We start from the raw sequence: 72,089 nt of genomic DNA on the forward strand, positions 1-72,089 counted from the left end.
TTTCTAAATTTAGGTAACTTTTTGCTTTTATGAGCTGTCTTCTTGAATTAGAACCGTTTCCTTCATAGCGGTTTTGAATTAGTGTTTTCATTAGGTAACTTTTTGCTTTTATGAGCTGTCTTCTTGAATTAGAACCGTTTCCTTCATAGCGGTTTTGAATTAGTGTTTTCATTGGTAACGCCAATATTGTTGCCTCCGTATCTTTGTTGGGAGAGCGTGAGACTGAATATCTGATGAAGAGCGTGAGAATGAATATTTTTGAAGGTCGCGTGTTCGATCTGTATCTTTGTTGGGAGACGTCTAAGATCGTTTGCTCTATCTGTATCTTTGTTGTTGAGTAGGTTGTGTGTTCGATCTGTATTTTTGATGGAAGAGCGTCATACTGAAGGTCGTGTTCGATCGAGGCGCAACGCACCTACCACTTCATAACAATACTTCCAATCACGCTGGAGGTAAGTCGCCATTTTTGTCAATTCGAATTATGTTAACATTCTTGAGCCCTGCCTTTTCTTCTTCTCTTCTTCTGTCTTTGTTTTAAAGTTCGGTTTATAATTTTTTCACGGAACTATGGATATTCTTTATGGATAATTTTGTTCGCCATGACTCTTTTTCGAGCCTTGTTTTAAAATATGGTTTATAACTTTGTTTTACAACTATGGATAGAGTTTATGGATAATTTTATTCGCACAATCATTGTTTTAAAGTGTTGTTTAAAAAAAAGAAATCTGCAATTATGGATATTGTTTAAGCATAATTTTGTTTGCACGAGCACTGTTTTAAAATTATTTTTCTTGCCACTATGCTAATATTTATTGATATTTTTCCTGTTACATTGTACTTTTGTTCACACATCGAAAAGTCTGAACTCTTCGTCATCGAGATTCATCCTCAATTACTATATCGACCTAATTCTTTGTACTGAATTTTTGTGATTACTCATATATCAATCATAGATACTGGTAGCCTTAAAATTATGATCCATAGATACTGGGAGCCCCAAAATTATGATCCAAAAAACGAGATTACTAATTTGACTTCATAGAAATTCATGCAAATGTTCACCTCTTTCGAGGTTTGCCAAATGACGAAGTGGAAATGCTTCTTGGGTGGGTGATAGATACACTTTGATGTCTGACATTTTAACAGTATTGGAAAATAGACTCAATTGTTTTTTATTGGAATTGGAACTTGGCTTAATTTTTGAAATCTTGAATACAAAAATAAATTTAACATTCTAAATTGTATTTTTAAATGCAAAAATATATTCTTAATACTTTTAAATCTAAACATGTAGAAATATGAATATGCGAAAAATAATCATTTTTTTTTTCAAATAAAAAATGGAAATATTGTTGTGTTAAACTATAGTGCACTTCTATTATTGTGTGCTCACTTTTGATTTTCACCACTCTAACAAATTTAATATTGAAAATCATAAGTGACCATGCATAATTTTTATTACCTTTGTCATAACTTTGTTAGTGAAATTCTGAAAATAATAGTTGACTTAAACTAGAAAACCAAATTAAATTTTATTAATTAAATTGTTGTTCTCATAATTACTTATTTATATTGCATTTTTCATACATATTATTTGTTATATTATCATGTATATATTGTTATATATAGTGGAGGTGGTGGTGGATGTGGAGAAGTTGTAGGAGGAGGAGGAGGAGGTGGAAGTGAAGGAAAAGGTGGTTAAGGAGGAGGTGGAGGTGGTGGTAGAGTTGGAGGAAGAGGAGGAGGCGGCGTTGTTGGTGGAGGAGGTGGTGGAGGAGGTTGTGAAGGTGGTGGAGGAGGAGGAGTAGGAAGAGGTGGTGGAAGAGGAGGAGGTGGAGGACAATGAGGAGGAGAAGGTGGAGGTCAAGGTGGCAGAGAGGAGGAGGAACTCGAGGAGGAGGAGGTGGTGGTGGTGGAGGAGATAGAGGTGGTGGAAGTGGAGGAGAAGGAGGAGGGGGTCAAGGTGGTCGAGGAGGAGGCAGAGGTGGATGTGGTAGAGGAGGAGGTGCAAGTGGGGGAGGAGGAGGAGGAGTAGGAGGAGGAGGCGAAGGTGGAGGTGGTGGAGGAAGTGGAGGAAGAGCCAGAGGTGGTATAGGAGGTGGAGGTGGAGCAAGAGTAGGTGGAGGAGGAGGTGGTGTTGGAGGAGGAGGTGGAGGTAGAGGATGCGGAGGTGGAGTTGGAAGTGGTGGTGGAGGAGGAGGTGGTCAAGGAGGAGGAAGAGGAAGTGGTGGTGTTGTTGGTGGTTGAGATGGAAGTGCAGGGAGGAGGTTGAGGAGGAGGAGTTGGAGGTGGAGGAAGAGGAGGCAGAGGTCGAGGAGGAGGATCAGGAGTGGGCGGAGGGTGACATGGTGGAAGAGGTGGAGGCGGAGGAGGGGGAGAAGGATGAGGGTTAGGAGGATGTGTTTGAGGAGGTGGTGGATGTGGATATGGAGGAGGAGGAGGAGGAAGAAGTAGAGGAGGAGGAGGAGGTGGTGGAGGCATAGGAGGTGGACGTGCAGGTGGAGGAGTTAGATGAGGGGGTGGATGTAGAGGTGGTGGTAGAGGAGGAGGTGGTGGATGTATAGGTGGAGTTCGAGGAGGAGTAGGAGGAGGATAAGAAGAGTGTGTAGGAGGAGGAGGAGCTGGATGTGGAGGTGGAGGTGGAGGTGGAGGTGTAGGTGGACGATGATTGGAAAATGAGGTGAAGGCAAAGATGGAGTATAAGGTGGAGGAGGAGCTGAAGGTGGAGGTGGAGGTTGAGGTGAAGGGGGAGGAGGAGGAAGAAGAGGAGGAGGAGGAGGAGGAGGAGGTGGAGGAGGAGGAGGAGGATGTGGTGGAGGACGTGGAGGTGGAGGTGGAGGATTTGCAGGTGGAGGAGGAGTAGGAGGATGAGGAGGTGGAGAAAAAGTAGTAGGAGGAGGTGGTGGTGGATGAGGAGGTAGAGGTAGAGGAGGAGGAGATAGAGGTGGAGGAGGAGGAGGTGGTGATGGTGGTGGATGAGGAGGAGGAGGAGTCAGAGGTGGAAGTAGTGGAGGACGCGAAGGAGGAGTTTGAGGCATAGGCAGAGGTGGTGGAGGAGGTGGGCGAAGAGGAGGTGGTGGTGGAGGTGGAGGAGGAGGAGGAGGAGGAGGAGCAAGAGGAGGGAGTGGAGGTTGAGGTGGAGTTGGAGGAGGTGGAGGTAGAGGTCGTAGTTAAGGAGGTTGTGGTGGAGTTGGAGGAGGTGTTGGAAGAGGAAAAGGTGGAGGAGAAGGTGTTGTAGGAGGTGAAGTTGGAGGTGGAGATATGAAATTTAATTTAAGATTCATGTCTTGACTTCAAATATTAAATTGTCACTCTCTTCTCCACTATTGGAAATTAAAGCTATAGTCTCATGAATCCAGAACATATCTATTCACATATATAATATCCCACTATTAAATGATAAGTAATTCATTCAGGAATATTTTCTCTATGCACAAATATAGTAATTCAAGTACATGAAATCTATTTTAAGTTTAGATCTGATATCTTGGCCAAGAATTTGAAGCATTTATGAACATGAGGGAGTGGAAAAAAATTATAGATGGTGATGAACCACAAAATCCTAATGATGTTTGTTTATTTGAAGTGAAGTAATTGGATAATTGTTTCCTTATTAGGGAATCAATGCATAGGAAGGAAAAATAACTCGATGTAAATATTAAATGAGGGATTTACCAATAATTTACATGATTTTATGTTTAAGTGAATGATTCACTAATATTTTAAAAGATTTTACAATTAATTGAAAGATGCACCAATATTTTAAAATATTTTATATTTTAGCAGTAGATAATGAGCATTAGTTACTAGTAGAAATGAAAACAACAAATCACATGAAGATAAGGAAAATATGAATAGAAGAAGAGAAATGATGTAGTGAAGAACCAACAAATTGTTACTTTATATTATATTTTCTTCAGAATCCAGTCACAAAAGATTAAATGATGCATACATTTCCATATATATATATATATATATATTATCGAGATAGTCCCAACAATTTAATTGTCAAAACCAATTTAGCCTATCTAACTTAGACTCTCGAATCGACTAGACAGTTGATCGAATTTATAATATCAATTCTAGAATTATTTGCGATGGTCAATTATGTTGACTAGCCCCTCCAATATCTTCCCTACCCTTAGTTGCTTCTTTGTGACAAAGAAGGGAATATTTGGAGTCTTACAAAATTTGTATAAATTTGATACACCATAAACTAAAAAATATAAATCCTCATAATGAAATAAAAGTTCATCCAAAAGGGTGGTTGGCTAATTACCAGATCTAGTTTCGTGGTCAATTAGAACTTCTTGGATTACATTTATAAGATTTAGGATGTGAATTCCTCTTCTATTCCCTTCCCTGGCCAACTGATTGGAACATTCAACTTCAGTTTCCTTAGTGTGATGTTGTTGTCGAGAGGAAAGACCACATCCTAAACAATTAAATTAATTAATTAATCCTTACATATTTGGTTTTCCCTAGTGTGATGAACATTTTTAGTAGAAGAGTTGCAATAGAAAATGATGTACATGTTACAAATCCTAAACAATGTGTGTTGTTGAACCATTAGCGCAGTGGGGGAAGAGGAGGTGGTGGAGTAGGAGGTGGAAGTGGAGGTGGAGAAGGATAAGGAGGAGGAGGAGGGGGTGAAGGAGGAGGAGGAGGTGGTGATGGAGTAGGAGATGGTACATGTATAGGTGGAGGTGGAAGTGGAAGGGGAGGGAGATTGGATAGGAGGTGAAGGTGTAGGTGGAGGTTTAGGTGGAGGAGGAGGAGGAGGATGCGGAGGAGAAGGAAGAGCTGAGGTGAAGGAGGTGCACAGGGAGAAGGATAAGGACTAGGAGTAGGTGGAGGTGGAGGTGGAGGAGGAGCACAGGGAGGAGGATAAGGACTAGGAGTAGGAGGAGGTGGTGGGCGAAGTCGAGGTGGAGTTGGAGTTGGTGGTGGATGAGGAGGTGCTAGTTGTGGTGAATAAGGAGGAGGAGGAGGTAGACGTGGAAGTGGTGGAGGTGTTAGAGGCAGAGGAGGTAGAGGAGGCGGTGGAGGTAGATGCGGAGGTAGTAGAGGAGGTGGGCAAAGAGGAGGTGGGTGAAGAGGAGGTGGTGGAGGAGGAGGTGGAGGTGGAGGTGGACGAGGATAAGGAGGAGGAGGAGGAGGAGTAGGAGGTGGAGGTGGAGGCGGACGAGAATAAGGAGGAGGAGGAGGGGGTGGAGGAGGAGGATGGGTTGGAGGTTGAGGTGGTGGAGGTGGAGTTGGAGGTGGTGGCTAGGGAGGTTGTGGTGGAAGTGGAGTTAGAGGAGGTGGTGGAAGAACATGAGTAGGAGGAGAAGGTGGTGGAGGAAGTGGAGTTGGAGAAATTTCAGTTGGAGGAGAGGAGGAGGTGCAAGTGGACGATTATATGGTGGAGGTGGATGTGGAGATATGAAAATTAATTTAACGTTCATGTCTTAAATTCAAATATTAAATTGGAACCCTCTTCTCCACAGTTGGAAATGAAAGCTATAGTCTCATGAATCAAAAATAGAAATCTTCACATACATAATATCCTACTATTAAATGATAAGTAATTCATTTAGGAATATTTTCTCTATGCACAAATATAGTCATTCAAGTACATGAAATTTCTTTTATGTTTAAATCTGATATATTGTCCAAGAATTTGAAGCATATATATATATATATATATATATATATATATATATATATATATATATATATATATATATATATATATATATATATATGTGTTAGTCCCTTAAACACTTATAGTTATAGTTTTATTGTTTAATGAACCATTTGTTTGGAAATGACTTGTTTCATCTAATTATCATTGATTTAAAAAGTGTTGGGTTAACATCAATGGTTTTTCCTGAATACAAAGGCTTATGTTTTTTTTTTATGTTTACTTGAGAAACATAGGATATTAGGAATGATATATGGATTTCTTTATTCTTTGCGCATTCCTCATATTTTGTGTAATTATCAATACTTTTTTATATATCTAATAGTTTAAGGATAATAAATTAATTTCTAGGTCACTTTCATACATGACTTGAGCTTCTTCGCTTTTTAGAGAATCCACAATTTATCCTGTATGGAATAATGACCTATGCTCTAGCTTCCTATGTGTTCATTGTAGGGAATCTATTTTCATTGGAACAAAATTCATGCAATGAAATTATGATTTTAAGGGAAAGGCTATAGGAGGAATACATGAAAATATTGGAGGATGAGAGACTCTTTAGTGTATTATAATTTTTGAAGTTGAAATCCTTTGATGATACTTATATTGTAACATGTTATACTAAGTAATGAACATTTTTCTCTGTGGGCTATATTTTTGAACTCGAAAATTGTGGCTTTGTAATGACCTTGTGTTAATTGATTTTTTTATCATATAGGAAATTAACTTTCATTACATATTTTGTCTTTTAGTCAATCTCATTGTGCATTTTGTGTAATTTCAAAAAATTGTGTATTGATCAATAATTGTTAGAGTTTTGATTGAAGAAGAAAACACAATAGTTACTATAATAGGTACACATCAAGGAGTTGAAAAAACATATAGATGGTGATGAAGCACCAAATCCTAACGATGTTGGTTTATTTGAAGCGAAGTAATTGGATAATTTTTTTCTATTAGAGAATAAATGCATAAAAAGGAAAAATAACTTGATGTAAAGATTGAATGAGGGATTCACCAATAATTTACAAGATTTTATAATTCAGTGAATGATTCACTAATATTTTACAAGATTTTATAATTCATTAAAATATGCACCAATATTTTACAATTTTTGTATTTTACTAAAATATTCCAAAAAATTTGCTATATACTTGTAGCGTAGTAGATAATGACCATTAGTTACTAGTATAAAAGGAAAACAACAAATGACATTATGATAGGGAACAGAGGTAAAATTAAGGTTTTGAAAGCATAAGCATAATAGATGAAATGGGCTTAACACACCAACATTATGGCCTTACGTGATCTACAAAATATAGGCCATTATCATATCATCTAATGGGACATATATGAATACTCATAAATATCATTACCATAGGTTGACTCCCATAAAATGTTCTTTTGGTTAATGTTAATAGTCAAAATATCATCCACAAAATAGTCAAGTTTTGTTAGATTCCCTTCTCATAGAATTTAATTTGAAGGAGCTACACTTGATTCATTGTTATCTTCACTGTGTTAAGCCACTTTATGTATATATAAGTTATATCTAATGTGCTAACTATTACATTTTATGCGTGTTGTGACTTTTTAGGAGTTACAATATCTTTGTCGTGACACTGCACTAGGGGGCATAGTTTCTAGAATTCGTTGTGTTAAAGATCATAGTGCATAATGGTTTACCTAAATTTAGAGTTAGTATGCTAAGGATTATAAATTAATCAATGTAACTTTTCATTAATCGTAATAGTGGTTAGAGGTTTCATTGTGGAAGGGTTTCTAATTCTCTAAGAGTACTAGTGATCACAGTAAAATTAGGGGTTATATGGGTTATGGGACATATTAGTTTTTTGGCATTCAAAATGACTTTTTGGTTAAGGGAAACATATACTATTAGATATTATAGTGGGAATAGTGGTCAAAGGTTACATTAAAGAAGGGAAACAATTAGGAGTTAATATATAGTGCAATGAATAGGAATATCTAATAATAAATTTATTAGAATTAGTGAATTCAAAGACACATATATTAATATATGTATTTTAAAATAAAAATATTATTGGGAAACCCAGTGGATGCTTCTGTATATTTTCCCTCATTGTTCTAATCTCACAACTACTAGATTGTAGCTAAACAATCCCTCAAAGATTTACTAATTACATTTTTTCAAAGAGCTAGAATTTTACAGTACTCTTAAAAATATTAAAAGAAAGGTACATTCAAATTTTTCTAATTTAAAAATATTTTGAAAAAATATAATTTAATTTTTTTTTTAATTGACAAAAAAGACCATTTATCTATATGAGTATTTTATTTATTGGAGAAAAAATATAATTAATCCATATGAATTTTAATAGATATTTTTTCAATAAAAACACCCATCTTTAAATTGTATTTTATCAATTTTACTATATAATAAAAAAACACTAATTATAATTAATTTTGTTATTCATAATTTTGTGAATTCATCGTCATTACTAGAGAGTTTATTTGAAATTTGTGTACACAACTTTCTAGAAGACGTGATATAGAGATTCACATTTTGAATTTAAAAATTGACTTTGTGCATTTTCTATGCACGTTAATGAAAGCAATTCAATATATTTTTTTTAATTTATATTTTTCTTATTTTAAATTTAATTTTTTTTATTATTATTTATAAATTATGGAAAATTTAATTTTCATTTTTACAATTAGCTAATTATGAATTAAGTATATCACATTTTCTTTTAACATTCTTTCTCCAGTAAGAAGGCATGGGAATCACAGCAGCAACTTGGGAGTTATTGAAGCATTGAAGCAAATTTAAACGCACATGCTAGTATTGGGTGAGTGTGTGATAGGTAATGCGAGTAGTGGATGCTTGGGGTTCATCCAACATTGAAAACAATTTATGCCAAGTAGTGTCCAACCAATGTTGAAACGAATCTATGCCTAGTGGGTGCCTATAGTTTGTTATAATCTCTGACAAGAAGCTGAATATTCCACTACGACAATGCCTGATGTGTTATATTCCTCGAAAAAAGCATATACTCTGACAAGAAAGCCACATATTCCACTCGAACATTGCCTGATGCATTATATTCCTTGACAAAAGCATATTCTCTGACAAGAGCCCGATCAAGTTTGTTATATTCTCTGACAAAAGCATACTCTGACAAAAGCAGCATATTACACTCAAGCGCTTGTTAGAGCAGAACAGAAGCACTCCCGTATGTATGGTACTAATGGTCCAATTTGACATAATTTCTGACAAAAGAAATAACCTATCACATTGGATAAATCCCACTTATGTTTATATTATGGAAACCATGAAAACTTAGAGTCGATGAAACCTTCAAAGAGCGTGGGAAGTACATATATCCTATAGGGTTGAGAATATAGGTGGAGAAATAGCTATACGAATATATATATATATATATATATATATATATATATATATATATATATATATATATATATATATATATATATATATATATATATATATATATATCAATTCTTGTTATTTTTTAGTGTGTTTGGATGTGTGGTTGGTTTGAATCTGAGTATTTCTGGATCCATCTGTGTGTTTCAGTTATTTCCTGTTTATGTGTGGATAGAGGACAAGAGAATTTACAATGGCCATATATGTGTGTGAGTCAATCATGTTTTGTCTGTGTGTGAGTCAGTGATGTCTTGTTTGTGTGTGGATAGATCATTGACTGTGTGCATGAATGGCATGGTATTTCATTTATATTGTATGATTTTAAGCTCTGCCATGGCATCAAATTCCATCTATATATCTTTCATTTTTGTCAATTTAATTCCAAAGGTTGCATGTTTAACTACATGTTCATTTATTGGTAATGTATTCATATCATCCTAGGTTGCTCGAGGATGGTAATGTTGATTTCTTGGATGAGCTCAATGGAGAAAAGAGGAGAGATGAGACATCCATATGATGCAAACCCCTTAAACATCCTTTGCTAGACAAATTTGAGCTACAAGTATGTAATACTTTCCATTCTCATTCAATAGTTTATCCACCATGGCTCCATGAATTTGGGATGAATCTACCATGTCGATTAAATTTAATATTTTACTAATAATGCTTTTCACAAACATTTTTAATAATTGAACTACTTGTTTAATCTAGTATATTAGATTTCCAATAAACTTGACGAGTTTAATCAGTTTTTAAGTGCTTATCGTATCTTTATCTAATTAACTCTTTTATTATTTTCTATCCGTATTCAATTAATTTTTTATTGGTTTCATGCTAGTTTAAACAATCCATCACATTTAACCGGATTATTTTTGCTTGTCGAATTAAAAGTTGTTTTTATTTCCATAAACTTGACCACACTATTTTATTAATTGATTGACTCACCACACTATTTTTTCCATGAATTTAGCTGAACACAATTTTTTCCATCAGTTTAGTTGGCCTGCGTTTGTTAAAATAGAAAGCTTACATTTATTCCTAATTGAACTCTCCTCTACAATACAACGTAATTGCAATTTTCACCTTGACTATTTATTAGATTTAGTTTTATAATTTTAAAAGCTAATTACAAGATATGTAATATTATTAAGCTACATTTGAAATTATTGTTGTACTATATTAAACGAGCCATATCAAATCTTGTCTATCACAAATGGATATCTTCCTTTTCTGTATAGCCTGATTGTATAAATATTTTTGTACATATAAACTCACTTAAATTTGACTAAATCTGTCAGTAATACTCGAAGTTAAATCATGATGTAGAGTGTGAGCCAATATACATAAATCTCATTGTACGTGATTCAATATGTGAGAAGGACCTAAAATCTCTCATCGACAGTAAAATGAAGCGATTCTTTACCCTGGAAGGACATCTTTTCTCCCATAATTCTTGTGATGGATAGTATTTATGGATAATTCCTTCTGCAACTATGGATAGCATTTATGGATAATTGTTCGCACATTTGAAATACTGAGCACTTCTTTCAAAGTCTTATTTTTAATTATTTTTCTACAACTATAGATGACATTTATTTATACTTTTACTGGACCATTATACTATTGTTCACACATTTGAAATTTTGAGCAATTTCTTATTAATATTGGTCTCTCCTCACTAAAAATCACAGGTAGTCCTCACCCATATCTAGGCAATTAAATTTTCTTTTAAGATATAAATACAAATAACAACAAAAGCTAAATGGTTACAATTTCATTCTATTCTGGTATAATGGTGATCAATTAGTTGAAAGACAATGATACATGTTAGTATAATAGTGATAAATTAGTTGAAACGGAGTGCTACAAGTACATTGTCATGATGCACCATTAGATTAGAAATGCATCTTAACAACGAAGGTATGGAAGACAATGACCAACTGGCATATGCAGACAGTACTGGTGTTTTTGTAATTTTGTATTTTGCCCACCTTAACTCGATTTGCTAGAATGACAAGGAAGCTATTTTAAATTAAATTTGAGATCACATAATTAATTATTTATATTGCAATTTTTTAATGTAGATCATTTTTTCTATTAACATATATGTATTGATAATATGTGAATTATCATCGTAAATAAATATGAAAATATGTAAATACCATAAGTAGTATAAATAAAGAGAATGAAAGGATATGGAATTATTTATTTTTTTATGTTTTTCTTAGGAGAATGAGGAGGAGGAGAGGATGAGGTGGGGGAATAAATCTGAAAATCTATAAGTACTATAAATAAATAGAATTAAGTGATATGTAATTATTTTTTATTTTTATGTTTTTCATAGTAGGATGAGTTGGAGGAGAAGGCAGAGAGGAGGTGGAGGGGGAGGTGGCATGGGAGGAGGCATGGGTATTTGGGGGCTGAGGAGAAGGCAGAAGTGGTTAGGGGGATGAGAAGGAAGAGGCAGAGGAGGAGGCGGAGGAGTAGAAGGGGGAGGAGGTGGGGGGAGAGGCAAAGGTGAAGGCAGGAGAAGGTAGAGCAGGTGAGAGGAGGCGAAGGAGGAGGAGGATAGTGAGAGGGAGGCATGTGAGGGTGGGTTCTAAGGCAAAGGTTGGGGGATGCAGGGAGGTGAAGATAAGGAGGAGAATGAGATAGGGGTGAAGCGGAGGCAATGGAGGCATAGCGGGAAGAGGCGGAAGAGGTAGAGGGGGAAGAGGTGGGGGAGGAGGGGCAAGTGGTGGAGGCAAAGGAGGAGGAGAAGGAAGAGCTGGAGGTCGAGGAGGTGGAGGAAGTGCTAGAGGTGGAGAGGGGGGAGAGGGAGGAGGTGGAAGGGGAGCGAGAGGGGCAATAGGAACTGGGTGCCAACGCATGTCTAAAATGAAGGAACAAGGGAACATCGTGCAAATAGGCCACATAAACGTGCACAATGCCCACCCCCAGTCACAATTTAACATTTTCAACACAGGCACATGTGGCCAGATGCACTCTCATATGACACGACCCTATCCGCCGAAACGATTTTACATGGGCATCATCACACGACACGACACAACTCAACCGAACGAGTTTGCTTGGGCGCCCTCACATGACATGACTTGACCTGCCTGAACAAGTATACATAGGTGCGAACACACAACTGGAATGAAGGAAGAATCAAGTGTCAAGAAAACAGAACACACGAACATGCACAAAGCCCACTGTTGCTCACAACCTAACATGTTTTACATGAGCACATGTGCCTAGGCATGCCCTCATATTACATGACCTAACCTTCCCAAATAAGTTTACATGGGTGCCCTCACGCGACATGACCCAACAAGAGTGAACGAGTTTACCTGGGTACCCTCACACGACACAAATCAACCCACCCAAGAAATTTTACATGGGTTCCCCCACATGACTAGACCAAAGGCATAAGGGAGAGTTGGGAAAAAGGGTTGCACAAACATATACAAGGCCCACACAGATTCACAACTTAGCATTTTCCACTCGGACCCATGTGCCTGGGCGCACCCTCACATGACAAGACCTAATACCATGTGACTAAATGCGTTTACATGGGTTCCATCACATTACACGAAATAACCCACCCAAACGAGTTTACATGGGTGTCGACACAAGACCAGAACAAAGGCACAAGGGATCATTGAGCAAACGGGTTGCACAAACGTATAGATAACCCACCCCTGGTCACAACTTAACATTTTCTTCACAGGCATGTGTTCTTGGGTGCACACTCACATGAAACGACCCAACCCGACCTGACTCGACCAAATGAGTTTTCATGTGCACCCTCACATGGCACGAGCCAACTCGATCAAATGAGTTTGCATGGTGCCCTCACAGTACACGACCCGAACCGACCCAACTAAAAAATTTTACATGGGCACCCTCACACAACACAACATGACCCAACCCAACCGAATGAGTTTACATGGGCATCCTCAGGTGACATAATCTGACCATGGGCACCCAGCCTGACCCAACCTAACCTACTCGAACAATTTTGAATGGGTACCCACACACGACCGAAATGAAGGCATAAGTGAAAGTTGGGCAATCAGGTTGCACGAACATGCATAAGGCCCACCCTCGGTAACAACTTAGCATTTTTGACATGGGCTTGTGTGCCAGGGAATGCCCTCAAATGACACGACCCCGCTCAACCCGGCCAAAAGAGTTTACATGTGTGCCCTCACATGATACAACTCAATCCGCTTGAATGCATTTACATGGGTGCCAACACATGATCAAAATGAAGGCACAAGGGAGCATCGGAGGAGGTGATGGGGGTGGAGGGGGGGTTTGAGGAGGATGGTGAAGAGGCAAAGGAGGGAGGGGGAGGAGGAGTTAGGGGAAGTAACAACAGGTGAGAGAGGCACAAGGGGAGGAGTAGGAGGTAGCAACAGGGGAGGAGTGGGAAGAGGTGGGAGGGGGGGGGATGAGGAGGAGGAGGGGAGAAAGAAGGCAAGGGGGAGGGGGAGGAGGAAGAGGTGGAGGAGGGAAGCGTAGGAAGTGGAGGCGAAGGTAGATGGGGAGGAGGTGGAGGTGGGGAAGGAGGGGGGAGACGGGGAGGGTAAGGTATTAGGGGAGGGATGGGAAGGAGGAGGAGGAGGAGAAAGAGAAAGAGGTGGGAGTAGAGGCAAAGGAGAAGGCTGGCGAGGGGGGAGGATGTGGCAGAGGCAGAGTTAGGGCAAGTGGAGGAGGTAGAGGGGCAGGGGAGGAGGAGGAGGGAGGAGGAGGAGGAGGACTCTCTCATCAACATTCTTCTCTCCTCAATAGTCGCTAGCCAATTAAATTTTCTTCTTAGATCTAAACATAAATAAGGATTATAATATTAATAAACCATTTTGTTCTGTATAATTGTGAAAGAGAGTGCTACAGGTACATAGTCTTAATACAACAATAGATTAGAAATACATATTAACAATAAAGGTATTGAAGACAATGACCATCTATCAAATGGGCATATGTAAAGAGTAATGTATTTTTTTCATGAACTGATTCGGTTCAATGTTGAGGGAGCCTTTTGTACTTCCTTTTGTGGCCACATCAAATAACAAAATATGAGAGATTATAGTACTATTGTTATTATTATACAACATCCGCAGTGGTGTTACATCCTACTTATGTCTATGACCAATGGAGATTTTTGGAAGATTCCTTGTGTTCTGTGTGTGTATCTTAATTAGATTTGAAGTTTCAAGATTTAATGTTTACCATAATTGAGCTTTTGGAAGTTTCCTTGTGTTTTGTGTGTATCTTAATTATATTTAAGGTTTCCAGAATTTATGATTATGATAATTGAGATTTTATTTTATTTTAATTTTCAAAGAGTTTATATAATTTATATAATTATTTTAGATAGTCCTATAAATAAGAAATAAACATTGAGTTTTGTGCTTTCTCGCAACCAAATTTGATATTATTATATAAAATTTATCAGTTAAATTTTTTCTACATAACTAATTATTTATATTCATTTTTCAAATAATATTATTTCTTGGATTACTATTTACACACACACACACACACACAAACACATATAGAGAGGGGAAGGGGGAGGAAGAAAACAAAGAGGGAGCATGGCATGCATGTGGAGGAGTACAAGGAAGAGGAGGAGGAGAAGGAGAGAGCAAGATGCATAAGAGGATGAGGATAGAGGTAGGGGTTATGAACGGGTGAAAGAGGAGGAAGATGATGTGGTTGAGGGGAGGAGGTGGATAAAGGGGTGATGTATGAGGAGAAGGAGGAAGAGGTGGTTGTTGGTGGTGGTGGTGGTTGGGGGGATGGAGAGGGGGAGGTCGAGGCAAGATGATGTGGGAAGAGACAAAGGATGTGGTGGAGGAAAAGTAGAAGTGGGGCAATATGAGGATGGAGGAGGAGGAGCAAGAGGAGGATGTTGGGGAGGGGGATAGGAGTGTACGAGGAGGAGGAGGTAGGGAGGTGGTTCACCAAGTGGGTGGGAGGGAGTGGGATGGCATGCATGAGGAGGAGGAGAGGGGAAGGGAGACATGGAAGGCGATCATGGGGGAGAGGAAAGAAGGAGGAGGAGGGCGGGAAGCTGAGGAGGAAGTGGAGGAGAGGAAGAGGGGAGGAGGGATGAGTGAGGAAGGCAAGAAAGGTTATGAGGGGGGACTAAGGACAAGGAGGAACATGAGGGTGAGAGCGAGGGGGAGCATTAGGTGGGGTTGGAAGAGGAGAAGAGTGGGGAGAATTGAGGAGAAAAAGAGGATGTGTGGAGGAGGGGAAGGAAGAAGAGGGAAAGTGGGGAGGAATGAGTGGAGGAAGAAGTGGGGGAAGCAGAGTAGGGGGCAGAGTTGGAGGAGGAGTAGAAGGAGGAGGAGGAGGAGTGGGAGTGGGAGTTGAGGGGAGAGGAGGTAGAAAAGGAAGAGTTGGAGGAGCACAAGGGAGGGGTAGATTGGGGGAGGGTAGAGAAGGGAGGTGAGGGAGGAGGTGTAGACTTAGTGGGTGGAGAAATAGTAGGATTAGGAGGCAAGGGGAGACGTCTGGAAAGAAGAGGATAAAAATAGGTGAGGCTAGGGGGAGAAGTAAGAGGATAAAGCTAGAGGTGAGGTGGAGCTATGAGCTAAGGGAGCGAAAGGGACAAGGAGGAGGGTGAGGATAGGGAGTTGGAAGTTGAGGTGGAGGACTAGGAGGAGTAGTTGGAGGGTTGGAGAGGAAGGGTGTGCATGAGGAGGAGCAAGAAGGGGGAAGGGAGATAATGAAGGCGATAGTAAGCGAGAGGAGAGGAGGGGGAAGAGGGGGACGAGGTTGGAAATAGGAAAAGGAAGTAAAAGAGAGACAAAGACGATGAGGGATGAGTGGGGAAGACTAGAGAGATGAGGAGGATCGAGGATCAAGGACAAAGAGGAACATGAGTGGGGGGTAAGGGGGAGGTGAAGTTGGCAGAGGATTAGAGTGAGGGGGGAAGTGAGGAGAAAAAGAGGATTTTTTGAGGAGGGGAAGGAATAATAGGTCAAGGGGAGAGGAGGAAGTGGAGCCAGAAGTGGAGGAGGGAAAGGAGGGGTGGGGAGTTGGAGTAGGAGAAAAAGGACGAGGAGGAGGTGCGTCAGTGGGAGGTTGAGGTCAAAGGATGAAGTAGAGGAGGAGTTGGAGGAGCATAAGGTAATGGGGGAGTGGGGAGAGGAGAGAGGAGGATGAGGGCGAGGAGGAGGTTTAGAGGTAGGATATTGATGAGCCCCAAAAATGGATGATTATTTTGGGCTCATTCAACCTCCTAATTCGACTTAATACACCATTCTCATTAGTTTATTGTATGTTTTTAATTATATTTATGCTAATAGAGTGAATTGGGTTAGTCATTATGCCAACAAGTCTAATGTGTGCTTTGTGTAGTCTTTTTGGTCAACTTTGAGACAAAATCAAGGGTTGAAATGAGAACTTGGTAGCCAAATTCGTGGAGAGGATTTTTAGGAAGGGGTTCCCTTCATTTATGGGTGCTTACCTCGAATTCTCCACCATCAGCTAGGAGTTCAAGGGCCACCAAATCAACTATCACAAGTGCAACCAAGCAAGTCAAGTAGGACTGCTGTTAACTGCAAGTTTTGGGTAGCCGAGTCCCTAAAGTTTAGGAGGACTGTTGGGGTCCTCAATTTGTATAAATAAGAGGGCTTAGGGCCTCATCTCAGTTAGTCATTTTGTAATCATTTTTTAGTCACTTTGTAGGCAAAAGTTAGCTAGCTTATAGTTCGATTTTAGTCAGTAGATTAGCTTTGCATTTCAACACATTTTCAAGCTTTCCCTTGTGGACAGTTTTTGGAATGTAACATTTCTTTTGATCAATAAAGATGAATCCAGCTTTGCACCAGCTCTAAATCTCTCTTAGAAGGCTGTAGATCTTAGGGTTGGCCCCATCTCAAGCGCCCAGTACCTCCTTTGTTTACTTTCATGTATCTTTGCTGCATTCTTATAATAAAATCTGCTATTTAGATTTAAATCTTGTTTTGTTATTTAGGTTGTTTTTGATGAGTAAAATAGCTTTTCATGCTCAGATTTAATTGATAGGTTGTTAACAGAAAAAGCTTCAAGAAAAGGGCCATCAAACATCTGTGGCTTCACCTCTCCCTCAGTGGGATCAGGAGCTGTGATTATGATGACTTTACTACCCACAAAAACACTAATTTTGCTTTGCCATGCAATCACTAGTGTTTGATTTTCATGTGTAAAAGTTGGTTACAAGTTCAGACTTTCGTTTTCTTAGTTGCATGAGTTAAAATACATGGTTTCATTGCAGGTCACAGTTCTGTTCATTCTCTTTACTGTCAGCTAGCAAATTAGGTCAACATAACTAGGTCTTTGAATTTACAAGACTTTGTTGGTTCAGATTGGAAAAATGACTTACAGAGAATCTGTACCACTCTTTCATCTGCTTATTCTCCATCAGCACCATCGACTCCACCCTCTACATAGAATCCTTACCTCAAGTTTGACACATTTTCTCACATAACCCTAGTTTTTGTGAAACATTGCTTCACTCTCCCTTGAACAAATCCAACCATCCTCGCCATTCCTTAGCTCCATCCACCAAGTCTTGGACCTCCTCACACCCTTATCTCACCTCCATACCCACTCCTTCATCCTTCTTCCTCCATCCATCCTCCAAAATCTCATTCCTAAACATCTTGTAGAAAATCACAGAACATCTTGTAGAACCCTTCGAGACTTCCTATAGAATCTCATAAACGTGGTTTCTTGATAGCTGAACTTTGTGAAACTCTCTGGAATGGTGTTAGGGACCCCTTAGGCCCTCTCTGAACCTTCCCAACCTCCTCCAATCATTTTCACTCGCTAATCCACCTCTGCACAATAAAAAGCAGTTAAAGGCACATGCATGATAATTCTAATAACTTATTCAAAAATACATAAAGATGCTTTCTTCAGATAGTGATAACTTAGACACATGCATTTTACCTTCCTAGAATTCAATGGCATCTCTTTCAGTAGCTTTCATCCTTCTTTTCGCATCAGTAGGGTTAGTTGGTAAAACTAGGGTTTGCTAGGGTTTGCATTTCCTTTCCACTTTCAGTTTATTTCTGCAAGTAGAATAGCCCTTTTGAGATTAGCTTTCTTCCATAATGATTAAAAGCTTCTTCTGAGAACTCATATAAGCTAGCTTGAGCTCCTAGTGAACTTGTGCCAGCTAATCAAGTGATAGCTGCGGCAAGAGCTAGTACTTGTGCATACAACACCATCGCTTCCGAGTTTGTTACGAACTACCGGGTTGATAAAATTAAAGAAGGGAGTCCCAGGAGTTGCCGCATTATTGCTGCAATACTGGGGCTCACCAAATATAGAGGTGGATGGATGATGAGATAGGTATGGCTAGGTGGGGGATGATATTTTAGGTGGGAGAGCATTGAGAGGAGGAGGATATGGAGGGTGAGGTGTGGAAGGCAATGAAGGGGAAGGTGCTGGGTAAATAGAAAGATGGGGAGGATAGGGATGGGCAGAGAGGGGGAGGGAGAGGAGGTGGAGGAGGAGGAATTTGTGAAGGGGGAGGAGGTGGAGGAGAATGTGGCATAGTCACCCTCTCTCTCTATATCTCTGTGTCAATATATATGTCCATCTCCCCCCTTCTCTCTCTCTCTCTCTTTTCCCACTCTGAATCTCTTTATCCCCTCTTCCCATCTCTTCATCTCTCACCCACCTCTCTCTCAGTCGCACTCACTTCCACTCTCGCTCTCTCCCACTTCCCCCTCTCCCTCTATCTATCATACCTCTCCCATTCTCCTTTCCTCTCTCCCTCTACCTCTTCCTATGTTGTCTCACTATTTATCTCTCTCTCTCTCTCTCTCACTCCCTCCCTCCCTCTATCTCTCTCTCTCACCATATATGTTCTTCAACCATCTCACCATCTCTCTCCATCACTTTCACACTCTTACTTTCTCCATCATTGTCCCTCTCCCTCTATGTCTCTCCCCATTTATATCCATCTTCTCTTAGTCTCTCACCCTCACTACCTCTCCCTCTCCTACCCCTTCACTACCCCTCTCTCTTTGTTCCTCACTATATGTCTCTCAATCTCAACTTTCCTTCTTTCTCACTCCCCCTCTCTCTCCCACTCCCACTCTCCCTTACTCTTACTCTCCCATTCTCCCTCCCTCTAGCTCATTCTCTCTCTCCCCCTCTTACTCCTTCTCACTTCCTCATTATCTCTCTCCCTTTATCCCTTCCTCCACCCCTTCCACTCCCTTAACCTACCACTCCCTCCATCTACCTCCCTCACTCTCTATCCCCCACACCACCTCTCTCTATTCATCCCTTTATTTCCTACCCCTATTCATCCCTACCATGTTGAACCTCTCAAACCTCTTCTCTACCTCCCTCGCACTCCCCCCTCTCTTCCTCCTATGACCCCCCACTAGTTCTCTCTTTTTATCTCCCCCACTCTCTCCCTTTCCCTTCCTCTTTATTTATACCACCTCTCTCTCATTAAATCTCCCTACCCCTCTCACCATCCCCCTCTTTGTCTTGCTTTCCCTCCCTCTCCCCCTCTCTATCTTTCTCCCCTTCTCTCCCTTCATCCACCACTCTCTCTCCCTCTCCCTCACCCTCCAGTCGACTCTCTTTCCACTTCCTTCACCGTCCCTCTGTCTTTATCACTCTCCCTCTTACTCACTCCCTGTCTCTCCCTCCTCTTCATCAGTGCATTTAACTCCCTTGTTCTCTCCCCCTCTCTCAATCACTCCCTCTCACATTGTGTCTCCTATCCCACATTGTCTCTCCATCCCTCACTCTCAATCTCACTCTTTCTCTCGCAAGTGTGTTCATTTTCTCTTAGTCTCTATTGATGTCCTTTTCCCATCCACCTTCCCCACTCCAACAACATGTGTGCATTTCAAAAGTGTATTAATTTTCAATGGGAACCTATTAATTTCAAAGGATACTACATCTTCTTTAAATTCAATTTTTTTCAGAATTTGGACGGGAACATGTTCATTTGAAAGGATACTACATCTTCTTTAAATTCAAATTCAAACTTGTTTTTACAAATTTTGGACGGGAACATGTTCATTTCAAAGAATACTACATCTTTAAATTCAAATATAAATTCTTACTTATTATTTTATTTAACTTAACAAAGTTTACTATTTTTATATCTTTCTCTTTAAAAATATATTATAATCTTAAAATATATAATAATTCTTCTATTTGTATTACATATTTGATTTCTTTTCAATTAAATGCAAAAAAAATACCTTTAAAATATATAATAATAACTGATAAATAATTTTATTTTTTTTTTTTACTAAAAACTTATTACTTATGAATATATGTTTTGGTTTTTAAAATATAATGGAATTTATAAGATGGAGAATTAATGATCTAATTAATAATCAACATTTTCAAATAATTTAATTGGGATTCAGTTAAATTTAGACACATCTGAAAGCTTAGAAATATTCAATTGATCGAAAGGAGAGCTCGATGTCTCCAATTTTAACTCGGAGTGATCCTACCTATATTGGTGGGATGGGCAACTGTTATTGGTCAATGAAAACATTGATTAGAGTTGATCTTGAATTTTCTTTCGGTTAACGAAAACATATATTAAAGTCAATAGATATTTATTCCAAAATATTTGGTATTTTTAGAAGTCAAAGTCTGTGCAGAAGAGATTTAGAATTCTGAATGATATCTTTGTAGATTTATCGTTTTGATCCCCGCCTTGGTGGGAATGATATCCTCTTAAGCAAGCTTTGCTTTCAAATTAAAGTTTTGATTGTTTAATTTGAGAATAAACTAAAAATTAGAGAACACGATGTTATCAAATTTTCCTTGTAATTTTGGTCATCGCTCATCTGTTTAAATTGAGAGGCTATGAAGCTTCAGGTATTCCGTGAAATTGCATAAATTATAAGATGGGATCAACAATTTGGGATACTGGTAAAATAAATGATGATTTCTTTTTAAGAATGAAACCCATAACTTGATATAATAGGTTATTCAAAGCATGCATACAGATTATTGAAATAACAAACCACTCATGGTATCTTCTCAAAAAGAGCAGATTAATCAAAATATTGTAGAAACTTAAACTATTACTTTCAAGAAAATTTAAGATTTTGATATGCATAAAAAAGTTGATCCTGATATTTCTTTTTACCCATTAAAGATAAAAACGGTGAAACATCACCTTCAAAATTTGTCTGTAATAATTGAAATGTGTTAAGAGAAAAAAGGTTGGATCTTAAAAAAGAAAAAGAAACCAGAGTTTGTGAAGGGTATAGGTTGGAAACAAAAAAATTTATTACAGGTTTCAGTTTACTGAAATGCTATTAATCTTGTTATTTATTTATTATTTATTACAGGCTTTAATGAAACAATATGTTTATTATCTTCTCATAGACCGACGATAATATTTTATGAGAACTATCAAAAAAGTTTTAGTAAAGAGGAAATCATACTGTGAGTAGTCAAAAAAATCAAGTTTACTTATTTTCTTGCATCCTGTTGACGATCTCTTTATCAGGGACTCTACTTCGGTGACTCAAAATCTATTTCAAATAAATTACCCATGGATGGCAACAACAATATGTTGATGTTTTCTTGTTGTTTTTATTTGAAGATCCTTGCCTGGCCACTAGGCATAAGTAGTGTCCTCTACGAGGAGCTTTCTCGCTAGATAGATGGTGATATACCGAAAAAAAGTGTGATCCATCGATATGTTATATGAAACTTTTTATCCTCTTCACAAGCACTTTAAATGCTACAGGTTGTACAATGAATGCAATACCTGCCTTTGTATATGTTGTTTTTAGTCAAATCAACTCAGTACAATATCTTGCTCTATATGTAGTCTATGTTGCTCAAAGTGCATCTCTGGCTCTTGGTTGTACCAAGTTGCTTTTGATATCTTCAGAGTTGTTCTTACTAGCTCTATAGCATTTATAACTGCATTTGGAAGATGAAAAAAAAACAAAACAATAACACGCCTGCCTAAATAAATTATTAATGAAAATGGTGAAAGCCCTGCAACATTTCTATTTCCAACTACAAAAATAAATTGCTGATAGAAACAAACCATCAAATTAAAGAACATATAATTTGAAACTTAAAAGATACAAGAACAGCAGAAAGGAACATTATCAAGAAAAAACAGCTTTACTTAGTCTTTTCAATGACAGACCAACCCAACATTATGAATATTTTTTCTTCGACTTTTCAGCTGGTGAGCACAAGCATGCAACGCACGCAACTACTATTCTTAACCGTTGTTATACTCACATTAATTCCTCCTTCTTGAGAAAGGAGATAATACAAACGAAACTCAGATAACATAAAATAAAACAACTTTACTTAGTCTTTGTAATGACGGACCATGCCAACATTGTGAATATTTTTTCTTCGACTTTTCAGCTAATCAGCATGAGCACGCAACTTCTGTTCTTGAGAAAGGAGATGATACACATGAAACTTAGATAACATAAGATAACTGACGAATTGCTTGATAAATTGTTACAAACAAAATCGATCAGATTGGAATACCAGTAAACAATTACGGATATTTTACAAATAACATAGAATTACAACAACAATGGAAACAATCCTACAAATTTAAAAAATATAAAAGAATGATGTTGGCCCTTTCACACTCACTTTACCATGTATTTTTTCCTCAAATTTGTTCCATTCTCCTCTCTCAATGAACACAAAATTAGAGAATATGGACAGAGACACAATACATACACAAACACCTCAGAGAAACACAAAATATACATAGAACGCTTCAGAGAAAGGGAAGACAATATACAAAGAATATACATACACATAAAAACTTGTGCAACCTCCTGAGAGAGGGAGCACAAAGGATAAAGAATTCAACAATGAGGGAACACAATGTATGCAGAAATTTCCCCATCTATTGCTTGAAAAGTTGACATGTTGATCAGGATCACGCTATTCATCGGCTCAATTTTATCCATTTGATGGAAGTTGTTAGAATCTTACGGCATAAAAGCGTTGGTTAGAAAATTCAAATTCAATTACAACACTTTTTGCTTTTGTAACAATTATGACACTACTGACAACACTTGGGTAGAAACACGTTTGCAAGTGGAGTTTTACTGTTTGAAAGAGCATATCCATCGATCGTGAAGGTGTTAGTTAAATATGTTATAGAAAGTTTCCAAATTACTTTATATTATATCAATAATTTGGTTGAAGGTTGATTTTTAAAGTTTCTTACCGTATTTTATAATCGTTTAAGTATGTTTGACTTACAAATTTAATTTACTAAAGTTGTTAAGATAAGTGTTGGGCACCAAATCTGTTTATCTTTTTTTTACATTTTCACGTATCTTTTCATCTTTTTTGCACTAATTAACATGCATTTATTATGATAAATCTATGAGGTAACCCTTATTTCTTATGTCTCTTGGAATATTTAATTGATGAAGTAAAGTCACGAGGGTTTTGCCTATGTGAACTAGTAAAGCTTGTTATGTCCACAGAATCCAGTGAAGAGGTATCTCTTTCACAACATGTAGTAGTAGTTCTATGATTCATAGCAGCTGTTCGGCAACGTTGAGACATCACAACCAACTCCTAGCTGTTTTCAAGCCTATTTTGGATCATTTTTGTTCTCGCTCTCTTAGCAACTAGCACTATTCTAAACTGTTCTATATTTTGGGCATTTAGTTGCCAGGTTTTTGGGGAGTATTTTATTACCCATGTATTGTATAAAAGGGGTTTTATTCCTATGCAGAAGGTTAGCCATGTAGAGATATGTATTGTAACAGGTTCTTCACAGATTAATCAAAATACATGCAATTTTGTTGTTCTATCTCTACTTGTAATTTAACGCAACCCTGATCAGGGAGCTCGAATCGCTATTTTAATTAGGTGTTGTGTATTTTATTTTATGTATGGTGTTTTTTTTGTTGTGTTTATTTCTTTATTGCAGTTACAGATCTCTCTATAGATTGCTCTGAATGCCTTTTTAAGTTCTGCGATTTAATTTCTATTCCTATTACAACGATGTGTTGATTTCTTAATCACGAATCCTTGTTTGATGCAAGGTTGTAACCTTGCCCCTATATATACCTTTCACATTACCTTCAAAACTGTATGCACCCGGATTGATGAAGTAATGTAGTAAAGGGTTGAATATTTTATTCACACTCGGACACCAATATTTTGGGGCGATTTCCAGGGAGGCTAACAAGGTGCAAGACACAATTTGTATCAACCAGAGGATCAATCTCTCATCTTAGGGAGGGAAGTGCTACCCTGCTCTAAGTCCTGAGTGTAGTGTTTTGATTTTTGTTGCTTTTATTTTTTTGGGCTGAGTAGTTTTCTTCGGTTAGTTGTATTGAATTTTTCTGCATTAATAAAACCCAATCTCTCATCCTGGGAGGGAATGGTCCTTTGACACCCTACTCCAAGTCCCGAGTTGTAGATTTCCTTTTATGTGTGTTCTTCTCTTGTTTAGTTTCTTGTCCTGGGGAGGGAAGGGTCTTTTGATACCCTACTCCACGCCTTGGACCCTAGATATCATTTTTAGTCATTTCCTTTTCTTGTTTGCTAAAATTGATCTCTCATCTTGGGGAGGGAATGGTCCTTTGACACCTTACTCTAGGTCTTGAAAACTATTTTCTCATAATTAAATATTATCACTAACAAAGAGAGGGTAAATCCCTTGAATTGAAATTGATATACATGCCTTATTTTGAGTGTCGGTCCTTTTGGAAAAATTCCTAGCTAGATAAGGCTTTTCTTTACAGTCAAACAACATCAAATTTCCCTGTGGTGAGCATCAAGAGAAAAATGGAATTGACATTAAAAACCTAGAAAGAGGAACCATTAGATAAGTACTTGAAGGCCAAAGTGTACGCAAAAAAACTTGCATGAATTTTGACCCCAAAACAATGTCGTAAGATAACTCAAGTTGGTCATAGACTAACCTACACACATAAGAAAGAAATTTCTTAGTTTGGATTAGAATCACTCTAAATTGATCAGGAAAATAATGTTATAGAGGGTTTTGAGATAAGTAGAGTCTAACCTTAGTAATATAGATGACATCCTTGGATCCGATACTTTGTTGTAAATGGAATAACATTAGTATTGTACATATATGCTTTTACAAAGAAAAATTATATTGAGATGAGAATCAAGTTACGGTTTAATCATAGAGTGATAATTCTAGAAAGATTGTATAATATTGGAAGGAACTGCATGTGTGAAGGGTATTTCATTTTCAAATTGTTGAGAAAAATAGAAATTATGATGAAATCCTTTGACGGAACCATAGCCAAAGTGTGATACATGGCAATGAAAAAGTTAGAAATAAAACATACAATAATATACCCAATATGAAATAATGGCTATAATATAACAAAAATATGTGAATGTATAGGAACTAAAGTCCTTAATATGGCTTGCTGAAGGATTTCATCCATACCACATTTGACAAGGAGACCATTTCTAAGAGCATGAGATGGACATAAGATTTTCACATACATTTCACATAGAATCACATCATCTCAAAAAATCAATGCTCTATTTTCGAAAAACCTCATTGAGAAAACTATATCCAATATAGTAATGTTCATTCTTTCAACTACATAGTTTTGATGAGAATTGTATGGAACTATGCTCTGATGTTGAATCCCATGCTTGCAGAGATAATTTTCATATTAATTAGAGTACATTATTTCCCATTAATAGTATGAAGAGAGCCAATATGTCATTGTGTTTCATATCAAATCCCTACATGAAAATACTTAAAAGTTTTGAAAGCTTGAGATTTACTTTTCAATAAGTACACACAACACATTCTAGTGTAATCATCAACACAATTCTTCATACATTTATTTTCATTAGCATAAGGAAAATGCACAGGACCAAACAAACTAAAATATATATGTCCAAATTTTCTACATGAATAAAAGGGCCTTGCTAGAGAATGTGAACAAGGAACAATAGATTTCTTATATTGCTAGTGAATGTGAACAAGGTGAAAGTTATCCCAATAATAATATTAGACAAAGAAGAAGTTAGAAATGATTATGCATAGGTATAGACCCATACAAATAAGGATGTGGCAAATCCCACATATATTTAGTAGGGTACTCAATTAACATATTTATTACTTAAAGTAGTTAAATATAAAAATAGAAGCGTGTTGAGTTCTCATTCTTTGGGTATTAAATCACCCTTGAAGACGAAGGGGCATGACTAAGTAGACCGAAAAATGAGATAATATTGACGGATAGTCTATGAGCTCTTGGTAGAATAAACAATGTTACAATGTAGATAAGCCCAACAATTTTCCACGTAGTAGAGAAATTTTTGTCGGGTAATATTTAGAGTGGGTTAATATTCCAAGGTTTTTCAAAATAAAAAATAAAAGATAGTCATCAATTTAGACATTTTTTTAATTTATTTGCTCAAAGTTTATACTTTAAAATTATTTTAACTTAAAAATCATTAGAAATCTCAATATTTTTACTAAAATATCATTAAACATTTTACATTATGCATATTATGGAGTATTAATTTTACATAAGGTTTATAAGCTTTAAAATAAATTTTCATCCTTGAAATTTTTTCTACTAGAAAGAACCCTTCGAGAAGAAAGAGAAAACATGGCATAGTTGTGGAAAATATATAAAATAATTGAGTAAAAGATAAGAATAACATGAGACATTGTCGAATAAAAATAACATATGTGGAATAATTAACAAGGAATAAAGTTGCGGGTCATTTAATGTTTTCATGTTGTGAGCCTTTGTGACATAGTCCTCATGAATATCCTCAATGCGAAGGGTGTTACATTTTATGATATTTCTTCTTTGAAATGATGAAAGAAAACTTAGGAGCATAGATGTAACTATATTACAATTTATTGAAGGAAACAATGGATACTTATTTTATTTCATAATTTTTTTTATGCATGTCCAAGTTTATTTCACCTTCATGGCTTATTTTGATCATAGTGAGAACTAAAGAATTGTGATTGTACATATATAATAAATGTATTAACATTTTTAGTAGAACAATTTCAATAGAAGGTGATGTAGGTGTTACCTCTCACACTCAGTCAAAGGGGGATTTGCATATGTCTCACTCATTCAAAGGGGGGTTTCATGAATAATGAGGTTAGAGGAACATTAATATGTGTATAATGGTTTAAATATATGTTGGTTTGTATGATTTAAATTCAATTCCTAAAGAAATAAATGGGAATGCATTCGATATTTTCATAATTTTAATACAAAACTATCTCATAGACTGTACATATCAATGAAAGTCAATGAAATCCATTGCGTTGAACTCAACAACGCCTTAGATTTCAATACAAAGACTCAACATTTAAATTAGAATTAGATAGACAAAGTGAAAAAAAAAAAAAAACAAAACAAAATATATTAGTGATTAAAAAAAATGGGAATACATAATTTACAACTCTAAAATACATATAAATAAATTTTTGAAAACATATTTATGATTCCTCAATTTTTTTATGTTGATAGTGTATATATCATATAATAGAATTTCTATAAATTTAATTTAATTATTAATAATCAATAGGTTGATGCTACAGATTTCATAATGAGTAATTAATATTTTTAATATTATTCATTAATAGAAGGTTGAGATTTATTTAAAACATAGTTATGATCTCTATTCGATTTCAATTTAATTAAAAATGTTGTTTCAAAATTAATTTAAAATATACTATATATATAATATTTTGACTATAAAATGATTTATCGGTTTTATTACAACTATTGTTACCATAAAATTAAATGGATTGAACATTTCTATAGCCATCAATCTATTATAAGAATCAGAACACTAGCCCCATTATTATTATTGGAGATATATAAATATACAAGTATGCTTATCCATGTAGATTCACCCCACTATTATTATGGAAAGCATATAGTTGGAAACATTTCTTCTTACATTACCATGGCCTAGAAATAACACATTCCCAATTTGATGTGTTGATATGCCATTTTCTACATAGAAATACAACATTTCCAATATGATGTGTTGATATGCCATTTTCTTAAATTAATTAATTTGAGACAATTTAATTAAAAGAGTATACCTAATTTGGACAGAAATCTTATCATTTATATGTCAATATTACCATGAATATTCCAACATTTTCCACGTGATTTAAATATCTATGATGAACCTAATAATTAAATTATAACTATCAAAGATCTATTCTTACTATCAGCATAATAATAGGCATATATATTTTGGAGTTTACTTCCAATTTAAGTTAAAATAAAATATTAACATTAAATTAAGACAGACTAGGGAAGCCATATAAATCAAATGGATCTAGCTACAAATAAAATTCAATCCATGATAACCATCAAAATAGGCACCCCATGATTCCTATCACATTTCATATATTAAAAAAACAATATAAATGAACTAAATTATAACTTTACTACAAAATATATTGTGCTTATTTATAAAAATAAAAAATAAAATTGCATGCATATTTCAATAGTAACAAAAAATATTAGTGGAACATTTTAGTGATGAAATATGTTAATATTACTATGGATGTTCCAACATACTCCATGGGGTTTAAATATCTTCCATCAACCTAATAATTAACTTATAATTATGGTGATTAGCATAACTATAGGCATATATATCGTGTGTTCGACCAACTTACATACTAATTGTTGGACTCCAAAAGGTGGATCATTAATTCTTATTGGAATGTTTATATTATGTTGGTGTATTTCCTAGTTATAACATTCCAACCAAATCTCCATTTCATGTTGTTGTCTTTAGAGTGAATATTGCTACTATCCAACTCAATATGTCATGAATCCTAGAATGATTGGATGTAGTTTCGTCAGTATCAATCTGCATGGATCGGGTTTTACCTTGACCATCATTTTCTTCTATAATTGTTATCATATTAACATGGGGTGAATCACAAGTCAAGTCAATGTTCAATTTTTTTTCCTATTGGGTTCAGTCAACTATCCTTAGTTCTATACCTATGATGAGCTTCTTTCTATGTTGAGATTGTCTGGGGTCGATTATTTGTGTTCCTGTTTTTGCTGAACTACCATAATTTTCTATAGTAATATTTCAATGAATACATATTTTCCATGTCCAAGAAACTACAAGACGCTAGGCCAAATAGATTATTCTAGAAATTGTTCTAATTTTCTAGGCTTCTTTTCTTTTCTACACTCTATAGTGTATCCTCAAAAAAATTTCATGCAATTGTGTGTATATTTTGTTGTTGTTGTGGGTCTTCTAGTTGAAGACCTAGAAATATTTCATTCACATTTATTGTATAATTTTAGGTTGTGTTGTTTTCCAGCTCCGTGAGTCTTATCATGCAATATTCTTATGAGATTATGTCACAGGTACTAAGAGGTCAAATTTAAATGGTTGTGTATAATTATGCTTCCCTTTCTTCTTCTTTTTCAACATCTAGAAGGAGTAAAACTATATCCCCTTTTTCTTCTCAAGCTTGTGGTGGAATTGGGAATATTATGTTAGATTATTAACTGATCATATATATATATATATATATATATATATATATATATATATATATATATATATATATATATATGGTCAATTGTAGGATGATACATAATCTCTTGCTTGTCTACGTCTAAAGAGTCAACATACCAAACTTCAATTATTTGTAGGGACAATTGGATGTGCGAAAAGCAAAGAAACATTGTTTGTATGTGTTGAGGTGCTCTATATCTATTGGAAGATTTTTAAATATTTTTTGAGGACTAATTAGTGAGGTTTGTTTCATGTCTAGTGAAATTATTAAATAGGGGATCCAAATGGACTTATTAGAATATTCACATTCATATTGGTTCATATTCAGCATGTCACGAATGTGTTTTTCCTAGTTCTACATTTTTATTGTCATTATTACTTGACCAATTTATTGTAGAGTACTCAATTTAATGTTAGAGGCTCTCCCTATTCTTGCAAAATTACTCCCTCTCATTAGGAAAAATTTAGAAATAAGAAAAAAAAAGTGAGATATCAAAAGCTTAATTTAACAATGCATATATTTGACACAATAATATAAACATGACTAAATAGGAATTGAATAAAGAATATGTATTATTCATACTGCATTGAATACTGAAAATAGGAAAAAAAACCATATAGAAATACACAATTTTGAAATTTTATAATTTTGAAATACATATAACTAAATATAGAAAAAATCATATCTATACTTGATTAATATTAATTGATGGAAGGAAGAATAGTTGAAATGAACTCCAGAAACCAACAAAAAGACCGTAAATGATCTACAAAATATACACCATCATTGTATCATCTAATGGATGAAATGTGAGCACTCGTCAAGATCATTATCATATGTTGACTCACGAAAAATTCATTTTGGGTCAATATCCATAATGAAAACAACTACCATATGTTGCCAAATGAAAAGTGATTTTTGGGTCAATATCCATAATCAAAATATCATCTCCAAAATACACAACATTTATTATAATCCTTTATTATGGGATTGAATTTGGAGTTACACTTCACTCAAATTTATCACTATGTTATGCCATTTAAGTACATCAAAGATATAGTTTTAATGCTATAGTTAATGTGTTAGATATTAAAATTGATGTGTGTTGCAAAATTTCACTAATTACAATTTCATGATTGGGAAGTGTACTAGGGGTCATAGTTTCTAGAATTGATTGTGTTTTAAAGATCGTAGTTCACTATGGTTTAATTAATTTTAGAGTTAGTCCCTTAAGAATTATCAAGTGTCATTTTTTTTTAATAGTAATAGTGGTTAGAGGTTTCATTATGGAAGGGTTTATAATTATGTAAGAGTATGAGTGATCACATTGAATTAGTGGTTGTGGGTCATATTAGTGTTTTTACATTCATAATGATTTTTGGTTAAGGGGCACATATTTTATCAGATATTATATTCCTTAGAGTGGTCAAAGGTTACATTAAATAAGGAGAACAATTTTGTGGGGGTTAATATATAGTGCAATATATAGAAATATCTAATAATAAATTCGTTATAATTAGTGAATTTATAGATAAATATATTAATATATATTTGTATAGATCAAAATATTATTGGTAAATCCAATCTGTGTTTCCTACCTCATTGTTTTAATTCAATAACTAGTTGGCTGTACTTAAAAAAGCACATTGATTTAGTGGCTAGATTTTCCATACTCCTAGAGTTTTGAAATGCTCTTAGAAATATTGAAAAAACTAGGTTATCTCAAACGTTGAAATATATATTTTATTTATATATTTATTATTCAAATTTCCAAACTAAAAGTATTTAGAAAATAATATAAATTAATTATTTTTTAATTACTAATGAAGAGGATTATTAATCCATATGACTTTAATGAAGATGATTATTAATCTATATACATTTATTTATTACTTTAAAAAGTTATTTTATTAGTGAAAAATGTTATTAAGCCATATGAATTTTAATAATTTTTTTCCTTATTTAACAACTTATCCCCAAATTCTATTTTGACAATTTTATTATTTAGCAAAAAAATTATGTATAATTACTTTTAGAGCTTTTTTGGAAATTGTGTGAATTCAAACCCAGTCAGATAGTGTGAGTCACTAATATAAAGATTGACATTTCAAATTTGAGCATTAACTTTGTGCATAGTATTTGCACTTTGAAGAAAGAAATTTACACATTGAATTTTTAAATTTCACCATTACTTTTTTAACTTTGAAAGTCACTAATATAAAGATTGACATTTCAAATTTGAGCATTAACTTTGTGCATAGTATTTGCACTTTGAAGAAAGAAATTTACACATTGAGTTTTTAAATTTCACCATTACTTTTTTAACTTTGAAATTTTGTCTTTTTTGCTGCAAAAGAAACTGCCCTTTCTTTTTTTGCTAGGTAAGCACCCACAAGGGATTTGAACCATTGACCTATGGCAAGAAGTGCCTTAACATTGCACCCATTCACAGTCAATCCAAAGCCCCGTGGGCAAACTGACCATTTTTTACTTCAAAATAAAATAAATATTATTTTAAAATCTTTAATTCTTTACTTTGTCACCAAATATTTGGTTTTTCTCATTTTAAAATTCCCAATCTTTTACCTAAAAAGAAATTAACAATTTTTTTAAATTTAACTTTTAATCTTTTACTTTGCCTTCCTTTGCATTTTTTGAATTTAATGGTTGATTTTTTTTTGCCTGAGCAAATGTAATTAGTATTTTTCTTTTTAAATTTAAATTAGTTTTTGCTTTTTCCGTCTGTCATTGAAATTAATATTCTACTTTCTATATTTGGGTAACCTTTTGCTTTTATGAGGTGTCTTCTTGAATTCGAGCCATTTAGTTCATAGCCATTTGGGCCGATTTCAAAAATAACAATGTATCAGAGCCAATATGTAATTATCTTCTTGATCACGGAAACCATGGTCATGCTTAATTGTTCGCCTATAGTGCTTTCATTGGTAGCGCCAATGTTGTTTCCTCTGTTTTTTTGTTGGGAGAAGTGAATATGTTATATGATGGCCGTGTGTTCTATCTGTATCTTTAATGGAAGAGCGTCAGACTGAATATTTTGAAGATCTTTGAAAGTTGCGTTTCGATTTGTATCTTTGTTGGGAGAGTGTTAGACTGAGCATATGAAGGTCGTGTGTTCGATCTGTATCTTTCATGGAAGAGCATCAGACTGATTATCTTTGAAGGGCGTGTGTTCGATATATGAAGATTGTGTGTTCGATCATCTAGCATTTCATAACTCTACTTCAAATCACGCTTGAGGTAAGTAGCCATTTCTGTCATTTGGAATTATCTTAACATTCTTGAGCCATGTCGCTTCTTCTTGGATCTTTGTTTAAATGTCTGGTTTACATTTTTTCCTGCAACTATGGATATGGTTTATGGATAATTTTGTTTGCCCATTTGAAACCATGCCTCTTTTTGGAGGTGGAGGTGGAGGCATAGGTGGAGCAGGAGGAGGAGGTGGAGATGGAGTAGGAGGAGGAGAAGGAGGAGGTGGAAGTGGTGGTGGAGGAGGAGGAGGAGGTGGTCGAGGAGGAGAAGGAGGAGGTTGTGATGGTAGTGGCTGATATGGAGGAGGGGGAGGAGGAGGTGGTGGAGGAGGAGGATGAGGAGGAGGAGGTGACAGATGTGGAGGAGGAGGCCGTGGAGGAGGCGAAGGTAGAGGTGGTGGACGATTTGTAGGTGGAGGAGGAGGACAAGGTAGAAGCGGTGGACATTTAGCTGGTGGAGGTGGAGGTGGTGGTGGTGGTGGAGGAGGAGGAGGAGTAGGAGGCGAAGGTGGAGGTGGTGTAATTGGTGGAAGCAAAGGTAGAGGTAGTGGAGGAGGTGGAGGTGGAGGAAGAGTAGGTGGAAGAGAAGGAAGTGGAGGAGGAGCAGGAGGAGTTAGAATTGGTGGAGGTGGATATGGAGTAGGAGGAGGAGAAGGAGGAGGAGGCGGAGGTGGAGGTGGTGGTGGAGAAGGAGGAGGTAGAGGCAAATGTGGTGCTGAAGAAGGAGGAGTGAGAGCAGGCGGAGTTTGAGGTGGTGGAGGAGGAGCGGAAGGAGGAGGAGAGGAGGAGGAAGTAGAGGAGGAGTTGGAGGTGGAGGAGGTGAAGGAGTTGGAGGTGGAGGAGGAGGAAGGAGGTGGATGACGGGGTGGAGGTGGAGGTGGTGATGGAGTAGGATGTGGTAGAGGTATAGGTGGAGGTGGAGGAGGAGAAGGATGAAAAGGGTTTGGAGGAGGAGGAGAAAGAGGAGGAGGAGGTGGATGTGGAGGTGGAGGTGGAAGTGAAGGTGGAGGATGAGTGGAAAAGGAGGTGAAGGTGGAGGTGCAGTATGAGGTGGAGGAGGAGGAGGAGGAAACAGAGGAGGAATATCATGAGGAGGATGAAAAGGAGTAGGAGTAGGAGGAGATAGTGGTGGAGGTGGAGGTTGAGTTGGAGTTGGTGGTGGATGAGGATGAAGAGGCAAAGGAGGAGGAGGAGGAGGAGAGAGCAGAGGTGGAGGACGAGAGAGAGTTGGAGGTGGTGGAGGAGGAGGAGGAGGCAGAAGTGGAGGAGGAGGAGGAGGAGGGAGAGATCGAGGTGGTGGAGGAGATAGAGGCGGAGGATGTGGAGGTAGAGGTAGAGGTGGTAGAGGAGATGGGGGAAGAGGAGGTGGTGGAGGAGGAGGAGGAGGTGGAGGTAGAGGCAGAGGTGGTAGAGGAGGTGGGGGTGGAGGAGGAGGAGGTGGTCATGGAGTATGAGGTGGTATAGGTATAGGTGGAGGTGGAGGAGGAGGAGATGGATGTGGAGGTGGAGGTGGAAGAAGTTACAAAACACTTTTTAAAATGTTATAAAATGCTTAGGGTTTATGGTTTAAGGTTTAGGATTTGCGGTTTAGGGTTTATGGCTTAAGGTTTATGGTTGATAACACTTTCTTAAATTATTTTAATAAATACTTAAATAAAAGTTACAAAACCCTTTTTAAATTGTTATAAAATTCTTAGGGTTCAGGGCTTAGGGTTTAGGGTTTGGGGTTTAGGATTTAGCATTTAAGGTTTTTGGTTTTCGATTTAGGTCTTAGAGCTTAGGGTTTAGAGTTTAGGGTTTAGGGTTTATGGTTTATGGTTTATGGTTGATAAAACACTTAAAAGTTACAAAATGTTTATTGTTATAAAATGATTAGCGTTTAGGGTTTGGGGTGTACGATTTAGGGTTTAGGGTTTACAACAGTTTGGTAAATTATTTTAATAATCACTCAATTAAAACTTACAAAACTCTTTTTAAAATGTTGTAAAATGCTTCGTGTTTAGGGTTTGGGGTTTACGTTTTTGGGTTTAGGGTTTATAAGACTTTAGTAAATTATTTTAATAAACAATTAAAATAAAAGTTAGAAAACACTTTTTAAAATGTTTTAAAATGCTACGGGTTTAGGGTTTAGGGTTTATAACACTTTAGGAAATGCTTTTAATAAACAGTTAAATAAAAGTTACAAAACTAGTTTAAAATTTTTTATGAAATTGTTAGGGTTTATGGTTTAGGGTTTGGGGTTTAGGCTTTAGGATTTAGGGTTTATAACACTTTATTAACTCATTTTAATAAACATTTAAATAAAAGTTACAATTTTTTTTTAAATGTTATAAAATGATTAGGGTTTATGGTTTATGGTTTACAATTTATAATACTTTAGTAAATGTTTTCAATAAACACTTAAATACAAGATACAAAACGGTCTTTAAAATGTTATAAAATACTTAGGGTTTAGGGTTTAAGATTCATAACATGTAAATAAAAGTTACAAAACACATTTTACAATGTTATGAAATGCTTAGGATTTAGGGTATAGGGTATAGGTTTTAGGGTTTGGTGTTTAGGGTTAGGTTTTATGGGTTATGGTTTAGAACACTTTAGTAAATTATTTTAATAAACACTTAAATAAAAGTTGCAAAAAACATTTTAAAATGTTATGAAATGATTAGGGTTTAGGGTTTAGGTTTTAGGGTTTGAATTTTAGAGTTTTTGCTTTAGGGTTTGCGGGTTAGGGTTTATAAAACCTTTGTAAATTCTTTTAATAAAGACTTAAATGAAAGTTACAAAATGATTTTTAGAATGTTATGAAATTCTTAGGGTTTAGGGTTTAGGGTTGGGAGTTTAGAGCTTAGGGTTAAGGGTTTATAACACTTTAGTATATTATTTTAATAAAAACTTAAATAAAACTTACAAAACGATTCTAAAAATGCTATAAAATGTGTAGGGTTTAGGCTTCAGGATTTAAGTTTTAAGTTTTTGGGTTTAGAGTTTACGGTTTAGTGTTTGGGGTTTATATTCTAGGCGTTAGGGTTTATGGTTCATAAAATGTTAGTAAATTCTTTTAATAAAGAGTTAAATAAAAATTACAAAATGCTTTTTAAAATGTTTTAAAATGCTTAAGGTTTATGGTTTAGGGTTTAGGGTTTGGTTTTTAGCATTTAGGGTTCAGGGTTTACAACACTTTAGTAAATTCTTTTAATAAACACTTAAAGAAAAGTTTCAAAACACTTTTTAAAATGTTATAAAATTCCTAGGTTTTAGGGTTTCAGGTTTAGGGTTTCTAACACTTTAGTAAATTCTTTAAATAAACACTTAAAAAAATTTAAAAAGATACCTTTTAAACTTTTATAAAATGCTTAAGGTTTAGGGTTAGGTTTTAGGGTTTGGGATTTAGGTTTTAAGGTTTAGGGTTTAGGTTTTAGGGTTTGAGGTTTGGGTTTTGGGGTTTAATGTTTAGGGTTTAGGGTTTATAACAATTTAGTAAATGCTTTTAATAAACACTTCAATAAAAGTTACAAAATGATTTTTAAAATGTTATAAAATGTTTAGGCTTTAGGATTTTGGCTTTAAGCTCTAGGGTTTGGGGTTTGGGGTTTAGGATTTATGGTTTAGGGTTTAATGGTTATAACACTTTAGTAAATGATTTTAATAAACACTTAAATAAAAGTTACAAAACAGTTTGTTAGAATGTTATAAAATGCCTAGGGTTTAGGGCTTAGGGTTTAGGGTTTATATCACTTTAGTAATTTATTTTATTAAAAACTTAAATAAAAGTTTATTTTAAACTAGTATAAAATGCTTAGGATTTATGGTTTAGGGTTTGGGGTTTAAGGATTAGGGATTATAAAATGCTTAGGGTTAAGGGTTTATTGTTTAGGGTCTAGGGCTTAGGGTTTATAACAATTTAGTAAACTTTTTTAATATACAATTAAATAAAAGTTACAAAATGCTTTTAAAAATGTTATGAAATACTTAGGGTTTACAGTTTAGGGTTTGGGGTTTAGGGTTTTGGGTATAGGTTTAAGGGTTTAAGGTTTATAAAACTTTAGTAAGTGCTTTTAGTAAAAACATAAGTAAAATTTACACAATGGTTTTTAAAATGTTATAAAATTCTTAAGGTTTAGGGTTTGGGGTTTAACGTTTAGGGTTTAGGGTTTATATCAGTTTAGTAAATTCTTTTAATAAAAACTTAAATAAATGTTACAAAACACTTTTTAAAATGTTATAAAATGCTTATAGTTTAGGGCATGTGGTTTAGGTTTGAGTGTTTAGGGTTTAGGATTTGGATTTTATGGTTTATGGTTTAGGGTTTAGGTTTTATAACACTTTAGTAAGTGCTTTTAATGAACACTTAAAAAAAGTTACAAAACACTTTATTAAATGTTATAAAATTTTTAGTGTTTAGGGTTTGGGGTTTAAGGTTTAAGGTTTAGGGTTTAGGGTTTAGGTTTTATAACACTTTAGTAAATTCTTTTAATATACACTTAAATAAAAGATTCAAAACACTTTTTAAAAGCTTATAAAATGCTTAGGGTTTAGGTTTTGTGGTTTTGGGTTTGGGTTTTAGGGTTTAGGGTTTAGGTTTTATAACACTTTAATAAATTCTTTTAATAAACACTTAAATCAAAGTTACAAAACGCTTGGTAAAATGTTTTAAATTTCTTAGGGTTTATGGTTTAGGGTTTATAATGCATTAGTAAATGCTTTTAATAAACACTTAAAAAAATTAAAAAATGGTTTTTCAAATGTTATAAAATGATTAGGATATAGGGTTTAGGGTTTAATGTTTTGGACTTAAAAGGTACAAAATTCTTGTTAAAATGTTATAAAATGCTTAGGGTTTGGGGTTTAGGCTTTAAATGTTATAAAATACTTAGGGTTTAGGGTTTAAGGTTTATAAAACATCAATAAATTCTTTTTATAAACACATTAAAAAAGGTAACAAAACACTTGTTAAAATGTTATAAAATACTTAGGGTTTAGAGTTTAGGGTTTGAGGTTTGGGGTTTAAAAGGTTATAAAATTCTTAAGGTTTAGGGTTTATAAGACATTAGTAAATGATTTTGATAAACAGTTTAAAAAGTTGTAAAACACTTCTTAAAATGTTTTAAAATGCTTAGATTTGGAGTTTAGGGATTAGGGTCTAGGGTCTAAAACACTTCAGTAAATGCCTTTAATAAACACTTGAAAAAAAGTTTTGTCACTTGAAAAAAAGTTACAAAACGCTTTTTAAAATGCTATAAAATGCTCAAGGTATAGGGTTTAAGGTTTAAAATGTTATAAAATGCTTAGGGTTTAGAGTTTAGGGTTTATAAGAATTTATTAAATGCTTTTAAGAAACACTTAAAAAAGGTTACAAAACGCTTGTTAAAATATTATAAAATGCATAGCGTTTAGGGTTTAAGGATGGTTTAGTAAATACTTTTAATAAACACTTTAAAAACATTGACAAAACCCTTGGTAAAATGTTATATAACTCTTAATGGTTTAGGGTTTATGTTTAGGGTTTATAAAACTTTTGTAAATGCTTTTATCTTTTATGATTAGGGTTTAGGGTTTAGAGTTTAGGAGTTAGGGTTTGGGGTGTAGGGTTTAGGGTTTAGGGTTTTTGACACTTTAGTAAATGCTTTTAATAAACACTTAAATAAAAGTTAGAAAACATTTTTCAAATTGTTGTAAAATGGTTAGGGTTTAGGTTTTAGGGTTTACAACGCTTTAGAAAATCCTTTTAATAAACACTTAAATAAAAATTACAAAATGCTTTTAAAAATGTTATAAAAAATTTAGGATTTATGGTTTAGGGTTTAGGGATTGAGGTTTAAGGCTTAGGATTTATGGTGTATAACACTTTAGTAAATTATTTTAATAAACAATTAAATAAATGTTACAAATAAATTTTAACATGTTAAAAAATGCTTAGGTTTTAAGGTTTATGGTTTAGGGTTTATAGCAATTTAGTAAATGTTTTTAATAAACACATATAAATAAAAGTTACAAAATGCCCTTTAAAACTTTATAAAATACATATAATTATTTATATAAAAACTTAATAAAATTTACAATCACCACTCTGAATTTCATTGTGCCAAAGAATCATTGTGTAGAGGAACTCCAAACAATGAACATCCCCACAAGGAAATTTTGCACACTTGAATGTCAACAAACCCACCTTAGTATGTCTTACCATATGGTACTTATTTGATTTTTAGTTATTTGAAATAGCCCAAAGAGTAGAAATTTACGCTAAAATATCCTTAACTTAGTACTCGTGAAATTTTTTCAATACTAGAAACATTTACATATTTTGCACTTTGGCTATGCATGATGGAAAATTCAAAAGAAAGAAAAGAATATATCTTGGTATGCCTTACTTGATGATACCGATTTCAATTCTCATTTTGCTTGAAGCAGCCTTGAGGAGTACTAGTTTTTAGTAAAATATCCTTGAGCTAGTTTCTGCGAACTTAATATCTTTTGGAACTTTATATATTGTGACACCATTTTTTTGGATTTACCTTCAAAACCAGTATTTGAAATGAAGTTTATTTGCCGTTCTAGGGATATAGAAGGAGAAGGTATCTCTCCCTTCCCCTCTCTCTCACTATCCCCATCCCCCTCACTCTAACTATCTCTCTCCCCACTTCCCTCACCCTCTCTCTCTCCCTCCCTCTCCACCTCTCCCTATCTTTCTCCCCCTCTTCCCCGCTCTCCCCACACCTCCATCCCTCTCTCTCCCACTCTTCCTCCCCCTCTCTACTCTCTCTCACTCCCTCTCTCCATATATATATATATATATATATATATATATCTCCCCCCATATCTCCATCTCGCTCTCTCTCTCTATCTCTCTCTCCCCCTTTGTTTCTCTTCCTCTTGGTCCTTTTCTCTCTCTCCCCCTCTCCCTCTCTCTCTCCCCCTCTCCCTCTCTCTCTCCCCCTCTCTCCCTCTCTCACTCTTCCCCACTCCCTCTCCCGCTCTCTCCCTTCCTCTCTCTACCTTCCTCTCTATCTCTCCCTCTCTCTCTCCCCCTTTCGTACCATTTCCCCTTCCCCTTCTCCCACCCTCTCCCCCTCTCCATGTCCCCCCCACCTTCCATACCCACACCACTCTCTCTCCCTCCGTCTCGCTCTCTCACACACACAGACTCACACACATTATTTCTATCGCTCTACCTCTCTCTCTCTCTATCTCCTCCTCTCCCTACACCTCCCCCCCCTTCCCCCCTCTCACTATCTCTCTCCCTCTCCCTCCTCCACTCCCCCTCTCTTTCTCTCTTCCCCCTCCCATCTCCCTCTCCAACTATCTCTCCCTCACTCCCTCTCTCTCTCTCTCTCTCTCTCTCACTCTCTCTCCCCCCCACCTGCCACTCTCTCCCTCCCCCTCACTTACCCCACCTCTCTCTCTCTCTCTATCCCAATCCCCCCATCTTGCTCCCTCCCTCTCCCTCCCATTCTCCCTCCCCCTCCCCCTCCCTCTCCCCCTCTCCCTCTAGCTCGCTCCCTCCTACTCCACCTCCCGCTCTCTCTCTCTCTCTCTCTCCCCCTCTCCTCTCATTATCTCCTTCCCTCTCCCTTTCCCTCTATCTCTCTTCTTGTTATCTCCCTCTCTCACCCTTTCTCTCTCTATCTCCATCTCCTACCTTCTCCTCATCTAATTCCGCCTCTCCCTCCCTCTCCTTCTCTCTCTCTGTCTCCATCTCACCCTTTCCCATTCTGCTCCATCACCCCTCCCTCTCTAGCTCGCAATATCCAAATAATACTCTCCCCCTCCCCCTATCTCTCCCCACCATCTTCCTCTCAACTCCTCTCCCTCCACATCACCCTATCATCCTGTCACTCCCCCCCTCTCTCCTCCTCCTCCTCCTATCTCTCTAACCCTCTCTCCCTTTATTCCTCTCTCCCCCTCTCCTCCTCTCTCTCTCTTCCTCTCCCTCTCCCATTTCCTCGCTCCAGCTCTCTTCCCCTCCTTCTCCCACTCCACCTGTCACTCTCCCACTCCCCCTCTCCCTCTACCACTCTCTCCCCCCTCTTTCACTTTCTCTCCTCCTCCCCCTATACCACCCTCCCTCTCCCCCTCTCCCTCTCTCTCCCCTCCTCTCTCTCTCTCCTCCTCCCCCTCCCTCTCCCTCTCTCTCCGTCACCACTCTCCCCCTATCCCTCTCACTCTCTCTCCTCACCTCCCTCAACCTCTATCTCTCCCTCTCTCTCCCCATCTCTTTCTTTCACTCTCTCTTCCACTTTTCAACCACCTTTCCCTCTCTCCTTCTCCCTCCCTATCTCTCTAATTTTCCCTCCCCCGTCTCTCTCTCCTTCCCCGCTCTCCCTCTACCTATCTCTTTCTCTCTCCCTCTCTCTCGATCTCCTCCCTCCCTCCTTTATTCCTCTCTCCATCTCTCCCCCTCTCCACCCTCCCTCCTCTCTCTCACTCTCTCTCTTCCTCTCACTTCCTCTTCTTCTCCCTCTACCTCTCCCCCCCTCCCATCATCTCTCCTTCCCGTACTCCCACCCTCTTCCCCTCTCTATCTCTCTCCACCTATCCATTCCCCCCCACCCTCTCTCTCCCTCTCTCCCTCTCCCTCTCACTCCCTTCCTCTCTCTCGCCCTCCTACCCCCATTCCCTTTCTCTCTCTCTCTCTCTCTCTCTTCCTCTCCTACCTCCCTCCGCTCTCTCGCTATTTCCCTCACTATCCCTCTCCCCGTCCCCCTATCATACTCTCTCCACCTCTCCCTCTCTCTCCATCTCCCTCTCCCCCTCTCTCTCTCTATTCACCCCATGCTACCCTCTTTGACTTTGTTTCCCACTCCCTCTCTCCCCTCTACCTCTCCTTCTCTCTCTCCCTCTCTCTCCCTCTCCCCATCCCCCTATCTCGCTCTCTCCCCCTCCCACTCTCGCTCCCCTCTCCCTCTCCACCTCTCTTACCCCACCTATCTCTCTCTACTCCTCTTCCTTCCCCTCTCCCTTCCCCTCTTCCCTACTCCCTCTCCCTATCCTCCTCTCTCCCCTCATATCTCTCTCTCTCTCTCTCTCTCTCTCTCTCTCTCTCTCTCTCGCGCGCGCGCACGCCTGCTCCCTCTATCTCACACCCTCCCTCTCTCCCCCTCTCCCTCCCCCTCTCTTCTTTCTCGCTCCCTCTCCCTCCCTCTCTTTCCCTCTCCCCCTCACCTTCTCTCTCCCCCTAACCCTCTCTCTCTCTCTCTCTCTCTCTCTCTCTCTCTCTCTCTCATGTTATCTACTTCCCTCTCCTTTCCTTTCCTCGTCTGCCTCCTCCTCCCTCTGCCCTTGCATCTCCCTCTCTCTCTCCCTATCCCACTCTCTTCCTCCCCCACTCCCCCTCTCCCTCTCTCTGCCCCTCTCCCTCTCACACTCTCTCTCTTCCTCTCCCTGTCTCTCTCTTGCTCCCTCTTCCCCTCCCCCTCTCTCTCCCCTTCATGCTCGCGCTCCCCCTATCTGCACCCACATATCTCTCTCTGTTCCTCTCTCCCTCCCTCCTCTCTCTCTCTCCCTCCCCCTCCTCTTGCATCCCCTCTAGCTCTCTCTACCCACCCCTCTTCCGCTCTCTCTCTCTCTCTCCCACCTCACACTCTCATTATCTCTCTCGCTCTCATTATCACCATCATATCATCAATCAAGCTAAAGCATGCCATTTAACAAACAAGAAATCAAATTACATATAAATATTCATAATGATTACAATTTCAAATTACATACAAATATTCTTAAATAAATGTTCATTCAACCATTCATATATATATATATATATATATATATGTGTGTGTGTGTGTGTGTGTGTGTGTGTGTGCGTGTGCAATTTCAATATGAAAAGCATACAAAATACAAGCTCAAACAAGCAAACACTCAATATACAATTTCATGTCAAAATACAAAAGAAAATAGGCATCCTAAAAACCACTCACATATATATATGTGATTTCTAACAGGAAAATGCACAATTCAAATAAATACACACTTACACAATTTCAAATAAACAAACAAAAATAGTACAATTTCAATTCAAAATATAAACATAAATACGTAAAACGTTTTCAAAATCACAAACATATATATACAATTTCGATTGAGTAAATATATATCATACCATTCAGAATTCAATCAACAAAATTATATATTATATATAACTTCTTATTTAATTATATAAATATATAAAATGTTAAATAATACAATACAAAAAAAAAAAACTTAAAAAATTAATGAATAGCAAAAGAAAAATGAATGGTCTTTTAATTAGAGAGATATTTGGTGTTTTTCAATGCATTGCGTAAGATTGTGTAATTTGTGTTTGTGTAGAACTTTTTAAATCTTTTAAAATGTCAGCGTGTTTTGGTTTAAATGCAGTTGTGATAAGCGTTATGATATGAATGGATGATAATTGAAGTGTGAGATGACATGTTTTAAATATAAAGGTTGCAAAGTAAAATGTACTTTAAAAAAATGTATTTTGATGTGTATGAATTTAAAGAAAAATAATCGATAGAAACAAAAAGTACAAGTATACTCAAAGAAGAATGAGGCCCCATCCTCCTTGAGCACTTGGAAGGAGTTTTAACCCTTGTATAAAAAATATAACTTTATTAATAATCGTGTGCATAATTCTCTTACAATATCTGAGAAAAAGAAAAAGGAAAAATAAAAACAAGAATAATTTATAACCAGTGAGGAACAACTTTTAAACAAAACCAAACAGTCCTGCCTACAAATAATAAATCTGCATGCAATAACACATATAGATATTAGAGAGAAAACAAATTTTCCCTTTCTTCACACTTTTCCTAAAAACATATATAAAACAGTTAGTTATATCTGAACCATTTGCAAGAACAAACCTACAATATAGCATATAAATATTAAGGGAAAAAATGCGAGACAGTTATATGAGTCGTTTGCATAAAAAAGATTACAATATAACATATAAATATAAGAAAAAAATATACATAATAAATAAAATATGATGAGAATTATTTTGATGATACAAATAATTTTCTTTTTAAAATGCATGATATATCTCTGCACGTGTGAAAGTAAAAGTAACAGAGATAAATTTCATTTTATCTGGCTTTTACTATCTCATGGAAAAACCTGTACGAATGGTAGAGGGCCGCCGTTTCAAATCTACGCAGGAGGAAGATAAATGAGTAGGAATAGGTAATACTGGAGACTGGAGGAAGATAAATGAGTAGGAATGGTAAAGGTGACAAAAGAATGGTAATACTGGAGACTGGAGTAGGAATGGTAAAGGTGCCAAAGAAGGCGAAAGCTGTAATGTAATGTAACTGATTCTGGAAGATTGAAGCAAAAGAGGGTTAGGGCTATATATAACAGAGAATTTCCAATTGACGCGAAAGAGCTGAGTTGTAATGTAATGTAATGAGTTGTAAAAGAGCCCTAAATCCATGGCCAATGTAAATGGCTCAATACACAACACGTTATAGAAAAAAACCTCCAATACACACCGAGTGAGTTATACCGAGAGAGAAAAAACAAAGTCCCACCAAACAAGGAACACAATAGATAGCAACCATGGGTTAAACTAATAAAAAAAGAAGATTATAGAGGAAAACCACAAACCAAACTAATACACAACACATTAAACCCAAATACAAAGCTATGAGAAGTCATTTAAAAACCCAGTCCGAGTCGTGCTTGAATTTGCAAGGGATAAATTGGTTAAGCTAGAGCCAGAGACGTGTACACATGCAGATTGGGGTAATGAAGGAAAAATTAAATGTAATAGAAATTATTGAGGAGGAGGAAGCAGAGCCTTAAATTCAATATAAAAATGGCAAAAGCACCATGTTTAAACTAATCAAAATGAGAGATACAGATACAGGACCATCTCTACATATCTGAAATTGGGATTCGATTTCATTTCTTCATTTCTTTCTACATATCTAAAATTGGGATTAGTCAACCACCTCTTTCATTCATTTTCCTGCAAATGAAATGGGATTAGTTCAGCAAACTAGAATAGAGATGAACATAAATACTGAAATGAAATAGAATTAGCATTAGTTAAACAGAGTAGAAATGAACAGAAATCGTCGAAACTCCACTCCCTCCACTCCCTCCATCCCAGCCCCATGACGCCCGATCCCGGTGAACTGCAGAATTCGAACCCGTGCTTCATGGAAAGGAAATCCTCAAAGGGTTTCTCTATGTTGCAGTGCCAGTTGGGCTCATTGTCTGCAAAAATCATGACCTTTGTATGAAAGGCCTCGAGAGTCCATGCGAGACTGGAGAGGACAAAATGCTTGAGCTTCCATCGTCCGAATTCTCCCGTCCATTTTTGAAATGAGAGTTCATTATTTTTTTGGTTTTTTTAAATTTCAATTCTTGCTTTTCTTCTTTTTGGAAAGGATGGGTTGATGCTTTTGTTTTTTTTTTAATTTCTATTCTTGTGCTTTCTATTTTTGAAAAAAGATGTCATGTAAATGTTTTTGCTGCTAGGTTTATGCTTTTTCCATCCATGTTGGGCCGATTCTTTTGTTGTGAGGTTCATTTTGTTGCCATGCTTTTTCAAAAGGGAAATATCAAAGGCACATATTTCCAACGGGTTTCAATTTATATTTTGTTTTTATTTATTTATTCGTAGTTTATAATTCAGTGTTGATTTAATTTTTACTTTAAAATTTTATTTATTTTTGGGGATGTTTATAGGAGGGTGTTGAAAGGCTTTAGGATCGAAGAGTTTGATGGATATATTATGTTATTTATTTTTTATTTTATTTAATACTTCTTATATGAAATTTATTGGATATTAATATTATTTTTTATTTAAAATTGCAAAGCAATATGTATTTAGGGTAAGTGTCTAAAGAAATTTGCAAAACCATTTCTAATATGTTTTAAAAAGAGCCAGTGGAAAATTGTGTGTGTGCGAATCTTTACTATGAGGAGCATCCTCCTACCCACTTTTTTATTCAATCATATGTGCTTAATAGTTTTCTTGGAGTATGTATTTCACCATCAGCCTTACAAGTGCTTAAATTAAAATCAAATTAAATTTGTTTGATTGCATGTTCCTATTTAATATTCATGCAAACTATTCTGACAGTCAATGTTCATTATAGACCTTGATGAAGGAATTGAGCAACTTTGTCAAATATGATTATGCAACTTTTTAAAAAGCTAATAGGCAATATACAAATTAAAATCTAAATTATACATACACATTCAAATTCAGAATTCAATACAAGAAACACATGATTACAATTTCAAATTACATACAAGTATTCATAAATAAATATTCATTGAATCATTCATATATATATATACAATTTCAATATAAAAAGCATACAAAATACAAGCTCAAACAAGCAAACACTCAATATACAATTTCATGTCAAAATACAAAAGCAAATAAGCATCCTCAAAGGCACTCACATATATGTGATTTTAGACAAGCAAATGCACAATTCAGCTAAATACACACTTACACAATTTCAAATAAACAAACAAAAATGGTACAATTTCGATTGAGTAAATATATATCATACCAGTCAGAATTCAACCAACAAATTATATATTATATATAGCTTCTTATTTAATTATATAAATATATAAAATGTTAAATAATGCAATACAAAAAAAAGTCTAAAAAATTAATGGATAGCAAAAAAAAATATTAATGGTTTGTTAATTACAGAGATATTTGGTGTTTTTCAATGCATTGTGTAAGATTGCATTTGTGTAGAACTTTTTAAATTTTTTAAAATGTTAGACCGTGTTGGTTTAAATGCAGTTATGATAAGTGTTATGATATGAATAGATGATAATTGAAGTGTTAGATGAACTTTTTTCAATATAAAAGTTGCAAATTAAAATATACCTTAAAAAATATAATTTCATGTGTATGAGTTTAAAGAAAGATAATCAACAAAAACAAAAATTACATAATAAATATAAAAAAAATACACATAATAAATAAAATATGAGATAAGATGAGAGTTATTTTGGTGATACAATTAATTTTATTTCTAAAACCCACGATAGGTTTCTCCACCCAGTGTGTGAAAGTAAAAGTAACACAGAGATAAATTTCATTTTATCTGGCTTTAGCTATCTCCAGGAAAAACTTGTATAAATGGTAGATGGCCACCCTTTCAAATCTGCATGGACTAGATAATACCGGAGGATCCTTTATTTTCTTTTTTTAGGATCTTTTTTACTTTTGAGTGGTTTTCCTTAGCATTCTATACTCTTTTTTGGAAACAAGAACAAAATATTTTTTCTCTTAAAATAGAATAAATGTTTACATGTTTAGCCCTCTAGTTATGCCCAATGGGAAATTCAAAACAAGGCAAAAACTAATGAAAACAAAACCACCTTAGTATGTCTTACCTAATGCTACTTATTTTAATTTTTAGTTGTTTGAAATAACCCAAAGAGTAGGAATTTTGGTTAAAATATCCCTAAATTAGTTTTCATGAAAATTTTGCAATGCATGAAATGGTTACATATTTAACAATTATGATACATATTTTCATTTTCATTGTGTCTAAAATAGCCCAAAAGAGTTGAGTTTTTAGTAAAAGAGTTGAGTTTTAGTCAAACATCCTTGAATTAGTTTCCATGAACATAATATCTTTTGGAACTTTGTAGATTGTCACACCATTTTTTTGCGATTTACTTGCAAACTTTGTATTGGAAGTGAAGTTCATTTTTAGTTCTAGGAATGAAAAAGAAAAACTTATATCTTATTTCTATGAATTTCTTTATTGCAACATTTGTTTGACTTTATCATACCATTTCTTTTGTTTAGGTTAGGTTAAATTGTTTTGTAACATTCGTTTACAATGAATAATATTTGTGAAGACATTTTCTCGAACGAGTAAGGGAATTAACTCACTAGAAATACTATAACTCTAAATGTACAGAGTTCTAGCATTATTGACAATGTGAAATTCAAGATTCAACATTAAAATTTGTTGGAAAGAAATTCGAAGATGGATGGGCCTTAATTGATTAGACATACAAAATCATTCTATGCCTCATTTGCTACCTCATCTTAGAGGTGGGATACAAAGCTTTATTGAGATTTTGAGTAGAAAACCCATTATTTTGAGCCTTGTTCCCTTGGATGGTGTATGGTGCTCTTCCAAATAACGAAGGATTCCCCATCAAGGCTTCATAGTGTGTTCGTGTGCTCTTACCCTTAATGACTTTACTTTCAACCCAAATATTCGTCCAAGTCTGGAATATGTGGCAAGGGGCGAACAAGATGAATTTATACATAGAACCATGCACGACACATACCAACTCCTTAAGAAAACTTAGAGATACTTGAAAAATGATGACTATACATCAAAACAACACTTTATAAACACTCCCCAAGTTCAATGACTGTAATTTGTGCGACTATAATCCAAGAGTGTCGTTTTATGATGAAGAATATGTTATAACCACGAAATGTACCAAAATATGTTCAAAAAATCACTGCGCAATACCATATGGACAACTTAATCAACCAGACCTAAGTGTTATCTAAAAAGGAAATTTGGTTCACAAGTTTTACAATTAATAACAACCATAAATTACAATATCTGTATGATTGAAACAAAAATGCTCTCGACATCCTCTGCTCCCTCATTCCAACCAAAATTTATGACATTGGGGTCTGGAGAATACCAACATAAACAATTTACATACATTATTTTCAGATGGCTATATGGCCTTAGCAAGATGTGATAGACACAAGAAGAAACCAGAACTAATGACAACATTTCTAGGAGGGGGATGGGGAGCATTACAAGGGGTTCTGCAAAGTATCCAAAACAGTTATGAATGTGGAAGTTAATATGTTCCGCCCATCCCTTTAAGCTGCAGAGATGGTCATTTGTGTGACACTAGCTATGCAGGAGGTTGTCCAACTGCTCTAGAATGGTATTCTGGTTGTATTGAATGTTAGTGAGATAGGTAAAAATTTCGTTGTAGTCTTTGTACCTGTAGTCTCGGAGAATGTCAATGTCAATTTTTATGTGTTGCAGTTGCTCAACGATCGATTTCATAGAGGCATGAGCTACTAGGAGGCCTATCAAATTAGTTGGGGGAAGAACCTCAATATCCTCTATTTCCTGACTAGAAGAGGTAGAGGAGGACGAGTGATGGCCTAGTATAGGGTGCCCTACCTAGGCCTGCTACCCCCACTCACGGGGAGGGAGGCCCTGTCAGCATAACATTTCTCTATGCACTGATGGTGGCAGCTAACAATAGGGGGAGCCTACAGAGAAAGTTGTCGAATACTTGTAAGGGAAGCAATATACTCTAGACCCAGAGACCTGAGAAGGGATGAGCCACTATCCTTATAGTACTACTAGGAAGGTGAGAAGGGCTCCAGTTTATTCAACACAGTTTCCGGAGTAAAATAATTCTGAGACACCACCCCAAGGGTGCACATGAACATAAACCCTACCCCCAAATGGTATTTGAGAGACTGAAATATTATTCGGGCCAAAGGGGAGACCCGACCTCAAAGCATAAAATACCGAATGACAAATAAAAATCCTCACACCTGTGAAGACCTGTGGTGGTCTGCATGAGCGGGAGAGGGTCTAAGAGCTAGCAGAGTGATGAAAAGGCTTTGTTGCCAATAGAAGTGAGGGAGAAGAACCAGGCCGCGATTGCCTCTATACCATGGTCCCAAGGATAGACCAGGAGACTAATGTCAAACCACTTCAAGCTACTACAAGTGTCTTTTTCCTTCCTCACACAAGGCCACAACCCTAGTGAGGCACCATAAAGATAAAACCCGACCGATATCAAACTCCTTACCAACCAAACATATTTCCCAAACTGTTGAATTGAGCCAAATCATGTACAAAGGTTTGCATTTATCCTCAGAGAGCTTGAGGGGGAGTGTCACACCAGAGGAGTAGGTATCGGGTCTTGTCATCACCGCAACGTTAAATTCACGTGGAGGGTAGGCAGGCTTGGATGGTCGATGTCATGCCATTTGTACCAATGCATGTGCACCCCCATCGAGGGAAGTTGGTAGTGTTATGAAGGGAACTTATGAGCTTATTTTTGGAATCCAATGATATGCATTTTCACATGGAATACATGTGTCATTTTCCTTTTGGAAAACCACAATTACATACTATAAAATTCATGTAAAGTTTATTTATATTTTAAATGATAGATATTTTTCTCTTTCATTAGGTTCAACCAATAGCATACCTCTTAACATGTTCATGTTTCTAGTTGGATTATGGTACGCCAAGCATCTATGGTTTCTTTTAGATAAGTTTATTCTTCGGCTATTACAACTGTTGTGAGTTACCTAATTTATGATATTCATCCGATTTTAATTTAAGCACGTGTAATGTTCATGGTGAAATTCATACTTTGATAAAACTATTAAGAACATACCTAAGATCAAATTAAAATGTGGGTATGAAAAAAACATAAGTTTCAAGAAGCCATATCAAAATGGGACGTTGAGAATAGTAGCCATGCAAAAGAGGGAAATCTCGCATGCTAAAAAATGTTCAAGTCTTCTATAGTGCTACATCTTGTTAGCAAATTAACCACAAAAAAATGTTTTTCACTGGGCTAACTATAACAATGGAAGAGTAGAAGAAATTTAAATACTAAATAATAATTCATAGAAACATATATCTGACTTGTTGTGGAAACAAATTGGTTTAAAAGATTCCTATCCACGCAAACCCCTCACATGCTGTTAGATCTCAAATCCAACTACATTAGGGTTGAGTTGACACAAATTGGTTTAAAAAATTCCCATCCACCCAAGCTCCTCATATGTCGTTAAATCTCAAATCCAAGTACATTAGGGTTGATAAACAATATTTAGTTACATTTTTAAAAGCCCTTAGTAAGTTTGTTTCCTAGAAAAGTAAAATGGACAATAATCCTACTCCAGTGATAGAGAGAAAATTCTTATGGAAGACACAAATTAAGTATGAGTTTTGAGATGTTCATGATTTTTTTTTTTGGCTTGGCTGTGTGAAATATATCACGAGGTGAGTGTTTTGATGTTCATTTGAGCTTTCTAGCCATTTCATTTATATGGCTACACTAATTCCTATATTCTTATATTTTCAGTGGGACGCATCTCATTGTAAAGATTCGCACACACACAATTTTCCACTTGCCTTTTTTAAAACTTATTAAAAACACTTTTGCAAATTTGTCAATACACTTACCCTAAATACATATTGCTTTGCAATTTTAAATAAAAAATAATATTAATATCCAAAAAATTTCATATAACAAGTATTAAATAAAATAAAAAATAAATAACATAATATATCCATCAAACTTTTTGATCCTAAAGCCTTTCAACACCCTACTATAAACATCCCGAAAAATAAATAAAATTTTAAAATAAAAATTAATTGTACATTGAATTATAAACTGCAAATAAATAAAAACAAAACATAAATTGAAACCCTTTTCGCAAGATGTGCATTTCATATTTCCCTTATGAAAAAACAAGGCAACCAAAGCATCTGGACGGAAAAAGCATGAACCTGGCAGCGAAAACATTTACGTGACATCTTTTTTCAAAAATAGAAAGCACAAGAATAAAAATTTAAAAAAGGCAAAAGCATCAACGCATCCTTTCCCAAAAAGAGAAAAGCAAAAATTGAAATTTAAAAAAACCAAAAAATAATGGACTTTCAATTCAGAAATGGACGGTAGAATTCGGACGATGGCAGGTCAAGCATTTTGTGCTCTCCAATCATGCATGGACTCTCGAGGCCTTTCATGCATTGGTCATGATTTTTGCAGACTATGGGCCCAATTGGCACTGCAACATAAAGAAACCCTTCGACGGTTTCCTTTCCATGAAGCGCGGGTTTGGATCCTGCAGTTCCACGGGATCTGTGTGTTCCATGGATCAGGCGTCATGGAGCTGGGAGGGAGGGAGCGGAGTTTCGACGATTTCTAAATGGGGTCTAGTTTGTGATCTGAAGTATAAAGTTGGGGTTCTGCAGTCTGCATTTTTCACCGGGTGTTTGATCGGTAATTTTGATAATTCCACCTCTGAAGCTTTATATGCACTTTGCTGCCGCTAGATCATTAAGAATTTCAAGTAATTGTTAAGAATTTGCTTGGTTACAGTTATTGGATCTTGATGATTATTTACTGATGCAGGTGCCGGAATATTTAGGCAATTATCTGATTCTTCGCTGGGACGGAAGGGAGTGCTGAGGTTGGTTTGTATTTGCAACGCCATCCTCAGTTTCTTGACGGCCTTCTCGCCCAATTTCTGGGTTTATTTGATTATGCGTTTATTGACGAGAATTAGCACTGGCGGCGTTGGGCTGTCTTCCTTCGTTTTGGAAACTGAACCCGTTGGGCCGTCTAAGAGAGGACGAGTTGGCATGTTGACTTTGTACTTCTTTTCCCTCGGCATAGCTCTACTTCCAGCACTCTCCTACTTTTCTGGAAGCTGGACATATCTGTACATAGTCGCTTCGATTCCTTCGGCCTTGTATTGCCTTTTCGTTCTGCCATTTGTATCAGAGTCCCCGCGATTGTACCTCGTCAAGGGCAGGCTGGAAGATTCCGTGAAACCCATGAGATCGATTGCGGCTAAGAACGAGAAATCTCTGCGGGCGGGAGTATCGTTGGCATTGGACAGGGACGAGCACAATTCTGCAGAGCCTGAGGAACGATCGGGAAGCCTGGTGGACGTATTCAAATCGCCCATGACGCGGATGAGGATGGTTTTAATGGCATTCAGCTGGTTGGTCTGTCGTGTAGGGTACTATGGATTAAGCCTGAACGTGGTAAATCTGATTACGCGTTTTCCTCAACGCAATCGTAGAAATACTCGCCTACGTCCTCACGATGGCCATGCTCGACAAATTCAGAAGGGCGATGCTCGTGTTGAGCGGACTGGCTTGTCTGTTGGGAAGCCTGAGGTCGACGGTACTCAACGTTCAGGGTTCGAATCCCGATCGAACACTGGCCACATGGGATTCTTCACTCGCATGCAGTTAGCGAGTGGAGTCGTCGGAATATTTCGTGTGGTGGGGGCGTATAACTTGATATTATATACACATGCGAGCGGTTTCCAACTGTAGTCCGGAATGCAGCTCCATGTTTAATTCAATCCTATTTAATTTCATTTCAGAGTTTATTATGTTCATCTTTGCTTTGGTGCAAGAGCTAATTCCATTTTATAACCTTGTGTTTTTGTAGGGTGTATTGTAAAAATGAAGGTTTGGCGTTGCAGGAAAATAAATGAAAGAAGGAAAGAAGTGGGGTTGTTCAAAGCTTAGTTTATTTAGCTAAAGAAAAGAAATCGAATCAAATCTCAACTCCAGGTATTTGTATCTGTATCTATTTTTTTTTTTATTTTACACTGGGTTCTTTAGCCACTTTTATTTTGAATTTAAGGGTCTGCTTCCTCCTCAATAAATCCTATCTTTTCTTCATTTCTTCAATCCGCCGTTGTACGCATGTCTCACACTCTAGCTTGAACACTTTATCCTGTCCCCTAGGAATTCAAGCATCACTAGGAATTCAAGCATCACTAGCTCTGAATTATTTGGATTTGATTAGTTTGTTATTTTCCTATATAACACCTCCCATGGTTGTGTCTTGTGTTCTTTGTTCCTTTAACCTGTGATTTGGTGGTTGTTTTTTCCCCTTTTCACTCCTTAGTTGTGTATTGGTTTAAGCATCACGGATGGATTTAAGGCTCTATTTTCCTCAATAATTTTACCCTTGTGCCGAGTGCACAAGGCATGGATTTAAGGCTCTGTTTCCTCAAGAATTGTACCCTTGTGCCGAGTGTATTAGACATGGATTTAAGGCTCTATTTCCTATTCAATAATTTTATGAGCCATGGATTTAAGCCTCTGTTTCCTCCTCATATGTGTCCACCATACCACTGCTATTAAATTTAATGAATTTCTCATTTAAGGCTCTATTTCCTCTTCAATAATATTACCCGATATGAATTTAATGCTCTTTTTCCACCTTTACAAGCCATGGATGTGCCCACCATACCAATGAATTTTTCATTTAATGCTCTGTTTCCTCCTCCATAATTTCAACCAAATCATTTCTATCCACCTGTGTAAGCATGTCTATGGATTCAGATTCAGCTTAGCTACACGTCTCTGTCTATACGTCTTTGTCTATTCTGTTATCCGTCGGTTGCTTTAATCCAAGGTTTTTAACATGTCAATTAAACCCACCAATAAATTTATTGGATGCTCAAACTCATTAATGGAACCAACTTCCCTCTTCTAACTCATTAATGGAACCAACTTCCCTCTTCTATCATCTTGCCGTTATCCTTCCTTTTTTCTCACAGGTTTATTAAACTAATACATACATATAGCTCTATTCTATGAGTTACTCTTTTTTTCTTATCATCACTTGTTTATTCAACTTTAACATTAATAATAATCCAATCCAAATAAACTCCTCTGTGTCAATTGGGAATTCTCAGTTATATATGTATAGCCCTTTTTAGCTTCAATCCTCCCGGAATCAGTTACATTACAACCTTCCCCTTCTTTGGGGATTCAACGCCCCCCTCCAAGTCTGGTCTAGTATTAGCTAGTCTCTCTATCATTCCTATTGTTTTTTCCCAACATAGTTTAAGCCACATAAATTGAAATTGCCCTCTACATTTGTTGTTTTATATTTTTCACATAGCTGCTAGAAAAACCTTTCATACATTTTAAAACTCAAATTAATTACATCTGTTGTTTTATATTTTTCACAAAAAAATTCTCTCATACATTTTCAAATTCAAATTAATTATATTATTACATATAATCGTAATGCATAATATATATTTTTATTTAAATTATGTTTATTATTTTTTGGATTATTTCATTAATAACAATATTTGTTTATTTATTTATGACATGTATATAATTGCATTGTTATTTCTAGGAATGACTCATAAATCATTGTTATAGATATACATTTACGAAAAGTGGGAAGGAATGTATGTTTATTTTCGTATATGCGATATAAATTATTATTACTTTTATATAAAAAAGAATTGATAATTTTGTTTTCATTATCTATATATCTGATATAAATTACTATTATTACTTTTATATAAAAAAGAAATTGATAATTTTGTTTTCATTATTTATATATGCCATATACATGATTATCACTTTTATATAAAAATTAAATTGATAATTTTCGATATATCTCGCTAAAAATATACATTTTTCTCTAATATTTATGTGGTATTGCATGCAAATTTATTTACACGAAGGACTTCACCTTCTAGTTTTCCTAATATTTATGTAGTATTGCATGCAGATTTATTTACACTAAGGACTTCACCTTCAAGTTTTTGTAATATTTATGTGGTTTTGCATGCAGATTTATTTACATAAAGGACTTTACCTTCTAGTTTTGCAGAAAGGGCAAAGTAAATATTGATGTAGTTATATATTATTCTTTCCCCAAATATTGTAAGAAAATTATGCACACAATTATTAATAAAATTACTTTTTATGGAAGGGGTTAAAAATACCCCTTCCAAGTGCTCAAGGAGGATGGGGCCCCATTCTTCTTTGAGTAGTGTAGTATTTCGTGTTTGTGTTGATTGTTTTTCATTAAACCCATACACATCACAACACATTCTTTTAAGATACATTTATTTTATGGCATTTATATTTGAAGCATGTCATGTTACAATTCAATGAGCATCCATTCATATTATAACACTTATCACAATTGCATTTAAGCCAAAACACACTTACATTAAAAATGTTTAAAAGCTTTTACACAAATGCAAATTATACAATCTTCCATAGTGCATTGAAAAACACTAAATATCTTTCTAATTAACAAGCCCTTCATATTGGAAAATTTTTTTTGGTAGTTTTCTTTTAGGTTTTTCATTTCCTTTTATAGCTTTTTATATTGTATTAGTTTATATATTTATATAATTAGATAAGAGTATACACATATAATTTAACTTCATATATATACTTGGTTAAATTCTGAATGGTAGGATACATATTTACATATTTGAATTTGTATATATATGGTTGTGGTTTCCAAAATGTGTATTTGTGTTGATATTTTGAATTCAAGTGTGTACCATCTTTGTTTCTTCATTTGAAATTGTGTAAACTTGTGTTTAGTTGAATTGCATGTATATGTGAGTGGTTTTGATGGTTTGTTTATTTGAATTGTGCGTTTTCTTGTTTCAAATTGTTTATATATGAGAGGTTTTGACAATGATTATTTTCTTTTGTAGGTATATTGTGTGTTTGCTTATTTGAACTTGTATTTTATATGTTTATTTTATTGAAATTGCATATATACATGAATGATTGTATGAATGTTTATTTATGAATATTTGTATGTAATTTGAAATTTTAATCATGTGTTTGTTGCATTAAATTATGAACTTGAACTTGTATGTATAATGTAGATTTTAATTTGTATATTATGAGTTTACTTTTCTTTAAAGTTGCATCAACATATTTTAGTGTTTTCTTTTATTGACTTCAAATTCTATGTTGTGTGTTTAGTTGTATTTGTATATTGTATGTTTGTTTATCTCAACTTGTACTTTGTATGCTTCTTTATTTGAAATTCGATATATATATGTGTGTGTGTATGTGAGTGAATGCTTATTTATGAATATTTGTATTAGAGGTGACTTGAAATGGTGATAGTGTGTTTGTGTGTTTGTTGTATAGAATTGTAATTGCAATTAATTTTACAGCGTAAATATTGTGTAGTAGGTTTTATGTTTTGGGTTTGCTTATTTAATGTTGTAATGGCATGTTTGAGTGTTTGTTTTTGTATCGACATGAAATTGTATAATGTGTGTTTCCTTATTTGGAATTGTATATTATGTGTTTTTCTATTTGAATTTGTATTTTGCGTTTGATATTTAAAAAATAAAAATTGTATATTTTCTTATTTAAATTTGTATTCTAGGTGTTGTTTGAAATTGCATATACATGTGAGAATCTGTTTTTGTCAAATATTTGTATGTGTAGGTAACTTTCTCAATGTTTGTGAATCTATGTGTTTAAATTTTATATTCCATTGCATTTGAAATTGTATATTGTATCTTTTCTTATTTGAAATTTATTAAGCATGTTTACAAAATGTTTTGTCAATGAATGCTTGTCTTTCTTATGTTGATTTGTATTAGCCATGAATTTTATTATAAACTTGAATGTGTGTATTTTATATAGATTTAATTAAGCCTTATATTTTTAATGTATGATATTTTAATGTTTATTTATTATATTGAGTTTTAATTATAATGAGATTTGTCTTTTTTCTTTTTTCTTTTTCAATTGTATTTGCATTTTCCATTTAAAGGTTAATAAGTTAATTCCAACATTGGAAACAAAACATAATTTTTTTTATCACATAACATTTTAAGATTAAAAAAAAAACATAATTAGTAACTATTTTTTAATAAATATTACTACCCTATCAATAATAATGTCATTAATGCACAATTTTATCATAATTTATTTTCATTAACGTTAATAAATTAATATGTTTTTCAAAAATATCCATTAACATCATTAATCATTTAACATATTAAATCAATATAATAATTAGTTTTTAATAAATCTTACTACCACACCAATAATAATGTGATTAATGCAAAACTTTATCATAATTTATTTTCATTAACGTTGATAAATTAATATATTTAATAAAATATCCATTAACATCTTTAATCATTTAACATATTAAATCATTTCTCCATGTTGATATGTAAAAGAGCCCATATCAACAATGCAAAGTTTTTGGGGCATTTAAGTTTCCACCTTCAAGTGGTTGTCCCTATTAGTAGAGATTATGATCTTGAAGCAAGGAGGAGCTTTTTAAATTGTTAATGCAAATTATCATAACACATATTTAAAAATAAATATATTTAACCATGTTAAAGTATAACATTTCAAACAAATGAACACGAATCAATCACTACATTATTATATAAGAAAATATTAATTCAATCAAACCTTTTCATGAATAAATTGACCTATTAATATTAAGTCTCCTTGTTTCTCTAGGGAAATTTCATAGGTTGAGTTAAGGCAAGATGGAAAATATGATTCGTCCAACAAGAGAATCTTGAGGGAACCTATTAGATCCATGCCTATGTTGGTATCTAAACTGCTCAACTTGGTGTAAATCTTCTTGTGTGTTAGCATTTTTCCAGACTAGTAGAGAAGGGAAAAGGGGAAAATCTTAACCACTTTTCAACATGTTGACAATGGAAGTTAACATGTTGAGGCATCAATGTCTCTTACTGATTCTCACCTAAGTATTAGACCCTTATCCTCAGATATGTTATTTACACGTGTAGACTACATATTAATGATATGTTTAATGGAATTCTTGTCATGGTTAGTAGGGGTCTAGTCAAGGTCTTATTGAATTGATTTCATTTATATTGTCATTTCCTTGTTATTTTATTGTTCTAAAGATGTGATTCAATTTTGGGCAGTGACTTGGGTGATGGGCTTGAAAAAGTGGCTCAAATATCGGGGATGCTTGCAAAACACTTAAAAAATAATCCATGTGAGAGTGTCCAGAGGTCCCTGGACTCTAGCATGCCCATATCATGAGAACGTCAGAGGTCATGTAGTCCAAAATTTCAGTGGGACCGAGGTGCTGGTTGGAAAAATGGTTGGGTTGGTTCCTAAGGGTCCTAATGCTGATGTTGGATGTATGTATGGTGTTTTTCTATTGGCTCCACTTCCTTAGCATAACTTAAGAGGTCAAATAATATCATAGTGGCCTCTCGTTGCATATTTACCCTCACTGATCAGTTACCTGGGTAAATATGGGAGGAGGGTGTTACACTTCCCCACATTCTTGTGGATAGCATCCTCCATAGTAAGTGTGATGGTTACATATAACAATTTCAATCTTTCCTTGACTAAATTACATAACTATAAAATTTAGTTAGCGAAATTCAGTATTTGAAGGTAATTCATTACCTTGTGGAACAAATTTTTAAAGACTTTAATGTAAGTATCCATTATATATATTAATAATAATATGAAATATGACAATGTATTTTCAAGAGGGGCTAGATAAATAATAAAGATAATCTAATTTTCAGGTCATGGTCAAGCTTGGACAACAGATTGATGTGTAAGATCACCTTGTTTGTGTGACAAAGGGTTTGTCTTCACGTAGCGATTTCATTGCTAAAATCTATTGTGGTGTACATACCCCCCTCTAGATTTAAACATGTGGCACAATAAATCTACACACACCCCCACACCTTTTGATAGAAATCTTGCAATTGGGTGGGTTAGAAATATGACTACAAAAATACTATAGAAGAACTACAAGGATTGCAAGGTTTAAGAATGTTACAAAACAATTTTAAAAATGTTATAAATTCTTAGAGTTTAAGGTTTAGGGATTAGGGTTTAAGGTTTAGCGTTTAGAGTTTACGTTTAGGGTTTAGGGCTTCCGGTTTACAATTTATGGTTTAGGGTTTGGGTTTAGAGTTTAGGGGTTAGGGTTTACGGTTTATAACATGTTGGTAAATTCTATTAATAAAAAGTTAAACAAAAACTACAAAACACTTTTTAAAATGTTATAAAATGCTTGGGTTTTAGGTTTTAGGGTTTAGGGTTTGGGTTTTAGTGTTTAAGGTTTAAGGTTTAGGGTTTTGGGTTTTGGGTTTAGCATTTAGGGTTTAGGGTTTATAAGGCTTTAGTAAATGCTTTTAATAAACACTTAAATAAAAGTTTCAAAATGCTTTTTAAAATGTTATAAAATGCTTAGGGTCTAGGGTTCAGGGTTTGGAATTTAGGGATTAAGGTTTTCCACCTTAACTCGATTTGGTAGAATGACAAGGAAGCTATTTTAAATTAAATTTGAGATCACATAATTAATTATTTATATTGCATTTTTTTTAATGTAGATCATTTGTTCTATTAACATTTATGTATTGATATGTGAATTATCATCGTAAATAAATATGAAAATATGTAAATACCGTAAGTAGTATAAATAAAGAGAATGAAAGGATACATAATTATTTATTTTTTTATGTTTTTTCTTAGGTGAATGAGGAGGAGGAGAGGATGAGGTGGGGGAATAAATCTGAAAATCTATAAGTACTATAAATAAAGAGAATTAAGTGATATGTAATTATTTTTCTTTTTATGTTTTTCGTAGTAAGATGAGGTGGAGGAGAAGGTAGAGAGGAGGTGGAGGGGGAGGTGGCATGGGCATTTGGGGGGAGAGGAGAAGGCATAAGTGGTTAGGGGGAGGAGAAGGAAGAGGTAGAGGAGGAGGTGGAGGAGTAGAAGGGGGAGGAGGTAGGGGGAGAGGCAAAGGTGAAGGCAGGAGAAGGTAGAGTGCATGAGAGGAGGCGAAGGAGGAGGAGGATAGTGAGGGGAAGGTGTGTGAGGGTGGGTTCTGAGGCAAAGGTTGGGGGATGCATGGAGGTGAAGATAAGGAGGAGAATGAGGACAGGGGGGAGGCAGAGGCAATGGAGGTGCAAGGGGAAGAGGAGGAAGAGGTAGAGGGGGAAGAGGCAGGGGAGGAGGGGCAAGTGGTGGAGGCAAAGGAGGGAGAGGAGGAAGAGCTGGAGGTGGAGGGGGTGGAGGAAGAGTCAAAGGTGGAGAGGGGGGAGAGGGAAGAGGTGGAGGGTAGCGAGAGGAGCAATAGGAACTAGGTGCCAACACATGACTAAAATGAAGGGACAAGGGAACATCGTGCAAATAGGCCACATAAACATGCACAATGCCCACCCCTGGTCACAATTTGACATTTTCAACATGGGCACGTGTGGCCAAACACACCCTCACATGACACGACCCGATCCGCCCAAACGAGTTTACATGGGCACCATCACGTGACACGACACAACTCAACCGAATGTGTTTGCTTGGGTGCCCTCACACGACATGACTTGACCTACCTGAAGAAGTATACATGGGTACCCACACACAACTGGAATGAAGGAAGAATGAAGTGTCAAGAAAACATAATGAACGAACATGCACAAAGCCAACCATTGGTCACAACATAGCATGTTTGACACGAGCACATGTGCCTGGACACGCCCTCATATGTCACGACCTAACCTTCCCAAATAAGTTTACATGGGTGCCCTCACGCGACATGACCCAACAAGAGTGAGCGAGTTTACCTAGGTGCCCTCACATGACACAAATCAACCCACCCAAAAGATTTTACATGGGTGCCCCCCACATGACCAAACCGAAGGCATAAGTGAGCGTTGGGAAATGGGTTGCACAAACATACACAAGGCCCACCTAGATTCACAACTTATCATTTTTGACTCGAGCCCATGTGCCTAGGTGCACCCTCACACGAAAAGACCCAATACCATGTGACCGAATGCATTTACATGGGTTCCCTCACATGACAGGACCTAACCCACCCAAATGAGTTTACATGGGTGTCGAAACAAGCCCAGAGCAAAGGCACAAGGGAGCGTTGAGCAAACGGGTCATACGAACGTGCACACGACCCACCCCTGGTCACAACTTAGCATTTTCTTCACAGGCATGCGTTCTCCGATGCACACTCACATGACACGGCCCAACCTGACCAAGCCCGACCAAATGAGTTTTCATGCGCACCCTCACATGGCATGAGCCAACCCGATCAAATGAGTTTGCATGGTGCCCTCACAGGACACGACACAAACTGACTCAACTGAAAAATTTTACATGGGCATCCTCACACAACACAACATGACCCAACCCAACCAAACAAGTTTACATGGGCACCATCAAGTGACACAATCCAACCTAGCCTAGTTGAATGTGTTTACATGGGCACCGAGTCTGACCCAACCTTACCTACTCGAACAATTTTGAATGGGTACCCACAGACGACCGAAATGAAGGCACAAGTGATAACTGGGTAATCAGGTTGCACGAACATGCATAAGGCCCACCCTCGGTAACAACTTAGCATTTTTGACATGGGCTCGTGTGTTGGGGAATGCCCTTAAATGACACGACCGCACTCAACCCAGCCGAAAGAGTTTACATGGGCACCCTGACATGATATAACTCAACCCGCTTGAATTCATTTACATGGGTGCCAATACATGACCAAAATAAAGGCACAAGGGAGCATCGGAGGAGGTGACGGGGGTGGAGGGGGGGGGGGGTTTGAGGAGGATGGTGAAGAGGCAAAGGAGGGAGGGGAAGGAGGAGTGGGGGGAAGTAACAAAAGGTGAGAGAGGCAAAGGAGGAGGAGTAGTAGGCAGCGACAGGGGAGGAGTGGGAAGAGGTGGGAGAGGGGGAGGATGAGGAGGAGGATGGGAGCAAGGAGGCAAGGGGTAGGGGGAGGAGGAAGAGGTGGAGGAGGGAGGGGTAGGAAGTGGTGGCTGAGGTAGATGGGGAGGAGGTTGAGGTGGGGGAGGAGGGGGAAGATGGGGAGGAGAAGGCATTAGGGGAGGGATGGGAAGGAGGAGGAGGAGGAGGAGGGAGAAGGTGGGAGTAGAGGCAAAGGAGGAGGCTAGCGAGGTGGGAGGATGTGGCAGAGGCAGAGTTAGGAAAAGTGGAGGAGGCAGAGGGAGGAGGCAGAGGGGCAGAGGAGGAGGAGGAGGTGGAGGAGGGAGGAGGAGGACTTTCTCATCAACATTCTTCTCTCCTCAGTAATTGCTAGCCAATTAAATTTTCTTCTTAGATCTAAATGCAAATAAGGGTTACAATATTAATAAACCATTTTGTTCTTTATAATTGTGAAAGAGAGTGCTACTAGTACATAGTCTTAATATAAAAATGGATTAGAAATACATATTAACAATAAAGGTATTGAAGAAAATGACCATCTATCATATTGGGATATGTAAAGAGTAACATATTTTTTTCATGAATTGATTCAGTTCAATGTCGATGTACTTCCTTTTGTGACCACATCAAATAATAGAATATGAGAGATTATAGTACTATTACTTTTATTATACAACATCCACAGTGGTGTTACCTCCAACTTACGTCTATGAACACTGGAGATTTTTGGAAGATTCCTTGTGTTCAATGTGTGTATCTTAATTATATTTGAGGTTTCAAGAGTTTATGTTTATAGTAATTGAGATTTTGGAAGTTTCGTTGTGTTTTACGTGTATCTTAATTATATTTAAGGTTTCTAGAATTTATGATTATGATAATTGAGATTTTAGTTTATTTTAGATTTCAAAGAGTTTATATATTTTATATACTTATTTTAGATAGTCCTATAAATTAGAAATAAACATTGAGTTTTGTGCTTTCTCGCAAAAAAAATTGATATTATTATATAAATTTTATCAGTTAAATTTTTCCTACATAACTAATTACTTATATTCATTTTTCAAATCATATTATTTCTTGGATTATTATTTACACACAAACACATATAGAGAGGGGAAGGGGGAGGAAGAAGACAAAGAGGGAGCATGGCATGCATGCGGAGGAGTATAAGGAAGAGGAGGAGGAGAAGGGGAGAGGAAGGGGCGTAAAAGGATGTGGAGGACGAGGATAGAGGCAGGTGTTATGAAGGGGCGAAGGAGGAGGAAGATGATGTGGTTGAGGGGAGGAGGTGGACAAGGGAGTGGTGTATGAGGAGAAGGAGGAAGAGGTGGTGATTGGTGGTGGTGGTGGTTGGGCGGATGGATAGGGGGAGGGCAAGGCAAGATGATGTGGGAAGAGAAGGGGAGGGAGGAGGGAGAGACAAAGGATGTGGTGGAGGAAAAGGAGCAATGGGGCAATATGAGGATGGAGGAGGAGTAGCAAGAGGAGGATGTTGGGGAGGGGGAGAGGAGTGTACAAGGAGGAGGAGGATGTAGGGAGGTGGTTCACCAAGTTGGGTGGGTGGGGGAGAATTGAGGAGAAAGAGAGGATGTGTGGAGGAGGGGAAGGAAGAAGAGGGAAAGGGAGAGGAAAGAGTGGAGGAAGAAGTGGAGGAAGTAGAGTAGGGTGGCATAGTTGGAGGTGGAGGAGGAGGAGGGGGAGTGGGAGGTGAGGGGAGAGGAGGTAGAAAAGGAAGAGTTGGAGGAACACAGGGGAGGGGTATATGGCGGGTAGAGAAGGGAGGTGAGGGAAGAGGACTAGACTTAGGAGGTGGAGAAATAGTAGGATTACGAGGCAAGGGGAGATGTCTAGAAAGCAGAGGAAAAAAACATGTTAGGCTAGTGGGAGAAGGAAGATGATAAAGCTAGAGGTGAGGTGGAGCTATGGGGCAAGGGAGGGAAAGGGACAAGGAGGAGGGTGAGGATAGGGAGTTGGAAGTTGAGGTGGAGGAGTAGTTGGAGGGTTGGAGAGGAAGGGTGTGCATGAGGAGGAGCAGGAAGGGGGAAGGTAGATAATGAAGGCAGTAGTAACGGAGAGGAGAGGAGGATGGTTAACAGGGGGAGGAGGTTGGAAATAGGAGAAGGAAGTAAAAGAGAGACAAAGATGATGAGGGATGAGTGGGGAATACTAGAAAGATGAGGAGGATCAAGGATCATGGAAAAAGAGGAACATGTGTGGGGGGGAAGGGGGAGGTGAGGTTGGTAGAGGATTAGAGTGATTAGGGAAGTGAGGAGAAAAAGAGGATGTTTGGAGGAGGGGAAGGAAGAATAGGTCAAGGGGGGAGGAGGAGATGCAGCCAAAAGTGGAGTTGGGAAAGGAGGGGTGGGGAGTTAGAGTAGGAGAAAAGGGAGGAGGAGGAGGAGTGTGAGTGAGAGGTTGAGGTCAGAGGAGGAGGCAGAGGAGGAGTTGGAGGAGAATAAGGTAAGGGAGGAGTGGGGAGAGAGTAGAGGAGGGAGGATGAGGTTGAGGAGGAGACTTAGGGGTAGGATATAGAGGTGGATGGATGACGAGATAGGTGGGGGTAGGTGGGGGATGAGCCATTTGGTGGGAGAGCATTGAGAGGAGGAGGATATGTAAGGTGAGGTGCGGAAGGCAATGAAGGGGAAGGTGCTAGGTAAATATAAACATGGGGAGGACGGGGATGGGGGGAGAGGGGGAGGGAGGGGAGGTGGAGGAGGAAGCATTTGTAAAGGGGGAGGAGGTGAAGGAGAATGTGGCATAGTCACCCTCTCCCTCTATATCTCTATGTTCATATATATGTCCATCTCCCCCCTTCTCTCTCTCTTTGTTTCCCACTCTAAATCTCTCTATTCCCTCTTCCTATTTCTTCATCTCTCACCTAGCTCTCTCTTAGTCACACTCACTTCCACTCTCGCTCTCTCTCACTTCCCCCTCTCCATCTATCTATAATACCTCTCCATTTCTCCTTTCCTCTCTCCCTCTACCTCTTCCTATGTTGTCTCACTATTTATCTGTCTCTCTCTCTCTCTCTCTCACTCCCTCCCTCCCTCTATCTCTCTCTCTCACCATATATGTTCTTCAACCATCTCACCATCTCTCTCTATCCCTTTCACACTCTTACTTTCTCCACCATTGTCCCTCTCCCTCTATGTCTCTCCCCATTTATATCCATCTTCTCTTAGTCTCTCACCCTCACTACCTCTCCCTCTCCTTCTCCTTCACTACCCCTCTCTCTTTGTTCCTCACTATGCATCTCTCGATCCCAAATTTCCTTCTTTCTCACTCCCCCTCTCTCTCTCACTCCCACTCTCCCTAACTCTTACTCTCCCATTCTCCCTCCCTCTAGCTCATTCTCTCTCTCCGCCTCTTACTCCTTCTCACTTCTTCATTATCTATCTCCCTTTATCCCTACCTCCATCCCTTCCACTCCCTTAACCTACCACTCCCTCCATCTACCTCCCTCACACTCTATCCCCCACACCACCTCTCTCTATTCATCACTTTCTTTCCTACCTGTTATAGACATTTTTGTGCCTTACAGCATGAAGCATGAAATGTCAATAATCTAAGGGATCCAAAGTCCCTAAACATGTTGTTCCTACCCCTAGAGGAACAAGGTCAGCAAACCACAGCACTAAATATCAGTTCTCCACCTGAAAACACTCAAAAACAAGCTAATTCTGGATCATGTCAACTGCTCCACTGAGCATCTGCACTGAATGTCAACTGCTCCACTCTGTACCTGCGCTGAATGTCAACTCTAATGAAGGCTACCTACGCTGGGTGAGATTGGCCAAGTGGCACAGTCATTCCTCAATGTGTCAAATGCCCAGGAAGCTTCCAAAATGACACTTGGATCAAAGAATTCGCCTTGTGATGAGTAAGAGGATCTAGATCTCCAAGTGGAAGCAAGAAACTCCAAGTGGACTCAAGAACTGAAGAATAACTGAAGTGGGAGAGGACACTAGTCAGCTTCATGCCAGCCTCAAGCTGACTCATCCTTTCTCCAAAACTCCTATATATAGAGCTCTCTCATGAGGTCTAGGGAGGCTGGAATCTGGTGAATGTAAGGAAGTGCTGTTGGTTTGAGTATAGAACTATTGGGTGATTGCTTTGAAGGAGGTGAAGAGGAGATTTCTTTCTGCTGGGAGGTGTTGCTGGATTGGGCCTCTTATGGTTGTAACACTCTCAGAACTTTACTTCTTCCATTAATAAAGCATTTGAGGTTCTTATATATGCATGTGTCTTTGTGGCGTATTGATGCTTGTATATTTGATTTATTCTAATCCTTGAATCAGTTATGGATGTATGCTTCTTGTAGTTTCCCTTTCTCGTGCTTTTGCAGGATCTTTGTGTAGCTGGGCCAGTGAAAGAGCAAGGAGCTGGGAGCAAGCAGCAAAGAGGGAAGATTGGATCAATCATTAGCGGAAGATAACGGTTAGTGGATCTCTTCCTCCTCTCTCTTACATCTCATAAAGAAGTAATCTTGAATAGCTTTGCATTCGGTTGTTGCTGAGGTACTATCACCCTTAGAGTGGGATAGGGTCATTCCGTATTGGATACTTTTCCCAACAACAAATTGGCGACTCCGCTGGGGATCGTATCTTGCTGGTTGTTTGTGTTTTTGCTATTCATTTCATAAACAAAGGGAGTACCGAATCGAACTGCATTTGGATCTTTCAAATGCAAAGTAGAGGGCAGCTACTCTAGCTCAGTTTCTGGGCAAGTTTATGATTTGAAGAGCTGATTCACAAGGACTCTAATAAGCTCTTAGTGATAGCTTTTCATCCTCCTTGTCATCCCTTAGTGTGTACTTGACTGATAGCTTCTGATTTGGCCAAAAACTGTGAATTTTTGAGCAATCTGTGACCCGGAAACCAAGAGAAACGAAAGTTTCGTTCTTCAGTGCAGGCTGTGTGAAGGTTGTCTGCATTTCAGCGCAGTTCCCGTAGGGGCTACCTGCGCTGAAGTTCAAACTGCCTGTGTACTACCTGCGCTGGACCAGTTTTGCCTAGTGCTACCGGGGTTTCCTGCTGTTTCTTGCCCTGTTTTCACTCTCGTTTTGCAGCCTGTTACCAGTCAATATACCTATCTGAAACCAACTTTCCTTACCACTATTCCACCTCGGTTGTATAAAGAAACTGTGTTTGTTCTTTGTGTATTTCTTGTATCATTTACAGTTTCCCATAACGAAAGTGAACTAGTCTTGCTGTGGCCTCTTAGATCTAGACCTGTGATAAAGTGTCGTATTGATCTTAAGAGTTAGTTTGTTTGTTGTTCATAGCTGATTGAGCTTTTGCTTTCGTCATATGGTTTGAGTTTATATATTTCTAGTGTCGAAACAAGTAAATCTTAAGGTGTCTTTTGATTTTGGACAAGCTTGTTTGCTTTCACTTGAAATTGAATTCAAAGTTATACAACAGCTTTCTTTTTTTGTCGCACAAACATTAAGAAAGAGAAAAGAAATACTTGCATTGTGCATGTGCATTATGACAGTTTGCATGTTGATTTAGGAAAAAGTGCATTAGTGTGTGCTCTATGATCTGTGTGAAAAGATGTTATCTTTCTTTTCCCTCAGTAGTTAAGATGTTCAAAGTTGAAAGATTGAAAAACTTGCTTATCATCTTAGACTGCATTTAGGAGTGTTATCATACATCTCGTGGTGATCCATAAAGGAAAACTGCTAAACAAGATCAACCTTAAAATAAATTGAATTTACATAACAACGCATTGAAACATAACGCAAACACATAGAGGTCTAAGCTAGAGACGTGTTCCGGCGTCGTTAAACGTGATATCTTAGCGTTGAGTGGTTGGGTGATTCCTCCACGGTGAAGCGATAAGTATCAATACGGACTTGTGCTCCCATGTACCGTCGCGTATATATTGGGAGACCCCTATAGGAACAAAGCCTTTATCCATAGGAAGCCGTGTCGGCCGCCCTACTCATCGCAATGCAGTGAACACAGCATTCACGAAGATCGAGCACTCGTACCGTAAAACGTATTCTGTGGTTTTGCGAAAAGTTTGGCACACCCTCTGCCTAGAACTCCAGAGCAGTTTCTTTTGGCCTTTTTCAAACTCTATAACTAAAAAGTCCATCCGAGCATTTGTCACTTCGGGCTCGTTAAAACATCGAAGGAGACTAGAGTCATCTTTAGCTTTTTCTCGACTCTTAAAAAGTGAAAAAGCAAGTTGTGTCTAAGCGTCGTTATAAAATTTATTTTAAACGGAACATAATCACCTCCTATTCCCGCGTTGATCTTAGGTTGAGAACATGGAACGCCCCAACCAAGGAATTCCACATGATGGAAATCCTAGTCCATTCTCCTCTTGGGGAGAAGTTGGTGCGCCCCACATGGCCACATTGTCGCTTCCAGGACTGACAATTGGCTTGCCAGTTTGACTATTCTCAACTAATGTAGTTCAGACCACCATGGTTCCTGAACAGTCGAGTCAACAGTTAGATGAGTCTAGAGCTGCCCACCAGCCTTCAACTTCCTATAACTCTTCCTCCAATCCTTCATCTTCGCGAGGTAGAGCTGGCAAAAGCCAAGCTCCCATGGAGAAGAAGGAGAAGAAGAAGAAGGAGCCTAAGGCGACTGGGGGAAAGCAAAAGACATCCGACAAAAATCCACACACAGCACAGACTGGGCCTAAATCGCCATGTGTCATATGTAGAGGAGACCACTTCCATAGAGATTGTCCCTGTATTCCCCGGATACTAAGGGACTGGTCCCCTCAGTTGCACAATTCGGGAGCATCAACCTCTGATAGCCATGTTGATTGCTTACCGTCAACCAGCGAAAGTGAAGGTTCAAGACAAAGAGGGGGAGCAAGATCCCCCTGCAAACTGTGTAAAGGCGATCACGCCATCCACCGTTGTCCCTTCTTAGACGAAGCGAAGAGAGTTTTGGAAGATCGTCCGGTTTCACCGGTAATGCTTCCTCCTGGATACAAAATACTCATGCCAAGTCCTTCGTTGGTTGAAAATACAGCTGGCCCGCTCAAGTGGTCAGCTGAAGAGTCAGTCATTGAAAATGAACCTGCTGAATCTAGACCAGACGAAAGTCTAAAAGTCGATACGGCAGTTGACCCGGTTCTTCCTTCAGAGGTTTCATCCTCAAATGACACCGTCACTGAAGATTCATCTTCAAATGACACCCTCACTGAAGAGAATAAGGATGACACCATCCAGATTCTTTTCATCAACACCGACTCTGATGAGCATCAGGGCAATGCGCCCATTCCTTTATCGCAGGAAGGAACATCGTCAGGGTCATATCCGACCGTGTATTCGGTCCCACCACCAAGCAACCTGGTTGTGTCCTTTGATTGGAACCAACTAGGCAGACCCCGGTTACCAGCCAGTATACCATTCAGAATCATCGTCCAAATTTATAGAATGGTAATGGCTGGAACTATCATTGATGAAGGGGCATCTGTGAGTATCCTTTCCTCTATTGCTTGGAAAGCACTGGGTTCCCCGGAGCTTTTGCCTTAGATAAGAAATCTCTCGGGTTTTGATAAAGGAACCAGTCGACCATTAGGGATCCTCCCCAATGTACCTGTTACATTGAAAGGGAAGACCGTTCAGATGAACGTGATGGTTGTTCAAGGACCCTTGGATTATAACCTACTCCTTGGACGAGACTATATATATTGCATGGGAGCTATAGTCTCCTCACTCTTTAGAGTAATGTGTTTTCCACACGAAGGAAGAATGGTCAAGCTCGTAGACCAACTTTCATTTCCGGGATCACGCATCGCAAATAGTCACATACCAACCCTCAATGGTCTATTCACCCAAGAAATGTCTCCACCCCCAGTCCTCCTTCCCGATGAGTGCGAGTGATTCGGAAATATGGGACTGGAACCCAGGGGGCATGCATCCTGGTCTGCTTCGAGCAGAGAAGACCATGGGTATAAGGTAGAATTTCCGCGAAAGAATATGACTAGTCCGTACCCCGTCCGTGGATGGAAGAGGGGTTGTTATAGAACAAGATTCTTTTGATAAGGTTACTTGTTTGACAACAGTCATTCACCATTGTCTACATCGGTAGACAGTGCCGAGGAAATGTTTTCGTTTGATGGTGTTAACAAAACAATCTTTGGGTAACCAGAAAGAGGCAAGCCTCCCTCAATAACATTAATGTTTTGTCTTTGAGTAGTGTTCTTCTCTTGTCGCAAGTAGCTGCTCTTTTGTCGCAAGTAGCTGTTCTCTTGCGATCTTGCAAAAGAGCTGTCAAAAGTTGGGCCGACGGGAAGACAAGTACCGCGTAAGACCCGTTAAAAATAACGAGAAGACAAGTATCGTTAACATTAGACTAGCAAGACGGCAAGTAGCTGTGAACACCCAAAGAAAAACAGAGGTGGAGGAGAGGAGGGGCAGCCTTGAAATTGTATTTTATACCTGGGGGCATGCAAACCTTTTGGAGTGCAAGCTAAGAGCGGTTATTTATCTGCTTTTAGGATTAGCCGTTTCCGAACTTGCATAAAGAAAGGATGAGAGGGAGCAAAGCTTAGTGAAGATGAAGCTCTATAAAAAATAGAGATCTCACAGGAGACATTCTTATCTTATGACTGGTATTATCGAGCAGTTTTAGCATAAAGTTCATGCTCGTTAAAAAATAAACGCAAGATCTGAGCAGTTTTAACGCAGTCTTCATGCTCGTTAAAAAATAAATAAAAGCAGTGAGCAATGTTTCCTCCAGAGTTTAAGCTCATTTTTATCTAAAAAAAGAACCTATCCCGGTAAATAACCTTTGTGATCGTAATTTTATCAGCCATAAAAAGCCTTGGTCGTGTTTGCACCCGCCACCTCCACTCCATTTGGCCAATCGTTCACCTCCATATGATTGTTTACCCATTTTGAGGAACAACTGCGAAGAGTGATTTCACTTAGCCATCCTTGTGACATTGCCGTGATTGGAAAATTCCAAACTGTACCTGGAATCTACTGCTATCCCTGTTTATCACTCGTTCCTCAAAAGACGAGTCTTCTTTGAGCTCCTTTCATCTGACTCGTAAAATATGAAAACTTTGCCGAGTTTTTGCCTTCCAGCTCGTTAAAATGACCGGAAGAGCTATCCCTCCTCTAGATTTTAATCTTTTTGGACCTGAGGGATTATTACACAAAAAGGTTGAGCGCTTGTTTTATTCGGCTCGTTAAAGTTATCGAAAACTCATCCCTTCTGCATTGTTTTATACTTTTTCGGACTTAAGGGATTAGATGACGAAAAAGGAATTTTGGAGTTGACTTTCAGTACCTTTTCAGACTCTCTAAAAATGAAAAGGACCGAGTTTTCCTTGTCGTTAGACTCGTTAAAATGATTAAATAGTGACAAACTTGTCTTTAGACGAGAACGAGTTTCCCTATCGCTAGGCTCGTTAAAACATAGCGATGGGCTTGCCCGAAGGGAAGGTTATAGAACAAGCATATGTTATCCTCCTCAAGCTTGACAAAAATAAAGAGGTACTGGTCAGAAATGACTGGGGAAAAATTGGGAGAACCTCAAAGCTTTAATGGTAGCAAGTCGCTCTTGAACATGACACTTTGTCCTCTGTATCACATCGGGTTGGGTTGTTTCATTCACCGGCCTCATCACCATGGTCTTCACCAAACCATCCACATTTGGGGTAATGCTACCGATCCATCGCATTAGTGTCGTTATATGTTCAAGAGATGTTGTTCAGAAAGAGTCAACCGTGTCCCATCCACTGCCATACATTATCCTTCATCCACCCATGATCGCCACCCTGAATCATATTTCACAGATTGTTTTCACCTCCACTAAAATCATTAGCTCCTTTCCGTGTCACTGATGTGGGATTCATTAAGGCCCTCCTTTGACGGATCGCTTCTTGTCGACTTTAGCTCATTATCCAAGAAGTTGATCTAGGA

General features: G+C 37.1%; 1 pseudogene; it reads left to right on the forward strand.

The window, feature by feature from the left end:
* The first annotated feature begins 14,984 nt into the window (after positions 1 to 14,984).
* On the forward strand, positions 14,985 to 52,996 carry LOC149259634 (organic cation/carnitine transporter 4 pseudogene; annotated as a pseudogene).
* The last annotated feature ends 19,093 nt before the right edge of the window (positions 52,997 to 72,089 follow it).

The sequence above is a fragment of the Pinus tabuliformis genome, chromosome 6 (genome assembly GCF_031772625.1).
Source record: "Pinus tabuliformis cultivar Carrire ecotype Pingquan chromosome 6, CPIR1, whole genome shotgun sequence".
Lineage (NCBI taxonomy): Eukaryota > Viridiplantae > Streptophyta > Pinopsida > Pinales > Pinaceae > Pinus > Pinus tabuliformis.